The sequence below is a fragment of the Cherax quadricarinatus genome, chromosome 30 (genome assembly GCF_038502225.1).
Source record: "Cherax quadricarinatus isolate ZL_2023a chromosome 30, ASM3850222v1, whole genome shotgun sequence".
NCBI classification, from domain to species: domain Eukaryota; kingdom Metazoa; phylum Arthropoda; class Malacostraca; order Decapoda; family Parastacidae; genus Cherax; species Cherax quadricarinatus.
In genome coordinates, this window is record NC_091321.1 from 16,145,501 (window position 1) to 16,217,589 (window position 72,089).

Genomic DNA, 72,089 nt, shown 5'->3' on the forward strand with positions numbered 1-72,089 from the left:
AATGATTTCTTCATGAATGAGCCTCAAAACTCCATAAATGTATGCCAGATTTCCGACATTACCCTAACTCCGATAGATTTCGAGAAAGCCATTGACAACATGCCTATGCACTCAGTCCCGGGCCCAGACTCGTGGAACTCTGTTTTCATTAAGAACTGCAAGAAACCCCTCTCGCGTGCCCTAAGTACACTATGGAGGAGGAGCTTGGACATGGGTGAAATTCCAGTCACTTAAAACAACGGATATAGCCCCACTCCATAAAGGTGGCAGCAAAGCATTAGCTAAGAACTATAGACCAATAGCTCTGACGTCCCACATCATAAAAATCTTTGAAAGAGTGCTAAGAAGCAGGATTGCAAATCACCTGGATTCCCAAAATCTGCACAATCCAGGGCAACATGGGTTCAGGGCAGGTCGCTCCTGCCTCTCACAACTACTGGATCACTATGACATGGCCTTGGATGCACTGGAAGAAAATCAGAATGCAGATGTAATATACACAGACTTTGCAAAAGCATTTGACAAATGCGATCATGGCGTAATAGCCCATAAAATACGTGCTAAAGGAATAACTGGGAAAGTGGGGAGATGGATCTTCAACTTCCTAACAAATCGAACACAAAGAGTAGTGGTCAACAGAGTTAAATCGGAGGCTGCCATAGTGAAGAGCTCTGTTCCACAAGGCACAGTACTCGCCCCCATCTTATTCCTTATCCTCATATCAGACATAGACAGAGATATACACCACAGCACCGTATCATCCTTTGCGGATGATACTAGGATCTGCATGAGGCTGTCATCTGCTGAGGACGCGGTTAACCTCCAAGAAGATATAAACAAAGTTTTCCAGTGGGCAACGGTAAACAATATGATGTTCAATGAGGACAAATTCCAACTACTCCGTTATGGAAAACTGGAGGAGATAATAACTAGAACAGAGTATACTACTGACTCCGGCCATACAATAGAACGGAAAAATAATGTAAGGGACCTGGGAGTAGTAATGTCTGAGGATCTCACTTTCAAGGATCACAACAGTGCCACGATCGCACGTGCAAAGAAAATGATAGGATGGATAATGAGAACTTTCAAAACGAGAGATGCCAAGCCCATGATGATCCTTTTCAAATCACTTGTTCTCTCTAGGCTGGAATACTGCTGTACATTAACATCTCCATTCAAAGCAGGTGAAATCGCAGATCTAGAGTGTACAGAGATCCTTTACTGCACGTATAAGTTCTGTCAAGCACCTTAACTACTGGGAACGCTTGGAAGCACTTGACTTGTACTCGTTGGAACGCAGGAGGGAGAGATATATCATAATCTACACTTGGAAAATCTTGGAGGGAATGGTCCCAAATCTGCACACAGAAATCACTCCCTACGAAAGTAAAAGACTGGGCAAGCGATGCAAAATGCCCCCAATAAAAAGTAGGGGCGCCATTGGTACACTAAGGGAAAACACCATAAGTGTCCGGGGCCCAAAACTGTTCAACAGCCTCCCATCGAGCATTAGGGGAATTGCCAATAAACCCCTGGCTGCCTTCAAGAGAGAGCTGGACAGATACCTAAAGTCAGTGCCGGATCAGCCGGGCTGTGGCTCGAACGTTGGACTGCGTGCGGCCAGCAGTAACAGCCTAGTTGATCAGGCCCTGATCCATCGGGAGGCCTGGTCATGGACCGGGCCGCGGGGGCGTTGATCCCCGGAATAACCTCCAGGTAACCTACAGGTATCCAGGTATGGTGAGGTGTATGGTGGAGTGTATGGTGGGGTGTATGGTGGGGTGTATGGTGGGGTGTATGGTGAGGTGTATGGTGGGGTGTATGGTGGGGAGTATGGTGGGGTGTATGGTGGGATGTATGGTGGAGTGTATGGTGGGGTGTATGGTGGGGTATATGGTGGAGTGTATGGTGGGGTGTATGGTGGGGTGTATGGTGGGGTGTATGGTAGGGTGTATGGTGGAGTGTATGGTGAGGTGTATGGTGGGTGTATGGTGGGGTGTATGGTGGGGTGTATGGTGGGGTGTATGGTGGGGTGTATGGTGGGGTGTATGGTGGGGTGTATGGTGGGGTGTATGGTGGGGTGTATGGTGGGGTGTATGGTGAGGTGTATGGTGGGTGTATGGTGGGGTGTATGGTGAGGTGTATGGTGGGGTGTATGGTGGGGTGTATGGTGGGGTGTATGGTGGGGTGTATGGTGGGGTGTATGGTGGAGTGTATGGTGGGGTGTATGGTGGGGTGTATGGTGGGGTGTATGGTGGGGTGTATGGTGGGGTGTATGGTGGGGTGTATGGTGATGTGTATGGTGGGGTGTATGGTGGGGTGTATGGTGGGGTGTATGGTGGGGTGTATGGTGGGGTGTATGGTGGGGTGTATGGTGGAGTGTATGGTGGGGTGTATGGTGGGGTGTATGGTGGGGTGTATGGTGGGGTGTATGGTGGGGTGTATGGTGGGGTGTATGGTGGGGTGTATGGTGGGGTGTATGGTGGGGTGTATGGTGGGGTGTATGGTGGGGTGTATGGTGGGGTGTATGGTGGGGTGTATGGTGGGGTGTATGGTGAGGGTGTGTGGTGGGGTGTATAGTGGGGGTCATGGTGGGGATTATGGTGGGTGTATGGTGGGGTGTATGGTGGGGTGTATGGTGGGGTGTATGGTGGGGTGTATGGTGGGGTGTATGGTGGGGTGTATGGTGGAGTGTATGGTGGGGTGTATGGTGGGGTGTATGGTGGGGTGTATGGTGGGGTGTATGTGGGAGGGGTTGAATGGTGGGGTGTATGGTGGGGTGTATGGTGGGGTGTATGGTGGGGTGTATGGTGGGGTGTATGGTGGGGTGTATGGTGGGGTGTATGGTGGGGTGTATGGTGGGGTGTATGGTGGGGTGTATGGTGGGGTGTATGGTGGAGTGTATGGTGGAGGTGTATGGTGGGGTGTATGGTGGGGTGTATGGTGGGGTGTATGGTGGGGTGTATGGTGGGGTGTATGGTGGGGTGTATGGTGGGGTGTATGGTGGGGTGTATGGAGGGGTGTATGGTGGGGTGTATGGTGGAGTTTATGGTGGGGTGTATGTTGGGGTGTATGGTGGGGTGTATGGTGGGGTGTATGGTGGGGTGTATGGTGGGGTGTATGGTGGGGTGTATGGTGGGGTGTATGGTGGGGTGTATAGTGGGGTGTATGGTGGGGTGTTTGGTGTGGTGTATGGTGGGGTGTATGGTGGGGTGTATGGTGGGGTGTATGGTGGGGTGTATGGTGGGGTGTATGGTGGGGTGTATGGTGGGGTGTATGGTGGGGTGTATGGTGGGGTGTATGGTGGGGTGTATGGTGGGGTGTATGGTGGGGTGTATGGTGGGGTGTATGGTGGGGTGTATGGTGGGGTGTATGGTGGGGTGTATGGTGGGGTGTATGGTGGGGTGTATGGTGGGGTGTATGGTGGGGTGTATGGTGGGGTGTATGGTGGGGTGTATGGTGGGGTGTATGGTGGGGTGTATGGTGGGGTGTACTGCTGCAACAACAACACTGGTGTAATTGTTTTGTTGGCGTTATTACTCTTTTAAAACTAAGAATTGCATTCTCCAGAGTTTAATTTCTTCTTTCAGATTCTTCTTCACGCTGACTGACTGCGTGTTATTACATACATACACGCACACACACACACACACACACACACACACACACACACACACACACACACACACACACACACACACACACACACACACACACACACACACACACACACACACATGGTACGTAATGATGTATCACAGTGGGCACCTGTGACGAGCGGGGTCCCACAGGGGTCGGTCCTAGGACCAGTGCTATTTTTGGTATATGTGAACGACATGACGGAAGGGTTAGACTCAGAAGTGTCCCTGTTTGCAGATGATGTGAAGTTAATGAGGAGAATTAAATCTGATGAGGACCAGGCAGGACTTCAAAGAGACCTGGACAGACTGGACACCTGGTCCAGCAAATGGCTTCTCGAATTTAATCCTGCCAAATGCAAAGTCATGAAGATGGGGGAGGGGCACAGAAGACCACAGACAGAGTATAGGCTAGGTGGCCAAAGACTGCAAACCTCACTCAAGGAGAAAGATCTTGGGGTGAGTATAACACCGAGCATGTCTCCGGAAGCACACATCAATCAGATAACTGCTGCAGCATATGGGCGCCTGGCAAACCTGAGAACAGCATTCCGATACCTTAGTAAGGAATCATTCAAGACACTGTACACCGTGTATGTCAGGCCCATACTGGAGTATGCAGCACCTGTTTGGAACCCGCACTTGATAAAGCACGTCAGGAAACTAGAGAAAGTACAAAGGTTTGCGACAAGGTTAGTTCCAGAGCTAAGGGGAATGTCCTATGAACAAAGATTAAGGGAAATCGGCCTGACCTCACTGGAGGACAGGAGGGTCAGGGGAGACATGATAACGACATATAAAATACTGCGTGGAATAGACAAGGTGGACAAAGACAGGATGTTCCAGGGAGGGGACACAGAAACAAGAGGCCACAATTGGAAGTTGAAGACACAAATGAGTCAGAGAGATAGTAGGAAGTATTTCTTCAGTCATAGAGTTGTAAGGCAGTGGAATAGCCTAGAAAATGACGTAGTGGAGGCAGGAACCATACACAGTTTTAAGACGAGGTTTGATAAAGCTCATGGAGCGGGGAGAGAGAGGGCCTAGTAGCAACCGGTGAAGAGGCGGGGCCAGGAGCTAGGACTCGACCCCTGCAACCACAAATAGGTGAGTACAAATAGGTGAGTACACACGAGTGGGTAGAGTGCCCAGGATGCTGCAGACATTCCCTCTCTGGATCGTAACGCAGGGTCTCTGGAAAGGAAAGCTGGTCGCTCTAGGGTCCTTAGCTTAGCTAATGAGTTTGTTACCTAAATATCTGAGTTACAACACGATGCTAGCTCCGGTATGGCTTCAAACCTGAATATCCGGGTAAAATGGGACTGGAGGAAGAAAAGAGGAAGTTAACAGAAAATTGCAGCTAGTGAAGGAGATGAGGAAACGACAGATTGAAGTGAGTGACGTGGAAAGAAAAATACGAAGAGAGAGAGAGAGAGAGAGAGAGAGAGAGAGAGAGAGAGATCTCTTGCTTCAGTTCTTCGTACTGACAAGACATAGATTTTTTTATATATATATATATATATATATATATATATATATATATATATATATATATATATATATATATATATATATATATATATATATATATATATATATATATATATATATATATATATATATATATATATATATATATATATATATATATATATATATATGCATGTGTGTATATTTGTGTGTGTATTATTATTATTATTATTATTATTATTATTCATTATTTAATGTATTTCTTGGAATTAAAGTCGCCATTAGCCCTTAAAATAAACTTTATCTTAAATCGTCTTGCCATTTCCTTGGATTAAACCTCTCTCTTTCTGAAGTACTTGTGTCATTCCGACCCCAGGGGGGTTACGACCCCCCATAGAGTGTAATATCTGGGGGCTTTACAGTCTAACACACTCTTGTTCACTCTCTGTGTTTGTTCACACACAAACACACTCTTGTTCACGCTTTGTGTTTGTTCACACACACACACACACACACACACACACACACACACACACACACACACACACACACACACACACACACACACACACACACACACACACACACACACAAAGGTAATCTGGCAGACCCGGCCACCTAACACCATTCTGTTTAAAGGTAATCGTGGATTACTTTTTTTATCTCAAGAGATTGAAGTTAATAGAGATAATTAACACTTCTTTCTCTTTCTCTCCTTAAACAGATGTAATAATGTAATCCTGGCAGTGGTGCCGTTTCTTCCCCTCCCCCTCCCATTTCTTCCCCTCCCCCTCCCATTTCTTCCCCTCTCCCCCCTCCTATTCCTTCCCCCCCATCCTCTACAGATTCTCCCCACAAATCCCCGTTCACCTTCAGCTTCCCCCAGACTCACGACACATCTTATATGATCCTCGGGAAAATCCCTAGCCACTCCTCTCCTATTATCCCCAGGGGGCAGAATAAATCCCTAGAAAATCCCCCTCCCCCCGCTTTCTACCCTGCCCAGGTGTGCTCAGAGTATTCTTCAGTGAATATCTCTTATTATATTCCCTCCTGTCTTCCCTTGGTAATAAAAATATTAAGGAAACGATCTCCTGTTGTCCCCTAAATTCCTTTAAATTTCTCCTTTAATCTCTTGGGGGCAGGTACCTCTCAGTGCGGATATCCATCAAGGAAGATATAATTTCTCACAGCAGTTATAGTCTCCTTGCAGCATCCCTGGGAGATAAATTCACTTGCAGCATCCTTGGGAGATATATTCCCCTGCAGCATCCCTGGGAAATATATTCCCTTGCAGCATCATTGGGAGATATATTCCCCAGCAGCATCCCTGGGAGATATATTCCCCTGCAGCATCACTGGGAAATATATTCCCCAGCAGCATTCCTGGGAGATAAATTCCCCCAGCACCATCCATGGGAAATAAATTTCCCTGCAGCATCCCTGGGAGATAAATTCCCCAGCAGCATCTTTGGGAGATAAATTGGCCAGCAGCATCACTGGGAGATATCGCTGGGAAATATATTTTCCAGTAGCATTCCTGGGAGATAAATTCCCCAGCAGCATCACTGGGAGATAAATTTCCCCACAGCATTCCTGGGAGATAAATTTCCCCGCAGCATCCCTGGGAGATAAATTCCTTTAACAGCATCACCGAAGAATCTGCTCATCACAACACCCTCGCTGCTTACACGTTATCTTCCATTAACTTTCATCCCTGGTAGACCTTCCCTACTATCCCTGCTGCCTTCCCGGGATTATCAGGGGATTATGAGGGATTATCAGGGGGTTATGACGGTATTATGAAGAGATTATTATTATTATTATTAATTATTATAATTATTATTTTATTATATTAATATTATTTAATAATAATTTATTACTATTATTATTATTATTTATTGTTATTATTATTATTATTAATTATAATAATAATTATTATTATTATTAATAGTAGTAGTATTATCAGTATTTATCTCACAAAATAAGGCTCCAAACCCGCGTGGGCGAGGCGTACTGCTTCCTACAACCAGTGGTCACTTAACATGATCCTCATTTGCATACGGTATTCCAGAGACGGTCGACGAGACTTACGGAGTTATTTTTTAATTAGGAGTAAGATTTTTTTAATGTTCCTAAAACTGCGTTAGAGAATTTATTGGCAGATCTAGTGTATAAATCCGAGGATTTTGTGGGAGTGAGGCTTGAGGGACTGACCCTCTACTATCAGGTCGACCAGTGAGGCTTGAGGGACTGACCCCCTACTATCAGGTCGACCAGTGAGGCTTGAGGGACTGACCCCCTACTATCAGGTCGACCAGTGAGGCTTGAGGGACTGACCCCCTACTATCAGGTCGACCAGTGAGGCTTGAGGGACTGACCCCCTACTATCAGGTCGACCAGTGAGGCTTGAGGGACTGACCCCCTACTATCAGGTCGACCAGTGAGGCTTGAGGGACTGACCCCCTACTATCAGGTCGACCAGTGAGGCTTAAGGGACTGACCCCCTACTATCAGGTCGACCAGTGAGGCTTGAGGGACTGACCCCCTACTATCAGGTCGACCAGTGAGGCTTGAGGGACTGACCCCCTACTATCAGGTCGACCAGTGAGGCTTGAGGGACTGACCCCCTACTATCAGGTCGACCAGTGAGGCTTGAGGGACTGACCCTCTACTATCAGGTCGACCAGTGAGGCTTGAGGGATTGACCCCCTACTATCAGGTCGACCAGTGAGGCTTGAGGGACTGACCCCCTACTATCAGGTCGACCAGTGAGGCTTGAGGGACTGACCCTCTACTATCAGGTCGACCAGTGAGGCTTGAGGGACTGACCCCCTACTATCAGGTCGACCAGTGAGGCTTGAGGGACTGACCCTCTACTATCAGGTCGACCAGTGAGGCTTGAGGGATTGACCCCCTACTATCAGGTCGACCAGTGAGGCTTGAGGGACTGACCCCCTACTATCAGATCGACCAGTGAGGCTTGAGGGACTGACCCCCTACTATCAGGTCGACCAGTGAGGCTTGAGGGACTGACCCCCTACTATCAGGTCGACCAGTGAGGCTTGAGGGACTGACCCCCTACTATCAGATCGACCAGTGAGGCTTGAGGGACTGACCCCCTACTATCAGGTCGACCAGTGAGGCTTGAGGGACTGACCCCCTACTATCAGGTCGACCAGTGAGGCTTGAGGGACTGACCCTATACTATCAGGTCGACCAGTGAGGCTTGAGGGATTGACCCCCTACTATCAGGTCGACCAGTGAGGCTTGAGGGACTGACCCTCTACTATCAGGTCGACCAGTGAGGCTTGAGGGACTGACCCCCTACTATCAGGTCGACCAGTGAGGCTTGAGGGACTGACCCCCTACTATCAGGTCGACCAGTGAGGCTTGAGGGACTGACCCTCTACTATCAGGTCGACCAGTGAGGCTTGAGGGATTGACCCCCTACTATCAGGTCGACCAGTGAGGCTTGAGGGACTGACCCCCTACTATCAGATCGACCAGTGAGGCTTGAGGGACTGACCCCCTACTATCAGGTCGACCAGTGAGGCTTGAGGGACTGACCCCCTACTATCAGGTCGACCAGTGAGGCTTGAGGGACTGACCCTATACTATCAGGTCGACCAGTAAGGCTTGAGGGATTGACCCCCTACTATCAGGTCGACCAGTGAGGCTTGAGGGACTGACCCTCTACTATCAGGTCGACCAGTGAGGCTTGAGGGACTGACCCCCTACTATCAGGTCGACCAGTGAGGCTTGAGGGACTGACCCCCTACTATCAGGTCGACCAGTGAGGCTTGAGGGACTGACCCTCTACTATCAGGTCGACCAGTGAGGCTTGAGGGACTGACCCCCTACTATCAGGTCGACCAGTGAGGCTTGAGGGATTGACCCCCTACTATCAGGTCGACCAGTGAGGCTTGAGGGACTGACCCTCTACTATCAGGTCGACCAGTGAGGCTTGAGGGACTGGCCCCCTACTATCAGGTCGACCAGTGAGGCTTGAGGGACTGACCCCCTACTATCAGGTCGACCAGTGAGGCTTAAGGGACTGGCCCCCTACTATCAGGTCGACCAGTGAGGCTTGAGGGATTGACCCCCTACTATCAGGTCGACCAGTGAGGCTTGAGGGTCTGACCCCCTACTATCAGGTCGACCAGTGAGGCTTGAGGGACTGACCCCCTACTATCACGTCGACCAGTGAGGCTTGAGGGACTGACCCTCTACTGTCAGGTCGACCAGTGAGGCTTGAGGGACTGACCCTCTACTATCAGGTCGACCAGTGAGGCTTGAGGGACTGACCCCCTACTATCAGGTCGACCAGTGAGGCTTGAGGGATTGACCCCCTACTATCAGGTCGACCAGTGAGGCTTGAGGGACTGACCCTCTACTATCAGGTCGACCAGTGAGGCTTGAGGGATTGACCCCCTACTATCAGGTCGACCAGTGAGGCTTGAGGGACTGACCCCCTACTATCAGGTCGACCAGTGAGCCTTGAGGGATTGACCCCCTACTATCAGGTTGACCAGTGAGGCTTGAGGGACTGACCCCCTACTATCAGGTCGACGAGTGAGGCTTGAGGGACTGACCCCCTACTATCAGATCGACCAGTGAGGCTTTAGGGACTGACCCCCTACTATCAGGTCGACCAGTGAGGCTTGAGGGACTGGCCCCCTACTATCAGGTCGACTATCAGTGAGGCTTGAGGGACTGACCCCCTACTATCAGGTCGACCAGTGAGGCTTGAGGGACTGACCCCCTACTATCAGGTCGACCAGTGAGGCTTGAGGGACTGACCCCCTAATATCAGGTCGACCAGTGAGGCTTGAGGGACTGGCCCCCTACTATCAGATCGACCAGTGAGGCTTGAGGGTCTGTCCCCCTACTGTCAGGTCGACCAGTGAGGCTTGAGGGACTGACCCCCTACTATCAGGTCGACCAGTGAGGCTTGAGGGACTGACCCTCTACTATCAGGTCAACCAGTGAGGCTTTAGGGACTGACCCCCTACTATCAGGTCGACCAGTGAGGCTTGAGGGACTGACCCCCTACTATCAGATCGACCAGTGAGGCTTTAGGGACTAACCCCCTAATATCAGGTCGACGAGTGAGGCTTGAGGGACTGACCCCCTACTATCAGGTCGACCAGTGAGGCTTGAGGGACTGACCCTCTACTATCAGGTCAACCAGTGAGGCTTGAGGGACTGACCCCCTACTATCAGGTCGACCAGTGAGGCTTGAGGGACTGACCCCCTACTATCAGATCGACCAGTGAGGCTTGAGGGACTGACCCCCTAATATCAGGTCGACGAGTGAGGCTTGAGGGACTGACCCCGTACTATCAGGTCGACCAGTGAGGCTTGAGGGACTGACCCTCTACTATCAGGTCGACCAGTGAGGCTTGAGGGACTGACCCTCTACTATCAGGTCGACCAGTGAGGCTTGAGGGACTGACCCCCTACTATCAGGTCGACCAGTGAGGCTTGAGGGATTGACCCCCTACTATCAGGTCGACCAGTGAGGCTTGAGGGACTGACCCTCTACTATCAGGTCGACCAGTGAGGCTTGAGGTATTGACCCCCTACTATCAGGTCGACCAGTGAGGCTTGAGGGACTGACCCCCTACTATCAGGTCGACCAGTGAGCCTTGAGGGATTGACCCCCTACTATCAGGTTGACCAGTGAGGCTTGAGGGACTGGCCCCCTACTATCAGGTCGATCAGTGAGGCTTGAGGGTCTGACCCCCTACTATCAGGTCGACGAGTGAGGCTTGAGGGACTGACCCCCTACTATCAGGTCGACCAGTGAGGCTTGAGGGACTGACTCCCTACTATCAGGTCGACCAGTGAGGCTTGAGGGACTGGCCCCCTACTATCAGATCGACCAGTGAGGCTTGAGGGTCTGTCCCCCTACTGTCAGGTCGACCAGTGAGGCTTGAGGGACTGACCCCCTACTATCAGGTCGACCAGTGAGGCTTGAGGGACTGACCCCCTACTATCAGGTCGACCAGTGAGGCTTGAGGGACTGACCCCCTACTATCAGGTCGACCAGTGAGGCTTAAGGGACTGACCCCCTACTATCAGGTCGACCAGTGAGGCTTGAGGGACTGACCCCCTACTATCAGGTCGACCAGTGAGGCTTGAGGGACTGACCCCCTACTATCAGGTCGACCAGTGAGGCTTGAGGGACTGACCCCCTACTATCAGGTCGACCAGTGAGGCTTAAGGGACTGACCCCCTAATATCAGGTCGACGAGTGAGGCTTGAGGGACTGATTCCCTACTACCAAAACTCCCCCATAGTCGACTGAAGAATCCTATTGCACGGGCGAAATGTGTCTGCACAACTGCAACACCTGACTCCAGGCTCTGAAGATGACAATGACTTCTAAAAATCGAAAACCCTAGGGCTCTAGTACCCCCCTCTCCCCCGTTGCTTTATTTACATACGCTGGCCGTCTGTTTACGTCTTTATTACGCACGTTCGTATATAAATAAAAGCCGACATATTCAAATGAGAGCTTTTAATGTGAATTTGGCGCAGCATTTTGGGAAGGAGTGCCGGGAACACTCACCAGGGGGCCGGTAACAACACTGACATTCGTACTCTCCCCATTTAGCGAATATTTCTGTCTATTGTTCACATTCTTCTGGCATTTGTACTCTTCTTATTTAGCAAATATCTTCTTTATCCCATTTTCTCTGTTTATTGTTTACCTTCTTCCCTTTTATTTTATTTTATTCCCGTATCCTCCTGCAGTAGCTCTCTCTCTCTATCTCTCTCTCTCTCTCTCTCTCTCTCTCTCTCTCTCTCTCTCTCTCTGATTCGCCGGTACTCTCCCGGTCCGGGTCTTTTCCAGATGGTGACCCGGCTTTGGCCCACTGCCGTGGGAGTGTCTGTGACCTATGTCTCCCATGGGAGGAGGTACAAGTACCTGCTCATCTCCTGGGACTAACTGTCCCCAGGCCTAGCCCCAATCCCGCCCTCACAGGGCTCGTAGGGAGAAGCTAGGCCTCTGGTCTGCCATCTTCCCCGCCCCAGGGGAGCTCATGGGAGTGGTGTCCTCCCTGCAGCAGCGTAATATTTAATTGTGAAGGAGAAATGTGATGACAGTGAGGAAGAAGACGGGTATAAAAATACTGTTTGGGCGAAATGTTGTATTAAAGGGATCCTCCGCTACCAGTGTCGAGATGGGGACTTGTGCACTGGAGATAGAGGAGAGGTGCAGCAGGTGGAGGCGCCATGACAGGTGGATGGGACCCGCTGGTGGTAGTCAGTCATCTGCGTGAACTATGCAAGAGGTTAGCAATAGAGTTGTAAAGATATCCTCTGTACCAGGCTGCCGTGGTGTTACCGACGTGTGTGTGTGTGTGTGTACTCACCTAGTTGTACTCACCTAGCTGTGGTTGCAGGGGTCGATTCATAGCTCCTGGCCCCTGCATCTTTACTGGCCGCTACTGGGTCACTCTCCCCGCACCATAAGCTTTATCATACCTCTGCTTAAAGCTATGAATAGATCCTACCTCCACTACATCACTTCCCAAACTATTTCACTTCCTGACCACTCTGTGACTTAAGAAATACTTCCTCACATCCCTGTGTGTGTAAGAACATAAGAACATAAGAAAGAAGGAACACTGAAACAGGCCTACTGACCCACGCGGAGCAGGTCCATGTTCCCACCCGGATTAGACCAATGACCCACCCCCCGGATTATCCCAATGACCCACCCAGTCTGGTCATCCCCACTCAAGGATGGAGCACTGTACCAGACCCAGCAGCACAAGCTAGTCGGGTCCAACTCACACCCACCCACACCCACTCATGTATTTATCTAACCTATTTTTAAAACTACACAACGTTTTAGCCTCAATAACTGTACTCGGGAGTTTGTTCCACTCATCCACAACTCTATTACCAAACCAGTACTTTCCTATATCCTTCCTGAATCTGATTTTTTCCAACTTGAAACCATTGCTGCGAGTCCTGTCTTGGCTGGAAATTTTCAGCACACTATTTACATTCCCTTTATTTATTCCTGTTTTCCATTTATACACCTCGATCATATCCCCCCCTAATTCTACGCCTTTCGCGAGAGTGCAGATTCAGGGCCCTCAGTCTATCCTCATAGGGAAGATTTCTGATACATGGGATCAACTTTGTCATCCTACTCTGTACGTTTTCCAGAGCATTTATATCCATTCTGTAATACGGTGACCAGAACTGTGCAGCATAGTCTAAATGAGGCCTAACCAAGGATATATAGAGTTGAAGAACAACCTGAGGACTCCTATTATTTATACTTCTAGATATGAAGCCAAGAATTCTGTTAGCTTTATTGCGAACACTTATGCACTGTTGTGTTGGTTTCAGATTACTGCTAACCAGAACTCCTAAATCCTTTTCGCAATCGGTAGTATTAAGATCTAAATTATTCAGTTTATATGTGGCATGGTTATTTAATTGTCCAACATTTAGAACTTTGCATTTGTCAATATTAAACTGCATCTGCCACTTCTCCGACCATTGCGTCAGTCTATTCAAATCATCCTGGAGTGCTCGAATGTCCTCATTAGAATGAATTGGACGGCCTATTTTGGTGTCATCAGCAAATTTGCTTATGTCGCTATTTATTCCCTCATCTATGTCGTTTATGTAAATTGTGAACAACAACGGGCCCAACACTGACCCCTGAGGAACACCGCTTGTGACGTGCCCCCATTCTGATTTCTCCCCATTTATGCAAACACTCTGCTGTCTATTTGTCTATTTGTGTGTATGTGTGTGTGTGTGTGTGTGTGTGTGTGTGTGTGTGTGTGTGTGTGTGTGTGTGTGTGTGTGTGTGTGTGTGTGTGTGTGTGTGTGTGTGTGTGTGTGTGTGTGTGTGTGTGAGTGTGTGTGTGTGTGTGTGTGTGTGTGTGTGTGTGTGTGTGATCACTGGTCACAACACGACTCTACAAGGGAAGCAAGTTGGACTTTACCCGTAATTCAGTCGGTTATTCATTTGTGTCAATACCTACTGAAATTTCACAATATCGCGTGAGAGTGACGAGAGAGAGAGAGAAACAGAATAAGATCGAGTTGAACACTGAGAGCAAGTCACGAACAAGGAACTGCCACCAGCAGGTCACTCTACCTAACTCACTGACCTACAAGGAACTACCAGCAGGTCACTCTACCTGCCTCACTGACCTACAAGGAACTACTAGCAGGTCACTCTGCATACTTCACTGACCTACAAGGAACTACCAGCAGGTCACTCTACCTGCCTCACTGACCTACAAGGAACTACTAGCAGGTCACTCTGCATACATCACTGACCTACAAGGAACTACCAGCAGGTCACTCTGCCTGCCTCATTGACCTTCAAGGAACTACTAGCAGGTCACTCTGCATACTTCACTGACCTACAAGGAACTACCAGCAGGTCACTCTACCTGCCTCACTGACCTACAAGGAACTACCAGCGGGTCACTCTACCTACCTCACTGACCTGCAAGGAACTACCAGCAGATCACTCTACCTACCTCACTGACATACAAGGAACTACCAGCAGGTCACTCTACCTACCTCACTGACCTACAAGGAACTACCAGCAGGTCACTCTACCTACCTCACTGATCTACAAGGAACGACCACCACCAGGTCACTCTACCTACTTCACTGACCTACAAGGAACTACCAGCAGGTCACTTTACCTACTTCACTGACCTACAAGGAACGACCACAACCAGGTCACTCTACCTACTTCACTGACCTACAAGGAACGACCACCACCAGGTCACTCTACCTACTTCACTGACCTACAAGGAACTACCAGCAGGTCACTCTACCTACTTCACTGACCTACAAGGAACTACCAGCAGATCACTCTACCTACCTCACTGACATACAAGGAACTACCAGCAGGTCACTCTACCTACCTCACTGACCTACAAGGAACTACCAGCAGGTCACTCTACCTACCTCACTGATCTACAAGGAACGACCACCACCAGGTCACTCTACCTACTTCACTGACCTACAAGGAACTACCAGCAGGTCACTTTACCTACTTCACTGACCTACAAGGAACGACCACCACCAGGTCACTCTACCTACTTCACTGACCTACAAGGAACGACCACAACCAGGTCACTCTACCTACTTCACTGACCTACAAGGAACGACCACCACCAGGTCACTCTACCTACTTCACTGACCTACAAGGAACTACCAGCAGGTCACTCTACCTACTTCAGGTCACTCTACCTACTTCACTGACCTACAAGGAACTACCAGCAGGTCACTCTACCTACTTCACTGACCTACAAGGAACTACCAGCAGGTCACTCTACCTACCTCACTGACCTACAAGGAACGACCACCACCAGGTCACTCTACCTACTTCACTGACCTACAAGAAAGGACCACCACCAGGTCACACTACCTACTTCACTGACCTACAAGGAACGACCACCACCAGGTCACTCTACCTACCTCACTGACCTACAAGGAACGACCACCACCAGGTCACTCTACCTACTTCACTGACCTACAAGAAACGACTACCACCAGGTCACTCTACCTACTTCACTGACCTACAAGGAACGACCACCACCAGGTCACTCTACCTACCTCACTGACCTACAAGGAACGACCACCACCAGGTCACTCTACCTACTTCACTGACTTACAAGGAACGACGACACCAGGCCACTCTACCTATTTCACTGACCTACAAGGAACGACCACCACCAGGCCACTCTACCTACTTCACTGACCTACAAGGAACGACCACCACCAGGCCACTCTACCTACTTCACTGACCTACAAGGAACGATCACCACCAGGTCACTCTACCTACCTCACTGACCTACAAGGAACGACCACCACCAGGTCACTCTATCTACTTCACTGACCTACAAAGAACGACGACCACCAGGCCACTCTACCTACTTCACTGACCTACAAGGAACTACCACCATCAGGTCACTCTACCTACCTCACTGACCTACAAGGAACGACCACCACCAGGTCACTCTACCTACTTCACTGACCTACAAGGAACGACTACCATCAGGTCACTCTACCTACCTCACTGACCTACAAGGAACTACCACCACCAGGTCACTCTACCTACTTCACTGACCTACAAAGAACGACCACCACCAGGTCACTCTACCTACTTCACTGACCTACAAGGAACGACCACCACCAGGTCACTCTACCTACTTCACTGACCTACAAGGAACGACCACCACCAGGTCACTCTACCTACTTCACTGACCTACAAGGAACGACCACCACCAGGTCACTCTACCTACTTCACTGACCTACAAGGAACGACGACCACCAGGTCACTGTACCTACTTCACTGACCTACAAAAAACGACCACCACCAGGTCACTCTACCTACTTCACTGACCTACAAGGAACGACAACCACCAGGTCACTGTACCTACTTCACTGACCTACAAGGAAAGACGACCACCAGGCCACTCTACCTACTTCACTGACCTACAAGGAACTACCACCATCAGGTCACTCTACCTACCTCACTGACCTACAAGGAACGACCACCACCAGGTCACTCTACCTACTTCACTGACCTACAAGGAACGACCACCACCAGGTCACTCTACCTACTTCACTGACCTACAAGGAACGACCACCACCAGGTCACTCTACCTACTTCACTGACCTACAAGGAACGACCACCACCAGGGCACTCTACCTACTTCACTGACCTACAAGGAACGACCACCACCAGGTCACTCTACCTACTTCACTGACCTACAAGGAACGACTACCACCAGGTCACTCTACCTACCTCACTGACCTACAAGGAACGACCACCACCAGGTCACTCTACCTACTTCACTGACCTACAAGGAACGACCACCAACAGGTCACTCTACCTACCTCACTGACCTACAAGGAACGACCACCACCAGGTCACTCTACCTACTTCACTGACCTACAAGGAACGACCACCACTAGGTCACTCTACCTACTTCAGTGACCTACAAGGAACGACCACCACCAGGTCACTCTGCCTACTTCACTGACCTACAAGGAACGACCACCACCAGGTCACTCTACCTACTTCACTGACCTACAAGGAACGACCACCACTAGGTCACTCTACCTACTTCACTGACCTACAAGGAACGACCACCACCAAGTCACTCTACCTACTTCACTGACCTACAAGGAACGACCACCACTAGGTCACTCTACCTACTTCACTGACCTACAAGGAACGACCACCACCAGGTCACTCCACCTACTTCACTGACCTACAAAGAACGACCACCACCAGGTCACTCTACCTACTTCACTGACCTACAAGGAACGACCACCACCAGGTCACTCTACCTACTTCACTGACCTACAAGGAACGACCACCACCAGGTCACTCTACCTACCTCACTGACCTACAAGGAACGACCACCACCAGGTCACTCTACCTACTTCACTGACCTACAAGGAACGACCACCACCAGGTTACTCTACCTACTTCACTGACCTACAAGGAACGACCACCACCAGGTCACTCTACCTACTTCACTGACCTACAAGGAACGACCACCACCAGGCCACTCTACCTACCTCACTGACCTACAAGGAACGACCACCACCAGGTCACTCTACCTACCTCACTGACCTACAAGGGACGACCACCACCAGGTCACTCTACCTACTTCACTGACCTGCAAGGAACGACCACCACCAGGTCACTCTACCTACTTCACTGACCTACAAGGAACGACCACCACCAGGTCACTCTACCTACCTCACTGACCTACAAGGAACGACCACCACCAGGTCACTCTACCTACCTCACTGACCTACAAGGAACGACCACCACCATGTCACTCTACCTACCTCACTGACTTACAAGGAACGACCACCACCAGGTCACTCTACCTACCTCACTGACCTACAAGGAACGACCACCACCAGGTCACTCTACCTACTTCACTGACATACAAGGAACGACCACCACCAGGTCACTCTACCTACCTCACTGACCTACAAGGAACGACCACCACCAGGTCACTCTACCTACCTCACTGACCTACAAGGAACGACCACCACCAGGTCACTCTACCTACCTCACTGACCTACAAGGAACGTGTTTGAGAGACGTTCTGGAGCTCACACTCTCGTAGAAATAGTATTTATATCCATCTCTAATATGCGTATTACCAACATCTATATCTACCACACCCCCAGTGTGGTAGTTGTACATCTACTTTTTCGTCATTTCTTCCTCGGGTAGATACAACTATGTTGTATTAGGGGCAAGAACCAGAAGGGTGAACCGTGGTTCTTAAATTGACAGGTTCGACGCTGTATAGTTTTCCTCCGGCGTCGAACTGTTAACTTAGGGACCTCGGTTCGAGGTCCCTCGTCCACACTTCTGGTTATTCGTTGACACTTGTTGATTACATCCTAATCTGAGTTCTTAATAATAGATAGTCAAGTCATTTAACCAGTTTGACAGTACAGCAGTTAATTAGTCTATTAACCGGCCTGGCAAATCGATCGGACATAGCATTAATTAGCTGGACGGTTAATTAGTTAATCCAGTCTTTCAATCTGTCGACAGGTGGATGAGTTGGTGAATTAACCAGTACATTTATCAGAGAATTAACAAGTCTACCAGCACACCAGTCAATTAGTGGACCAGCAGAACTCTTAAATAACAAATCTATAAACTGACCAACCTACCAGTTGACCAGCTACCCAGTCAGTCAAGTGATCAGTCAGTTAGCCAGTCTATCAGTCGACCAGACCATCATCACCCTCACTCCATAACAAAAGTACACAGTGAACAATAAAATGGTATAAAATACCGACAGGTTGTTTAGCTAAACAAAAGTACACAGTGCCAAAGTAAAACAGTATAAATATATAAACAAAAGTTTGGCCTCCATCACAGAATATAAATTAACCAGTTCGCCCACCACTGTAATTCCTTGTTTGTGTTGTTGTTTTTTCGTTACGATACAGTGTAAAACACCGGAAGTTAATGATGACAGTATTCCGTGGCATGTTCTGCAAACGACTTGCTATATTTATGTTGTTTTAATCTTAGTTCGAGATTTTTACCAGTTTGACCGTAATAAACTTTATCGCAAATTTTACAAGGAATCTTATAGACACATCCATCAGCATCCATCTATAAGATTCCTTGTAAAATTTGCGATAAAGTTTATTACAGCCAAACTGGTAAAAATCTCGAACTAAGATTAAAACAACATAAATATAGCATTAGAACTGGACAAGATTCCAATGCTCTATTTATTCATGTAAGAGATTTTAACCATCCAATTGATTTTCAAAAAGTTGAGAAAGTAGTATCAAGCAAGTCCATGGTCGACAGGAATATAATTGAATCTTGTTTCATAAAAAGCAGTTTTGACAATAATATGAATATTTCCTTTGGTTTATATAAATTAGATCCATTTATAATTAATAGAATTTGGGAAGAATTTAATAATACACTGGACAAATAATAATTTTTAAATTTTCTTGAGTAGAATAGTTTGTGGGTGAGTTGTGCAAAGGACCTGTCCAAGTTGGGTCGGCGCGCGTCAGGTGTTTAACCGTTGTGGGATCTGATAGTGAGGTGTTGGCCAGACCCCTTATATAGCTTTCTTGGATGCTTTACTTTCATAGTTCCTTGATAATGTGAGTAGTCACGAAAGCGCTTGGAATTTCTCTATTCTTTCAGAGTGGTTGTTTTGCATATTCTGAAATCACCTGTTTACTGTGATCTTATTGCATATATATATATATATATATATATATATATATATATATATATATATATATATATATATATATATATATATATATATATATATATATATATATATATATAGCTCTAGGCCTTTCGCATTGCAATCATACATCATCAGGAGCTTGCAACGTTACAGAATTATTATTATTATTATTATTATTATTATTATTATTATAATCAAGGGAGAAGCGCTAAACCCGGAGGATTATACAGCGCCTGGGGGGGGGATGTGGAAGGCATTCAGGCTTAATTCAGGGAACTGGAGCACAGATCCAATTCCCTAAATCAAAAGCCCCTCACCAACATCAAGGAACCTTCCCTGAGGGGCAACGTTACAAAAGCAGAGTAGAAAATCGAGACAGAGTCGTTCATGGAAACGAGTCTCTGGAGAGAGAGAGAGAGAGAGAGAGAGAGAGAGAGAGAGAGAGAGAGAGAGAGAGAAAACAGCTGAATGGAGAGAAAGACAATAGGGAGAGAGAGAGAGAGAGAGAGAGAAAGTTAATGCTAGACAGTATTGAAAGTAATTTAATTATCTTACCCTTTAAAGTAATTACGTGAGGGAGACGATGTACCCCAAGTACTGATGGAGGAGGAGGGATGGAAGGGTCAGATATAGTCAAGATGGCACGGGAAGCTAATGGGATGGAGAGGGTGGTTAGGGCGTAGGGAGGGAGAGAGAGAGAGAGATAGACAGAGAGAGAGAGAGAGAGAGAGAGAGAGAGAGAGAGAGAGAGAGACAGACAGACAGACAGACAGACAGACAGAGAGACAGAGAGATATGGAGAAATAAAAAATAATAGATTTAGGGGAGGGAATTACCCTGGGATAAGAGGGATGGACAGTGTAGATGGATGGAGAGAGAGAGAGAGAGAGAGAGAGACTAACCCGCTACTATCAGAGAGAGAGAGAGAGAGAGAGAGAGAGAGAGAGAGAGGGAGAGAGAGAGAGAGAGAGAGAGAGAGAGAGAGAGAGAGAGAGAGAGACTAACCCCCTACTATCAGAGAGAGAGAGAGAGAGAGACTAACCCGCTACTATCAGAGAGAGAGAGAGAGAGAGACTAACCCGCTACTATCAGAGAGAGAGAGAGAGAGAGACTAACCCGCTACTATCAGAGAGAGAGAGAGAGAGAGACTAACCCGCTACTATCAGAGAGAGAGAGAGAGAGAGACTAACCCCCTACTATCAGAGAGAGAGAGAGAGAGAGACTAACCCGCTACTATCAGAGAGAGAGAGAGAGAGAGAGAGAGAAACAAGGAAGGTTGCCCACACCGAGGACAAGGTTCCTGCTCCTTCTTGCCCTTCACAAGGAAAAGTTGGTTCAAGGCCAGCACTGCGTTAAGGCAACTCACTATCCTGGGAATAAAGCACTTAAGTAAAGTTTTATCATGTGTCATGATGAGAGCGTCAAGCCACGGTGGGAGACTGCGAGGTGTTATAACAACCACCCCGGAGAGCACCAGCAGGAGGCAAGCCACGGTGGGAGACTGCGAGGTGTTATAACAACCACCCCGGAGACCACCAGCAGGAGGCAAGCCACGGTGGGAGACTGCGAGGTGTTATAACAACCACCCCGGAGAGCACCAGCAGGAGGCAAGCCACGGTGGGAGACTGCGAGGTGTTATAACAACCACCCCGGAGACCACCAGCAGGAGGCAAGCCACGGTGGGAGACTGCGAGGTGTTATAACAACCACCCCGGAGACCACCAGCAGGAGGCAAGCCACGGTGGGAGACTGCGAGGTGTTATAACAACCACCCCGGAGAGCACCAGCAGGAGGCAAGCCACGGTGGGAGACTGCGAGGTGTTATAACAACCACCCCGGAGACCACCAGCAGGAGGCAAGCCACGGTGGGAGACTGCGAGGTGTTATAACAACCACCCCGGAGACCACCAGCAGGAGGCAAGCCACGGTGGGAGACTGCGAGGTGTTATAACAACCACCCCGGAGAGCACCAGCAGGAGGCAAGCCACGGTGGGAGACTGCGAGGTGTTATAACAACCACCCCGGAGACCACCAGCAGGAGGCAAGCCACGGTGGGAGACTGCGAGGTGTTATAACAACCACCCCGGAGACCACCAGCAGGAGGCAAGCCACGGTGGGAGACTGCGAGGTGTTATAACAACCACCCCGGAGACCACCAGCAGGAGGCAAGCCACGGTGGGAGACTGCGAGGTGTTATAACAACCACCCCGGAGAGCACCAGCAGGAGGCAAGCCACGGTGGGAGACTGCGAGGTGTTATAACAACCACCCCGGAGAGCACCAGCAGGAGGCAAGCCACGGTGGGAGACTGCGAGGTGTTATAACAACCACCCCGGAGACCACCAACAGGAGGCAAGCCACGGTGGGAGACTGCGAGGTGTTATAACAACCACCCCGGAGACCACCAGCAGGAGGCAAGCCACGGTGGGAGACTGCGAGGTGTTATAACAACCACCCCGGAGACCACCAGCAAGGCCACGGTGGGAGACTGCGAGGTGTTATAACAACCACCCCGGAGAAGCCACCAGCCAGGAGGCAAGCCACGGTGGGACGACTGCAGGGTGTTATAACCAACCACCCCGGAGAGCACCAGCAGGAGGCAAGCCACGGTGGGAGACTGCGAGGTGTTATAACAACCACCCCGAGACCACCAGCAGGAGGCAAGCCACGGTGGGAGACTGCGAGGTGTTATAACAACCACCCCGGAGAGCACCAGCAGGAGGCAAGCCACGGTGGGAGACTGCGAGGTGTTATAACAACCACCCCGGAGAGCACCAGCAGGAGGCAAGCCACGGTGGGAGACTGCGAGGTGTTATAACAACCACCCCGGAGACCACCAGCAGGAGGCAAGCCACGGTGGGAGACTGCGAGGTGTTATAACAACCACCCCGGAGACCACCAGCAGGAGGCAAGCCACGGTGGGAGACTGCGAGGTGTTATAACAACCACCCCGGAGACCACCAGCAGGAGGCAAGCCACGGTGGGAGACTGCGAGGTGTTATAACAACCACCCCGGAGAGCACCAGCAGGAGGCAAGCCACGGTGGGAGACTGCGAGGTGTTATAACAACCACCCCGGAGAGCACCAGCAGGAGGCAAGCCACGGTGGGAGACTGCGAGGTGTTATAACAACCACCCCGGAGAGCACCAGCAGGAGGCAAGCCACGGTGGGAGACTGCGAGGTGTTATAACAACCACCCCGGAGAGCACCCAGGAGGCAAGCCACGGTGGGAGACTGCGAGGTGTTATAACAACCACCCCGGAGACCACCAGCAGGAGGCAAGCCACGGTGGGAGACTGCGAGGTGTTTATAACAACCACCCCGGAGAGCACCAGCAGGAGGCAAGCCACGGTGGGAGACTGCGAGGTGTTATAACAACCACCCCGGAGAGCACCAGCAGGAGGCAAGCCACGGTGGGAGACTGCGAGGTGTTATAACAACCACCCCGGAGAGCACCAGCAGGAGGCAAGCCACGGTGGGAGACTGCGAGGTGTTATAACAACCACCCCGGAGAGCACCAGCAGGAGGCAAGCCACGGTGGGAGACTGCGAGGTGTTATAACAACCACCCCGGAGAGCACCAGCAGGAGGCAAGCCACGGTGGGAGACTGCGAGGTGTTATAACAACCACCCCGGAGAGCACCAGCAGGAGGCAAGCCACGGTGGGAGACTGCGAGGTGTTATAACAACCACCCCGGAGAGCACCAGCAGGAGGCAAGCCACGGTGGGAGACTGCGAGGTGTTATAACAACCACCCCGGAGACCACCAGCAGGAGGCAAGCCACGGTGGGAGACTGCGAGGTGTTATAACAACCACCCCGGAGACCACCAGCAGGAGGCAAGCCACGGTGGGAGACTGCGAGGTGTTATAACAACCACCCCGGAGACCACCAGCAGGAGGCAAGCCACGGTGGGAGACTGCGAGGTGTTATAACAACCACCCCGGAGACCACCAGCAGGAGGCAAGCCACGGTGGGAGACTGCGAGGTGTTATAACAACCACCCCGGAGAGCACCAGCAGGAGGCAAGCCACGGTGGGAGACTGCGAGGTGTTATAACAACCACCCCGGAGACCACCAGCAGGAGGCAAGCCACGGTGGGAGACTGCGAGGTGTTATAACAACCACCCCGGAGAGCACCAGCAGGAGGCAAGCCACGGTGGGAGACTGCGAGGTGATATAACAACCACCCCGGAGACCACCAGCAGGAGGCAAGCCACGGTGGGAGACTGCGAGGTGTTATAACAACCACCCCGGAGAGCACCAGCAGGAGGCAAGCCACGGTGGGAGACTGCGAGGTGTTATAACAACCACCCCGGAGACCACCAGCAGGAGGCAAGCCACGGTGGGAGACTGCGAGGTGTTATAACAACCACCCCGGAGAGCACCAGCAGGAGGCAAGCCACGGTGGGAGACTGCGAGGTGTTATAACAACCACCCCGGAGAGCACCAGCAGGAGGCAAGCCACGGTGGGAGACTGCGAGGTGTTATAACAACCACCCCGGAGACCACCAGCAGGAGGCAAGCCACGGTGGGAGACTGCGAGGTGTTATAACAACCACCCCGGAGACCACCAGCAGGAGGCAAGCCACGGTGGGAGACTGCGAGGTGTTATAACAACCACCCCGGAGAGCACCAGCAGGAGGCAAGCCACGGTGGGAGACTGCGAGGTGATATAACAACCACCCCGGAGACCACCAGCAGGAGGCAAGCCACGGTGGGAGACTGCGAGGTGTTATAACAACCACCCCGGAGAGCACCAGCAGGAGGCAAGCCACGGTGGGAGACTGCGAGGTGTTATAACAACCACCCCGGAGACCACCAGCAGGAGGCAAGCCACGGTGGGAGACTGCGAGGTGTTATAACAACCACCCCGGAGAGCACCAGCAGGAGGCAAAGTTTTGGGGAAGCCTTGCGTTATATTGTGTTAAATTAGCCTCAGGACCATTGTGAGGTGTATCCTGCCGCTGGAGGTGTGTGTGTGTGTGTGTGTGTGTGTGTGTGTGTGTGTGTGTGTGTGTGTGTGTGTGTGTGTGTGTGTGCATGTGATACTTGCTATCTAACTAGCTTACAGCGTTGGAGTGCCCTCTGTGGTGTTATCATGCTGGTGTAACTATCCCTGGATAACAGCATTACCAATGGAGACTAAGGTAAAACAGTCTTGTCAGTGTTGAGGCCACAAGACGCAGCTGGTCAGGAAGAACACAACACGCACTAATGTTTACGTTTTAAGTAGTTTCTGCTCAGAGATAAAAGGAGCTTACCGCTGCGTGGTCTGCCTGCCTAGATAACACGAGGTTAGTGTCGTGCTGGTGCTTATAGGTGAAGCTGCGTAGCTAAGATGTTAATGGTGGTGTTTGTGGAGGTGTAGGGAGAGCTGTGGTAGTCACGGGCTAAGTTTGGAAATAAGTTAAGACAGTCCTCGATGACGCACTGACTTTCTTGGGTTACCCTGGGTGGCTAACCCTCCGGGGTTAAAAATCCGAACGAAATCTTATCTTATCTTATCTTGCGTGTGTGGTTATTAGGGGAAGGTGTTGTTGTTCTTGTTGATGGAGGTAGTGGTTGTTGTGGTGTTGTTGTTGTTGTTTTGGTTGTTGGTGGTGGTGGTACCAGCAAATTTAACTGTGAATACGACAGATTTGCAGAGACGTTATCAAGTTGACAATGACTGGCCAGAAGATATATTTGTCAGTGAGAGCGAAGTGAGGGAGGTGTGAGGTGAGGGAGGTGTGAGGTGAGGGAGGTGTGAGGTGATGGAGGTGTGAGGTGAGGGATGTGTGAGGTGAGGTGAGGGAGGGAGGTGTGTGAGGGAGGTGAGGTGAGGGATGTGTGAGGTGAGGGAGGTGTGAGGTGAGGGATGTGTGAGGTGAGGGAGGTGTGAGGTGAGGGAGGTGTGAGGTGAGGGAGGTGTGAGGTGAGGGAGGTGTGAGGTGAGGGAGGTGTGAGGTGAGGGAGGTGTGAGGTGAGGGAGGTGTGAGGTGAGGGAGGTGTGAGGTGAGGGAGGTGTGAGGTGAGGGAGGTGTGAGGTGAGGGAGGTGTGAGGTGAGGGAGGTGTGAGGTGAGGGAGGTGTGTGAGGTGAGGGAGGGAGGTGTGTGAGGGAGGTGAGGTGAGGTGAGGGAGGTGTGAGGTGAGGATGTGAGGTGAGGTGTGAGGGAGGTGTGAGGTGAGGGAGGTGTGAGGTGAGGGAGGTGTGAGGTGAGGGAGGTGTGAGGTGAGGGAGGTGTGTGAGGGGAGGTGAGGTGAGGGAGGTGTGAGGTGAGGGAGGTGTGAGGTGAGGTGAGGTGAGGGAGGTGTGAGGTGAGGGAGGTGTGAGGTGAGGTGTGAGGGAGGTGTGAGGTGAGGGATGTGTGAGGTGTGTGAGGGATGTGTGAGGTGAGGGAGGTGTGAGGTGAGGGAGGTGTGAGGTGAGGGAGGTGTGAGGTGAGGGAGGTGTGAGGTGAGGGAGGTGTGAGGTGAGGGAGGTGTGAGGTGAGGGATGTGTGAGGTGAGGGAGGTGTGAGGTGAGGGATGTGTGAGGTGAGGGATGTGTGAGGTGAGGGAGGTGTGAGGTGAGGGAGGTGTGAGGTGAGGGAGGTGTGAGGTGAGGGATGTGTGAGGTGAGGGATGTGTGAGGTGAGGGAGGTGTGAGGTGAGGGAGGTGTGAGGTGAGGGAGGTGTGAGGTGAGGGAGGTGTGAGGTGAAAAAGTGGAGGTAATGCAGAGACTGAGAGTCATGTGCTGTGTGTGTGTGTGTGTGTGTGTGTGTGTGTGTGTGTGTGTGTGTGTGTGTGTGTGTGTGTGTGTGTGTGTGTGTGTGTGTGTGTGTGTGTGTGTGTGTGTGTGTGTGTGTGTGTGTGTGTGTGTGTGTGTGTGTGTGTGTGTGTGTGTGTGTGTGTGTGTGTGTGTGTGTGTGTGTGTGTGTGTGTGTGTGTGTGTGTGTGTGTGTGTGTGTGTGTGTGTGTGTGTGTGTGTGTGTTTGTGTGTGTGTGTGTGTGTGTGTGTGTGTGTGTGTGTGTGTGTGTGTGTGTGTGTGTGTGTGTGTTTGTGTGTGTGTTTGTGTGTGTGTGTGTGTGTGTGTGTGTGTGTGTGTGTGTGTGTGTGTGTGTGTGTGTGTGTGTACTCACCTAGTTGTACTCACATAGTTGAGGTTGCAGGGGTCGAGTCCAAGCTCCTGGCCCCGCCTCTTCACTGGTCGCTACTAGGTCACTCTCCCTGAACCATGAGCTTTATCGTACCTCTGCTTAAAGCTATGTATGGATCCTGCCTCCACTACATCGCTTCCCAAACTATTCCACTTCCTAACTACTCTGTGGCTGAAGAAATACTTCCTAACATCCCTTTGATTCATCTGTGTCTTCAGCTTCCAACTGTGTCCCCGTGTTGCTGTGTCCAGTCTCTGGAACATCCTGTCTTTGTCCACCTTGTCAATTCCTCTCAGTATTTTGTAAGTCGTTATCATGTCCCCCCTATCTCTCCTGTCCTCCAGTGTCGTCAGGTTGATTTCCCTTAAACTCTCCTCATAGGACATACCTCTTAACTCTGGGACTAGTCTTGTTGCAAACCTTTGCACTTTCTCTAGTTTCTTTACGTGCTTGGCTAGGTGTGGGTTCCAAACTGGTGCCGCATACTCTAATATGCGGCTAACGTACACGGTGTACAGGGTCCTGAACGATTCCTTATTAAGATGTCGGAATGCTGTTCTGAGGTTTGCTAGGCGCCCATATGCTGCAGCAGTTATTTGGCTGATGTGCGCTTCAGGAGATGTGCCTGGTGTTATACTCACCCCAAGATCTTTTTCCTTGAGTGATGTTTGTAGTCTCTGGCCCCCCCGACTGTACTCCGACTGCGGTCTTCTTTGCCCTTCCCCAATCCACCCTAGTCCCTGACCAGGACCACCCTGGTCTCTGACCAGGACCGCCCTAGTCCCTGACCAGGACCACCCTGGTCTCTCACCAGGACTGCCCTAGTCCCTGACTAGGACCACCCTGGTCTCTGACCAGGACCGCCCTAGTCCCTGACCAGGACTACATGGTCCCTGACCAGGATCACCCTGGTCCCTAACCAGGACCTTTGGTCCCTGACCAGGACCACCCTAGTCCCTGACCAGGACCACCCTGGTCCCTGACCAGGACAACCCTGGTCCCTGACTAGGACCACCCTGGTCCCTGACCAGGACCACCCTGGTCCCTGACCAGGATCACCCTTCAACCAGCGTCATCCGTCAGTCCTCGTGATGCATTTCACATCCCTGAAAATGCGGGTTAAAATTCCCCAACAAGACTCTTCTAAGGGCGTTCCTCCCGTGGATGACAGTACTGCTGAGCTGCCACAGACTGTGTGTAAACTGACACTCAGCCTTCATGGTTGTCGTGGTAAGCTTCAGTTTACAATGAGGTGGGAATTACACACGTGAGAGAGAGAGAGAGAGAGAGAGAGAGAGAGAGAGAGAGAGAGAGAGAGAGAGAGAGAGAGAGAGAGAGAGAGCGAGGCGGTTCCTCGGTTATCGAACCCCAGCCATCTAAGGTAAGCCTTCTAATTACTGTTTACTTATTATTATTATTATTATTATTATTATTATTATTATTATTATTATTATTATTATTATTATTATTATTATTATCATTATTATTATTATTATTATTATTATTATTATTATTATTATTATTATTATTATTATTATTATTATTCCCACCCGAGCTTTATTTGTATATATTAACGAGGCTGTCAATAAATAAAATTTTTAATATACTTAATAATGAGTGTCATGACTCGCTGAAGAGGACCCCAGAAGGAGGTCGGAATATACAGATCGGTTAATCTCCCTCCTGAGTTACTGTCGCCCGTACGGGTTATTATTGAACAGTAACTAGCTGGTTGAGCACTTCAGCGGGAGCAACGTCGCTCCAGACCCCTGGATCACCCACACGGTAGTGGAGTCTCACCCCCGCACACACACACACACACACACACACACACACACACACACACACACACACACACACACACACACACACACACACACGGGTTTAGCGCTTCCCTAGGAACACAGCAACAACTGTAACAACAATAACAACACCAACAACAACAACAATAATAATTATAATAATAACAATAATAATAATAATAATAATAATAATAATAATAATAATAATAATAATAATAATAATTATAATAATAATAATAATAATAATAATAATTATAATAATAATAATAATAATAATAATAATAATAATTATAATAATAATAATAATAATAATAATAATAATAATAATAATAATAATAATAATAATAATAATTATAATAATAATAATAATAATAATAATAATAATAATAATAATAATAATTATAATAATAATAATAATAATAATAATAATAATAATAATAATAATAATAATAATAATAATAATAATAATAGTTTTCTCGGCATTATTTGTTCATTTCTTCATTCTTATCTACGTCTTTCTTCGTTTATTCCTTCTTATCTTCGTCTATGTTCATTTATCCACCCTTCTCTATCTTCCTTCGAATGCGTTTCTCTTTCCCTACCCCCTCTCTTTCCCTATTTTCCTACCTCTTCCTCCACCCTCCCTTCCTCCTATTCCCACGTTGTATACAGTAAAGGAATAAGGAAACGTGAGGTTGTGTTTACAGAGTAGCGGAGGACGGTGCCTCGTCCACTGGCCGGCCCGCTATGGTTTATAAAATGGCAAGGCAGAATAAATAAAGAGGGATATAAATGAAGCGTTAAAAATATCTAACCAGGACGGGACGCGCAACCAGGGATCCATGTTGGATAATTTTAGATTTAGAAAGGATATAGGAAGGCACTGGCCTGGAAAGAGACTCCTGGAATACTGGAATATATTGTTGTGTGGCCTCACTGAAGCCAGTACTGTTATTTTTTTTACGCAGATCAGCTTTATAGGCTATCTTACCTCAGCTCCTTTCAAAGCCCCAGCACTTTCTGAGGTATACTGCCAGCCTCCAGGATGCTACCCACACCCAGGTACCTACTTGCTGCTAGGTGAAGAGGGACAGCAGGTGTCTTAAGGAAACACGCCCCAGTGTTTCCACCCGGACCGGGGATCGAACTACGGACACCCAGTGTGTGAGTTGAAATTGTATAGTGGTAGAAGTGATGGTACACATCGCCCACTAGCTGCCCAATACCCGGGTGTTTTTATTCTTAAAGATACCCAGGTGTGTTGCCACATGTGTTAATCCATCACACATGTGAGTGGTTGAGTGTGAGAGAAGGACCTGCCTAGCACACAGCAGAGCAGACAGCAGCCGACATCAGCAGTAGCAGGCAATGGTCAGTTGCTCGGGGTGAGGTGAGGTCACTTCAGGTCATCAACAGCAGGTGCGGTCACCCATCCCTGGCAACTGCGGGTAACTGGCGGTCCCCAGGCAATGGTCACAGAGGCTGGGTAACACAGACAGACACCCACTACACTGGATGACAGACCAGGGCAGCAATACATCTACTGGGGCACATCAGGTGGGTGACTGGGCACATCAGGTGGGTGACTGGGCACATCAGCTGGGTGACTGGGCACATCAGCTGGGTGACTGGGCACATCAGGTGGACAGCAATCATAGGCAACTCTTCAATGGGTGACAGTTGTGGGTGAGTCTTCCAAGGCGGGCTGGGTGACTTCTCATTCCTCTGTAAATATTCAATTTCGGCCAATAATTGCTTCCCCCAAAAGTCTCACCCAAATACTGATATTCTCCACCATTTATCTCAAACCAACAACCAACTCTAACAAATATAATATTACACCCAAACAATTATTCAGACCAACCGTCAAAAAAAGACAGTTAAGGTTACTAGGATTATAATATCATACAGATATTCACTTTAGATTTTACACACACAAGAAAAAAAAAGTGGTAGCAAATGGTAGCATAACAAGTATAACCGAGCAGTCAAAAATAAGGCACATGGGACTGGTTCCTACTATAAAAATAATAAGAACCACCACCGCTTAGACACCATGTCATGTAGGGGGGTGATGATTAGGGGAATATGGGGGTAAGCGGGGGGGCTTAGTAGGTAGGGGCGAGGCAGGCGAGGTGGTAGGAGTGAGATGATTAACGGAGGTAGGTAGGTAATAACAGGTCAGTGGTGACCACCACGACACTCTCATTAACTCTACACTACTCACTAACATATGCCTCGCCCACTCTTCACTCATATATAAACATAATAAAATACAAGAAAAAAAGAATAAATAACGGGGACAGTAATTTTTACTATTCTACTCAAACACAGTTTATTATTACGTCTTTGTACAATAATATATTTGGGAACAGAACATTATTGTGGTTTAGATAAATGGGATGGTACACATAAGCAGTGAGACAGGGAACACAATCAACTTGACCAAAATGAATATAACTTACAATATAGCACAGAGGACAGTTCACTACAGGAACTAAGCCACAGGTCCCAAGACCTACACAGCACGAGTACTGCTCCAAGCCAGTACTCTGCCCACTGCCTCCAACAGTCTCCTCCAGAGACTTCAGCAGCCTTCTCCCGAGCCCTGCACCCCAGCAGCAGCTCCGCTCGAAGTCTCTGCTCAGGAGCTCTGCACCCCAGCAGCAGCTCCGTTCGAAGTCTCTGCTCAGGAGCTCTGCACCCCAGCAACAGCTCCGCACGAATCTCCTGATCATGCTCTTCCTTGGGCTTTTATGGTGGTCCAAGCACCCTCCACAACCACGTGTACGACCTGACGCCTAGGTCTGATGCCGTCAAGAACAAAAGACCTCAGACGTGGGCGTGGCTGACAGACGTTTGCCAAGGCAAGGTGTGACCATATAATTGGTTAAATTAGGTCTCCCCAGAGACCTCACAAGCCCAGCTGAACTACATCACATGAGCTAGTAAACCTACTGCAGTGTATTACAAACACAGGACTGTTATACCTGGCTGAATGTGGTACCAGGATGACAACAATCAAGAGAATGAGGAATATATACCAGATGTTAATTTGTGACTGACCATATATACCCACCAGAGTGAGAGAGAGAGAGAGAGAGAGAGAGAGAGAGAGAGAGAGAGAGAGAGAGAGAGAGAGAGAGAGAGAGAGAGAGAGAGAGAGAGATGTACATAACAGCTCTTAGTTTGTAAATAAAGTTAGTAACCTTAAACTAACTTCATAAAATCTTGTGTAAAAAAGAGGAGAGAGTGAGAGAGAAAACTCTTACTTGCTGCAGTTGTATCGAGCCATACAGATGAGTGGATCTAGCATGGTGTTAAGCCATCCCGAGGCTTGTGAGGGACTGAAGCTCCAGGTTGACCCCCTAGTTACTAGGTAGTCTACCATGGGGCCCACCTCCTCACCCTGATTGGCAGACAACAACAACCATACCTGTATGAAAATGGGGCACTCACCCACGCATACATCATTACACTCATGAGAAGGGGAGCTCTAATCTCTTAGGGGTTCTGTAGTGTCTAGGGATGTCCTTCATCCGGTATCCCTTCCCCGGCGTCCCTCCCCCAGTGTCCCTCCTCCAAGCACGAAACTGTCTGAAATGCAAGCGAGTCAAAAGAGTGAAACTTTAAGCCAAGAGAGGCAACACAAATGTATGTAAAGTTTTTGTCTGAAAATAAAATTTTAGCAGTATGGAAGAACCTAAAACAGATGCTGGAAAACACTAAGTCCTCTACTTCTCGCTTCACTGTGACTTGTCAATGGTCCAAGTCGCAATAAAAAGGACACATGTGCAACTAATGTGATATTTTTATCGTGGTAACGTTTCGCTCTCCAGGAGCGTTGCTAAGTCACTACCAACAATACCAGGAAACAGAGAGTTTATGTAGGTGTAGAGTGAGGTACAAGGTAGAATATAATCGTTGTAGGTGGTAGTAGTAGTAGTAGTTGTTGTTATAGTAACTGTGGTCGTAGTATTATACTAGTGGTAGTTGTAGTAGTACTTGTTGTAGTAGTTAGTAGTATTAGTAATACTAGTAGTAGTTGTATTAGTACTTGTTGTAGTAGTACTTGTAGTAGTTGTACTAATACTAGTAGTAGTATTTGTGGCAGTAGTAGTACTAGTAGTAGTAGTATTTGTGGTAATAGTAGTTGTTGTAGTAGTAGTATTACCAGTAGTAGTAGTAGTAACAGCAGAAGTAGTACTAGCAGCTATGTGATGGCGGGACATATGTGGTGACACATGTGACCTGTTACCTAACACAATGTGGGTAATTCTACCCCCAACATTACTGGCTGCGTGTTGTCCCAACCACGGTGTTGTGATTCTTCTTTATTGATTTGAGAATGAGCTGGATGAGCACTTGGCAAACACAGGATTGAGACAGATGTTGTGGTGGGGGTCAGCCGTGGTCAGCAGGAGACTGCTGACGTTAGTTCAGCAGCTGCGTCAGGACCAGGAGAGTAGAGCGAGTCAGGACCCAAGGTTGTACCGACAGTGTTGGTTGTGGTAGACGCAGCAGTGATCACCTGCAGCAGTGACCACCTGCAGCAGTGACCACCTGCAGCAGTGACCACCTGCAGCAGTCACAAACTGCAGCAGTGACCATCTGCAGCAGTGACCACCTGCAGCAGTGATCACCTGCAGCAGTGACCACCTGCAGCAGTGACCACCTGCAGCAGTGACCACCTGCAGCAGTCACAAACTGCAGCAGTGACCATCTGCAGCAGTGACCACCTGCAGCAGTGACCACCTGCAGCAGTGACCACCTGTAGCAGTGACCACCTGCAGCAGTGACAACCTGCAGCAGTGACCACCTGCAGCAGTGACCACCTGCAGCAGTGACCACCTGCAGCAGTAACTACCTGTAGCAGTGACCACCTGCAGCAGTGACCACCTGCAGCAGTGACCACCTGCAGCAGTGACCACCTGCAGCAGTGACCACCTGCAGCAGTGACCACCTGCAGCAGTGACCACCTGCAGCAGTGACCACATGCAGCAGTGACCACCTGCAGCAGTGACCACCTGCAGCAGTGACCACCTGCAGCAGTGACCACCTGCAGCAGTGACCACCTGCTGCAGTAACCACCTGCAGCAGTGGCCACCTGCTGCAGTAACCACCTGCAGCAGTGACCACCTGCAGCAGTGACCACCTGCAGCAGTGACCACCTGCAGCAGTGACCACCTGCAGCAGTGACCACCTGCAGCAGTGACCAATTGCAGCAGTGATCACCTGCAGCAGTGACCACCTGCAGCAGTGACCACCTGCAGCAGTAACCACCTACAGCAGTGGCCACCTGCTGCAGTAACCACCTGCAGCAGTGACCACCTGCAGCAGTGACCACCTGCAGCAGTGACCACCTGCAGCAGTGACCACCTGCAGCAGTGACCACCTGCAGCAGTGACCACCTGCAGCAGTGACCACCTGCAGCAGTGACCACCTGCAGCAGTGACAACCTGCAGCAGTGACCACCTGCAGCAGTGACCACCTGCAGCAGTGACCACCTGCAGCAGTAACCACCTACAGCAGTGGCCACCTGCTGCAGTAACCACCTGCAGCAGTGACCACCTGCAGCAGTGACCACCTGCAGCAGTGACCACCTGCAGCAGTGACCACCTGCAGCAGTGACCACCTGCAGCAGTGACCACCTGCAGCAGTGACCACCTGCTGCAGTAACCACCTGCAGCAGTGGCCACCTGCTGCAGTAACCACCTGCAGCAGTGGCCACCTGCTACAGTAACCACCTGCAGCAGTGACCACCTGCAGCAGTGACCACCTGCAGCAGTGACCACCTGCAGCAGTAACCACCTACAGCAGTGGCCACCTGCTGCAGTAACCACCTGCAGCAGTGACCACCTGCAGCAGTGACCACCTGCAGCAGTAACCACCTGCAGCAGTGACCACCTGCAGCAGTGACCACCTGCAGCAGTGACCACCTGCAGCAGTGAACACCAGCAGCAGTGAGCACCAGCAGCAGTGAACACCAGCAGCAGTGAGCACCAGCAGCAGTGAGCACCAGCAGCAGTGAGCACCAGCAGCAGTGAACACCAGCAGCAGTGAACACCAGCAGCAGTGAGCACCAGCAGCAGTGAACACCAGCAGCAGTGAGCACCAGCAGCAGTGAGCACCAGCAGCAGTGGCCACCTGCTGCAGTAACCACCTGCAGCAGTGACCACCTGCAGCAGTGACCACCTGCAGCAGTGACCACCTGCAGCAGTGACCACCTGCAGCAGTGACCACCTGCAGCAGTGACCAATTGCAGCAGTGATCACCTGCAGCAGTGACCACCTGCAGCAGTGACCACCTGCAGCAGTAACCACCTACAGCAGTGGCCACCTGCTGCAGTAACCACCTGCAGCAGTGACCACCTGCAGCAGTGACCACCTGCAGCAGTGACCACCTGCAGCAGTGACCACCTGCAGCAGTGACCACCTGCAGCAGTGACCACCTGCAGCAGTGACAACCTGCAGCAGTGATCACCTGCAGCAGTGACCACCTGCAGCAGTGACCACCTGCAGCAGTAACCACCTACAGCAGTGGCCACCTGCTGCAGTAACCACCTGCAGCAGTGACCACCTGCAGCAGTGACCACCTGCAGCAGTGACCACCTGCAGCAGTGACCACCTGCAGCAGTGACCACCTGCAGCAGTGACCACCTGCAGCAGTGACCACCTGCTGCAGTAACCACCTGCAGCAGTGGCCACCTGCTGCAGTAACCACCTGCAGCAGTGGCCACCTGCTACAGTAACCACCTGCAGCAGTGACCACCTGCAGCAGTGACCACCTGCAGCAGTGACCACCTGCAGCAGTAACCACCTACAGCAGTGGCCACCTGCTGCAGTAACCACCTGCAGCAGTGACCACCTGCAGCAGTGACCACCTGCAGCAGTAACCACCTGCAGCAGTGACCACCTGCAGCAGTGACCACCTGCAGCAGTGACCACCTGCAGCAGTGACCACCTGCAGCAGTGACCACCTGCAGCAGTGACCACCTGCAGCAGTGACCACCTGCAGCAGTGACCACCTGTTAGTATGGCAGTAGTTACTGTCGGAAACGTAATAAAAATGTCTGGGTAACTTTAACTGATGTTTTCCACCTTCTTGTCTTGCTCATATACGAGCGCCGTCATTTGTTTTTCAACATGGTATGGCACGTTTTTACATTCCTGCAGTGGCTAGAGGGAGCGGAGGGTGGGAAGAGAGCCTTCTGATTTTATCTCCTCGCATCCGACGTCTAGATAATAGAAGAAAGTCCATACTACAGATAAGAGAAAATAATGCTCTCTTACCAGATATTCACAGTTTGACTTTTTAATGCTCTCTCTCTCTCTCTCTCTCTCTCTCTCTCTCTCTCTCTCTCTTTCTCTCATTCCTTCTTTTCATACCCATTAAATAGAAATTTTGGGCCGACAAAATTTCACAATTTATTTGTGTCACGGGACCGGCCAATAGCAATCACTCTCTGTGGTCCTCTAATTGTAACTGTGCTCCTTCCAGAAATCTAATATCGAGAAATTATTGAAAAAATGCAAGTTGTGTGAGTGTAGCGCACGCAGCCGATACCAGGAACCACGATCCATAACCTGATGTCTCTGACGACTGTCACGTTCAAATGTAACTTTCTGTTTCATAACAGTGGGAACATCAGCAGTGTGTTGCTGCGTTGATCTGTGGGAGAGTTACACAGTGGGAACATCAGCAGTGTGTTGCTGCGTTGATCTGTGGGAGAGTTACACAGTGGGAACATCAGCAGTGTGTTGCTGCGTTGATCTGTGGGAGAGTTACACAGTGGGAACATCAGCAGTGTGTTGCTGCGTTGATCTGTGGGAGAGACAGTGGGAACATCAGCAGTGTGTTGCTGTGTTGATCTGTGGGAGAGACAGTGGGAACATCAGCAGTGTGTTGCTGTGTTGATCTGTGGGAGAGTTACACAGTGGGAACATCAGCAGTGTGTTGCTGTGTTGATCTGTGGGAGAGACAGTGGGAACATTAGCAGTGTGTTGCTGTGTTGATCTGTGGGAGAGTTACACAGTGGGAACATTAGCAGTGTGTTGCTGTGTTGATCTGTGGGAGAGATAGTGGGAACATCAGCAGTGTGTTGCTGTGTTGATCTGTGGGAGAGTTTCACAGTGGGAACATTAGCAGTGTGTTGCTGTGTTGATCTGTGGGAGAGACAGTGGGAACATTAGCAGTGTGTTGCTGTGTTGATCTGTGGGAGAGACAGTGGGAACATTAGCAGTGTGTTGCTGTGTTGATCTGTGGGAGAGACAGTGGGAACATTAGCAGTGTGTTGCTGTGTTGATCTGTGGAAGAGACAGTGGGAACATTAGCAGTGTGTTGCTGTGTTGATCTGTGGAAGAGACAGTGGGAACATTAGCAGTGTGTTGCTGTGTTGATCTGTGGGAGAGTTACACAGTGGGAACATTAGCAGTGTGTTGCTGTGTTGATCTGTGGAAGAGACAGTGGGAACATTAGCAGTGTGTTGCTGTGTTGATCTGTGGAAGAGACAGTGGGAACATTAGCAGTGTGTTGCTGTGTTGATCTGTGGGAGAGTTACACAGTGGGAACATTAGCAGTGAGTTGCTGTGTTGATCTGTGGGAGAGACAGTGGGAACATTAGCAGTGTGTTGCTGTGTTGATCTGTGGGAGAGACAGTGGGAACATTAGCAGTGTGTTGCTGTGTTGATCTGTGGAAGAGACAGTGGGAACATTAGCAGTGTGTTGCTGTGTTGATCTGTGGGAGAGTTACACAGTGGGAACATTAGCAGTGTGTTGCTGTGTTGATCTGTGGGAGAGACAGTGGGAGCATCAGCAGTGTGTTGCAGTGTTGATCTGTGGGAGAGTTACACAGTGGGAACATTAGCAGTGTGTTGCTGTGTTGATCTGTGGGAGAGACAGTGGGAACATCAGCAGTGTGTTGCTGTGTTGATCTGTGGGAGAGTTACACAGTGGGAACATCAGCAGTGTGTTGCTGTGTTGATCTGTGGGAGAGTTACACAGTGGGAACATCAGCAGTGTGTTGCTGTGTTGATCTGTGGGAGAGTTACACAGTGGGAACATCAGCAGTGTGTTGCTGCGTTGATCTGTGGGAGAGTTACACAGTGGGAACATTAGCAGTGTGTTGCTGTGTTGATCTGTGGGAGAGACAGTGGGAACATTAGCAGTGTGTTGCTGTGTTGATCTGTGGGAGAGTTACACAGTGGGAACATTAGCAGTGTGTTGCTGTGTTGATCTGTGGGAGAGACAGTGGGAACATCAGCAGTGTGTTGCTGTGTTGATCTGTGGGAGAGTTTCACAGTGGGAACATTAGCAGTGTGTTGCTGTGTTGATCTGTGGGAGAGACAGTGGGAACATTAGCAGTGTGTTGCTGTGTTGATCTGTGGGAGAGACAGTGGGAACATTAGCAGTGTGTTGCTGTGTTGATCTGTGGGAGAGACAGTGGGAACATTAGCAGTGTGTTGCTGTGTTGATCTGTGGAAGAGACAGTGGGAACATTAGCAGTGTGTTGCTGTGTTGATCTGTGGAAGAGACAGTGGGAACATTAGCAGTGTGTTGCTGTGTTGATCTGTGGGAGAGTTACACAGTGGGAACATTAGCAGTGTGTTGCTGTGTTGATCTGTGGAAGAGACAGTGGGAACATTAGCAGTGTGTTGCTGTGTTGATCTGTGGAAGAGACAGTGGGAACATTAGCAGTGTGTTGCTGTGTTGATCTGTGGGAGAGTTACACAGTGGGAACATTAGCAGTGTGTTGCTGTGTTGATCTGTGGGAGAGACAGTGGGAACATTAGCAGTGTGTTGCTGTGTTGATCTGTGGGAGAGACAGTGGGAACATTAGCAGTGTGTTGCTGTGTTGATCTGTGGAAGAGACAGTGGGAACATTAGCAGTGTGTTGCTGTGTTGATCTGTGGGAGAGTTACACAGTGGGAACATTAGCAGTGTGTTGCTGTGTTGATCTGTGGGAGAGACAGTGGGAGCATCAGCAGTGTGTTGCTGTGTTGATCTGTGGGAGAGTTACACAGTGGGAACATTAGCAGTGTGTTGCTGTGTTGATCTGTGGGAGAGACAGTGGGAACATCAGCAGTGTGTTGCTGTGTTGATCTGTGGGAGAGTTACACAGTGGGAACATTAGCAGTGTGTTGCTGTGTTGATCTGTGGGAGAGTTACACAGTGGGAACATTAGCAGTGTGTTGCTGTGTTGATCTGTGGGAGAGACAGTGGGAACATTAGCAGTGTGTTGCTGTGCTGATCTGTGGAAGAGACAGTGGGAACATTAGCAGTGTGTTGCTGTGTTGATCTGTGGGAGAGACAGTGGGAACATCAGCAGTGTGTTGCTGTGTTGATCTGTGGAAGAGACAGTGGGAACATTAGCAGTGTGTTGCTGTGTTGATCTGTGGGAGAGTTACACAGTGGGAACATTAGCAGTGTGTTGCTGTGTTGATCTGTGGAAGAGACAGTGGGAACATCAGCAGTGTGTTGCTGTGTTGATCTGTGGAAGAGACAGTGGGAACATTAGCAGTGTGTTGCTGTGTTGATCTGTGGGAGAGTTACACAGTGGGAACATTAGCAGTGTGTTGCTGTGTTGATCTGTGGGAGAGTTACACAGTGGGAACATTAGCAGTGTGTTGCTGTGTTGATCTGTGGGAGAGTTACACAGTGGGAACATTAGCAGTGTGTTGCTGTGTTGATCTGTGGGAGAGACAGTGGGAACATTAGCAGTGTGTTGCTGTGCTGATCTGTGGGAGAGACAGTGGGAACATCAGCAGTGTGTTGCTGTGTTGATCTGTGGGAGAGACAGTGGGAACATCAGCAGTGTGTTGCTGTGTTGATCTGTGGGAGAGACAGTGGGAACATCAGCAGTGTGTTGCTGTGTTGATCTGTGGGAGAGTTACACAGTGGGAACATTAGCAGTGTGTTGCTGTGTTGATCTGTGGAAGAGACAGTGGGAACATCAGCAGTGTGTTGCTGTGTTGATCTGTGGAAGAGACAGTGGGAACATTAGCAGTGTGTTGCTGTGTTGATCTGTGGGAGAGTTACACAGTGGGAACATTAGCAGTGTGTTGCTGTGTTGATCTGTGGGAGAGACAGTGGGAACATTAGCAGTGTGTTGCTGTGTTGATCTGTGGAAGAGACAGTGGGAACTTTAGCAGTGTGTTGCTGTGTTGATCTGTGGGAGAGTTACACAGTGGGAACATCAGCAGTGTGTTGCTGCGTTGATCTGTGGGAGAGTTACACAGTGGGAACATCAGCAGTGTGTTGCTGTGTTGATCTGTGGGAGAGTTACACAGTGGGAACATCAGCAGTGTGTTGCTGTGTTGATCTGTGGGAGAGTTACACAGTGGGAACATCAGCAGTGTGTTGCTGTGTTGATCTGTGGGAGAGTTACACAGTGGGAACATTAGCAGTGTGTTGCTGTGTTGATCTGTGGGAGAGTTACACAGTGGGAACATTAGCAGTGTGTTGCTGTGTTGATCTGTGGGAGAGACAGTGGGAACATTAGCAGTGTGTTGCTGTGCTGATCTGTGGAAGAGACAGTGGGAACATTAGCAGTGTGTTGCTGTGTTGATCTGTGGGAGAGACAGTGGGAACATCAGCAGTGTGTTACTGTGTTGATCTGTGGAAGAGACAGTGGGAACATTAGCAGTGTGTTGCTGTGTTGATCTGTGGGAGAGTTACACAGTGGGAACATTAGCAGTGTGTTGCTGTGTTGATCTGTGGAAGAGACAGTGGGAACATCAGCAGTGTGTTGCTGTGTTGATCTGTGGAAGAGACAGTGGGAACATTAGCAGTGTGTTGCTGTGTTGATCTGTGGGAGAGTTACACAGTGGGAACATTAGCAGTGTGTTGCTGTGTTGATCTGTGGGAGAGACAGTGGGAACATTAGCAGTGTGTTGCTGTGTTGATCTGTGGAAGAGACAGTGGGAACTTTAGCAGTGTGTTGCTGTGTTGATCTGTGGGAGAGTTACACAGTGGGAACATCAGCAGTGTGTTGCTGCGTTGATCTGTGGGAGAGTTACACAGTGGGAACATCAGCAGTGTGTTGCTGTGTTGATCTGTGGGAGAGTTACACAGTGGGAATATCCGCAGTGTGTTGCTGCGTTGATCTGTGGGAGAGTTTCACAGTGGGAATATCCGCAGTGTGTTGCTGCGTTGATCTGTGGGAGAGACAGTGGGAACATTAGCAGTGTGTTGCTGTGTTGATCTGTGGAAGAGTTACACAGTGGGAACATTAGCAGTGTGTTGCTGTGTTGATCTGTGGAAGAGACAGTGGGAACATTAGCAGTGTGTTGCTGTGTTGATCTGTGGGAGAGTTACACAGTGGGAACATTAGCAGTGTGTTGCTGTGTTGATCTGTGGGAGAGACAGTGGGAACATCAGCAGTGTGTTGATGTGTTGATCTGTGGAAGAGACAGTGGGAACATTAGCAGTGTGTTGCTGTGTTGATCTGTGGGAGAGTTTCACAGTGGGAACATTAGCAGTGTGTTGCTGCGTTGATCTGTGGGAGAGACAGTGGGAACATTAGCAGTGTGTTGCTGCGTTGATCTGTGGAAGAGACAGTGGGAACATTAGCAGTGTGTTGCTGTGTTGATCTTTGGAAGAGACAGTGGGAACATTAGCAGTGTGTTGCTGTGTTGATCTGTGGAAGAGACAGTGGGAACATCAGCAGTGTGTTGCTGTGTTGATCTGTGGAAGAGACAGTGGGAACATTACCAGTGTGTTGCTGTGTTGATCTGTGGAAGAGACAGTGGGAACATTAGCAGTGTGTTGCTGTGTTGATCTGTGGAAGAGACAGTGGGAACATTAGCAGTGTGTTGCTGCGTTGATCTGTGGGAGAGTTACACAGTGGGAACATTAGCAGTGTGTTGCTGTGTTGATCTGTGGGAGAGACAGTGGGAACATTAGCAGCGTGTTGCTGCGTTGATCTGTGGAAGAGACAGTGGGAACATTAGCAGTGTGTTGCTGTGTTGATCTGTGAAAGAGACAGTGGGAACATTAGCAGTGTGTTGCTGCGTTGATCTGTGGAAGAGACAGTGGGAACACTAGCAGTGTGTTGCTGCGTTGATCTGTGGGAGAGTTACACAGTGGGAACATTAGCAGTGTGTTGCTGTGTTGATCTGTGGGAGAGACAGTGGGAACATTAGCAGTGTGTTGCTGCGTTGATCTGTGGGAGAGTTACACAGTGGGAACATTAGCAGTGTGTTGCTGTGTTGATCTGTGGGAGAGACAGTGGGAACATTAGCAGTGTGTTGCTGCGTTGATCTGTGGAAGAGACAGTGGGAACATTAGCAGTGTGTTGCTGTGTTGATCTGTGGAAGAGACAGTGGGAACATTAGCAGTGTGTTGCTGCGTTGATCTGTGGAAGAGACAGTGGGAGCATCAGCAGTGTGTTGCTGTGTTGATCTGTGGGAGAGTTACACAGTGGGAACACTAGCAGTGTGTTGCTGTGTTGATCTGTGGGAGAGACAGTGGGAACATTAGCAGTGTGTTGCTGTGTTGATCTGTGGAAGAGACAGTGGGAGCATCAGCAGTGTGTTGCTGTGTTGATCTGTGGGAGAGTTACACAGTGGGAACATTAGCAGTGTGTTGCTGTGTTGATCTGTGGGAGAGACAGTGGGAACATTAGCAGTGTGTTGCTGTGTTGATCTGTGGGAGAGTTACACAGTGGGAACATTAGCAGTGTGTTGCTGTGTTGATCTGTGGGAGAGACAGTGGGAACATTAGCAGTGTGTTGCTGTGTTGATCTGTGGGAGAGTTACACAGTGAAACACTGCAGGTGTTACAGTTGATCTGTGGGAGAGTTATACAGTGGGAAATACTCAGCAGTGTGTTGCTGCGGTTGATCTGTAGGGAGAGCCATACAGTGAACATCAGCAGTGTGTTGCTGCTGATCTGTGGGAGAGTTACACAGTGGAAACACTCAGCAGTGTGTTGCTGTGCTGATCTGTGAGACACACAGGAACATCAGTGTGCTGCTGTGTTGATCTGTGAGAGTTACACAGTGGGAACATCAGCAGTGTAAGTAAGGCAAGGACTGTATGTTACACAGGGGAAACATCAGCAGTGTTGCCAGTGTTGATCTGTGGGAGAGTTACACAGTGGGAACATCAGTGGTGTGTGCTGCTGCGTTGATCTGTGGAGGAGTTACAGTGGGAACATCAGCAGGTTGCTGTGTTGATCTGTGAGAGTTACACAGTGGGAACACTGTGCAGGTGTTGCTATACATCTGTAGGGAGAGTTACACAGTGGAACATCAGCAGTGTGTTGCTGCGTTGATCTGTGGGAGAGTTATACAGGGAAACATCAGCAGTGTAAGTTAAATATTCAGGGAGAGTTACACAGGCAAAACACTTTCTGGTGTGTTGCGTTGATCTGTGGAGACAGGAACACTGCAGTGTGCCACGTTGATCTGTGGAGAGACAGTGAAACATCAGAGTGCTGCTGTGTTGATCTGTGAGAGTTACACAGGGGAACACCAGCAGTGCCAAGGCGTTGATCTATATTACAGTGGGAACATCAGCAGTGTTGCTGCGTTGATCTGTGTGGTGAGTTACAGGTGGGAAGATCAGCAGGTATGCTGAACAGATCTGTGGGAGAGTTACACAGTGAACATCAGCAGTGTGTTGCTAAAGCATCTGTGGAGAGTTACACAGTGGGAACATCAGCAGTGTTGCTGCGTTGATCTGTGGGAGAGTTACACAGTGGGGAAACACTGCAGTGTGCTGCTGCGTTGATCTGTGGGAGAGTTACACAGTGGGAACATCAGCAGGTGTTGCCAGTGCGATTCAGTGGAGAGTTATACAGGGAACATCACAGGTGTTGCTGTGTTGATCCAGGGGTGAGTTACACAGGGGAAATGATCAGCGTGCTGCTGTGTTGATCTGTGGGAGAGTTGCTATTGTGGATCAGCAGGCGCGCTGATCTGTGGAGAGTTACAGGAAACATCGCAGGTTGCTGCGTTTGATCTGTGGAGAGTTACAGTAAAACATTAGCAGTGTGTTGCTGTGTTGATCTGTGGGAGAGTTACACAGTGGGAACAAAAGCTGTGTTTCGCTGTCATATTCCGTCACGCAAGATGGTGTCCATGCATAGTGTGGAAATGTGTCAGCCTGAGCTGTCAGACTTCAGTAGTGTCAGCCTGAGCTGTCAGACTTGCAGTGCCGTTGAGCTGTCAGACTTCAGCAGTGTCACTGAGCCAGATTCTGGTAGTGTCAGCCATGTCAGACTTCGCAGTGCCGGGCCTGAGCTGTCAGAATTCAGTAGTGTCAGCCTGAGCTGTCAGACTTCAGTAGTGTCAGCCTGAGCTGTCAGACTTCAGTAGTGTCAGCCTGAGCTGTCAGACTTCAGTAGTGTCAGCCTGAGCTGTCAGACTTCAGTAGTGTCAGCCTGAGCTGTCAGACTTCAGTAGTGTCAGCCTGAGCTGTCAGACTTCAGTAGTGTCAGCCTGAGCTGTCAGACTTCAGTAGTGTCAGCCTGAGCTGTCAGACTTCAGTAGTGTCAGCCTGAGCTGTCAGACTTCAGTAGTGTCAGCCTGAGCTGTCAGACTTCAGTAGTGTCAGCCTGAGCTGTCAGACTTCAGTAGTGTCAGCCTGAGCTGTCAGACTTCAGTAGTGTCAGCCTGAGCTGTCAGACTTCAGTAGTGTCAGCCTGAGCTGTCAGACTTCAGTAGTGTCAGCCTGAGCTGTCAGACTTCAGTAGTGTCAGCCTGAGCTGTCAGACTTCAGTAGTGTCAGCCTGAGCTGTCAGACTTCAGTAGTGTCAGCCTGAGCTGTCAGACTTCAGTAGTGTCAGCCTGAGCTGTCAGACTTCAGTAGTGTCAGCCTGAGCTGTCAGACTTCAGTAGTGTCAGCCTGAGCTGTCAGACTTCAGTAGTGTCAGCCTGAGCTGTCAGACTTCAGTAGTGTCAGCCTGAGCTGTCAGACTTCAGTAGTGTCAGCCTGAGCTGTCAGACTTCAGTAGTGTCAGCCTGAGCTGTCAGACTTCAGTAGTGTCAGCCTGAGCTGTCAGACTTCAGTAGTGTCAGCCTGAGCTGTCAGACTTCAGTAGCCTGAGCTGTCAGACTTCAGTAGTGTCAGCTGAGCTGTCAGACTTCAGTAGTGTCAGCCTGAGCTGTCAGACTTCAGTAGTGTCAGCCTGAGCTGTCAGACTTCAGTAGTGTCAGCCTGAGCTGTCAGACTTCAGTAGTGTCAGCCTGAGCTGTCAGACTTCAGTAGTGTCAGCCTGAGCTGTCAGACTTCAGTAGTGTCAGCCTGAGCTGTCAGACTTCAGTAGTGTCAGCCTGAGCTGTCAGACTTCAGTAGTGTCAGCCTGAGCTGTCAGACTTCAGTAGTGTCAGCCTGAGCTGTCAGACTTCAGTAGTGTCAGCCTGAGCTGTCAGACTTCAGTAGTGTCAGCCTGAGCTGTCAGACTTCAGTAGTGTTAGCCTGAGCTGTCAGACTTCAGTAGTCAGCCTGAGCTGTCAGACTTCAGTAGTGTCAGCCTGAGCTGTCAGACTTCAGTAGTGTCAGCCTGAGACTTCAGTAGTGTCAGCCTGAGCTGTCAGACTTCAGTAGTGTCAGCCTGAGCTGTCAGACTTCAGTAGTGTCAGCCTGAGCTGTCAGACTTCAGTAGTGTCAGCCTGAGCTGTCAGACTTCAGTAGTGTCAGCCTGAGCTGTCAGACTTCAGTAGTGTCAGCCTGAGCTGTCAGACTTCAGTAGTGTCAGCCTGAGCTGTCAGACTTCAGTAGTGTCAGCCTGAGCTGTCAGACTTCAGTAGTGTCAGCCTGAGCTGTCAGACTTCAGTAGTGTCAGCCTGAGCTGTCAGACTTCAGTAGTGTCAGCCTGAGCTGTCAGACTTCAGTAGTGTCAGCCTGAGCTGTCAGACTTCAGTAGTGTCAGCCTGAGCTGTCAGACTTCAATAGTGTCAGCCTGAGCTGTCAGACTTCAGTAGTGTCAGCCTGAGCTGTCAGACTTCAGTAGTGTCAGCCTGAGCTGTCAGACTTCAGTAGTGTCAGCCTGAGCTGTCAGACTTCAGTAGTGTCAGCCTGAGCTGTCAGACTTCAGTAGTGTCAGCCTGAGCTGTCAGACTTCAGTAGTGTCAGCCTGAGCTGTCAGACTTCAGTAGTGTCAGCTTGAGCTGTCAGACTTTAGTAGTGTCAGCCTGAGCTGTCAGATTTCAGTAGTGTCAGCCTGAGCTGTCAGACTTCAGTAGTGTCAGCCTGAGCTGTCAGACTTCAGTAGTGTCAGCCTGAGCTGTCAGACTTCAGTAGTGTCAGCCTGAGCTGTCAGACTTCAGTAGTGTCAGCCTGAGCTGTCAGACTTCAGTAGTGTCAGCCTGAGCTGTCAGACTTCAGTAGTGTCAGCCTGAGCTGTCAGACTTCAGTAGTGTCAGCCTGAGCTGTCAGACTTCAGTAGTGTCAGCCTGAGCTGTCAGACTTCAGTAGTCAGCCTGAGCTGTCAGACTTCAGTAGTGTCAGCCTGAGCTGTCAGACTTCAGTAGTGTCAGCCTGAGCTGTCAGACTTCAGTAGTGTCAGCCTGAGCTGTCAGACTTCAGTAGTGTCAGCCTGAGCTGTCAGACTTCAGTAGTGTCAGCCTGAGCTGTCAGACTTCAGTAGTGTCAGCCTGAGCTGTCAGACTTCAGTAGTGTCAGCCTGAGCTGTCAGACTTCAGTAGTGTCAGCCTGAGCTGTCAGACTTCAGTAGTGTCAGCCTGAGCTGTCAGACTTCAGTAGTGTCAGCCTGAGCTGTCAGACTTCAGTAGTGTCAGCCTGAGCTGTCAGACTTCAGTAGTGTCAGCCTGAGCTGTCAGACTTCAGTAGTGTCAGCCTGAGCTGTCAGACTTCAGTAGTGTCAGCCTGAGCTGTCAGACTTCAGTAGTGTCAGCCTGAGCTGTCAGACTTCAGTAGTGTCAGCCTGAGCTGTCAGACTTCAGTAGTGTCAGCCTGAGCTGTCAGACTTCAGTAGTGTCAGCTTGAGCTGTCAGACTTTAGTAGTGTCAGCCTGAGCTGTCAGATTTCAGTAGTGTCAGCCTGAGCTGTCAGACTTCAGTAGTGTCAGCCTGAGCTGTCAGACTTCAGTAGTGTCAGCCTGAGCTGTCAGACTTCAGTAGTGTCAGCCTGAGCTGTCAGACTTCAGTAGTGTCAGCCTGAGCTGTCAGACTTCAGTAGTGTCAGCCTGAGCTGTCAGACTTCAGTAGTGTCAGCCTGAGCTGTCAGACTTCAGTAGTGTCAGCCTGAGCTGTCAGACTTCAGTAGTGTCAGCCTGAGCTGTCAGACTTCAGTAGTGTCAGCCTGAGCTGTCAGACTTCAGTAGTGTCAGCCTGAGCTGTCAGACTTCAGTAGTGTCAGCCTGAGCTGTCAGACTTCAGTAGTGTCAGCCTGAGCTGTCAGACTTCAGTAGTGTCAGCCTGAGCTGTCAGACTTCAGTAGTGTCAGCCTGAGCTGTCAGACTTCAGTAGTGTCAGCCTGAGCTGTCAGACTTCAGTAGTGTCAGCCTGAGCTGTCAGACTTCAGTAGTGTCAGCCTGAGCTGTCAGACTTCAGTAGTGTCAGCCTGAGCTGTCAGACTTCAGTAGTGTCAGCCTGAGCTGTCAGACTTCAGTAGTGTCAGCCTGAGCTGTCAGACTTCAGTAGTGTCAGCCTGAGCTGTCAGACTTCAGTAGTGTCAGCCTGAGCTGTCAGACTTCAGTAGTGTCAGCCTGAGCTGTCAGACTTCAGTAGTGTCAGCCTGAGCTGTCAGACTTCAGTAGTGTCAGCCTGAGCTGTCAGACTTCAGTAGTGTCAGCCTGAGCTGTCAGACTTCAGTAGTGTCAGCCTGAGCTGTCAGACTTCAGTAGTGTCAGCCTGAGCTGTCAGACTTCAGTAGTGTCAGCCTGAGCTGTCAGACTTCAGTAGTGTCAGCCTGAGCTGTCAGACTTCAGTAGTGTCAGCCTGAGCTGTCAGACTTCAGTAGTGTCAGCCTGAGCTGTCAGACTTCAGTAGTGTCAGCCTGAGCTGTCAGACTTCACTAGTGTCAGCCTGTGCTGTCAGACTTCAGTAGTGTCAGCCTGAGCTGTCAGACTTCAGTAGTGTCAGCCTGAGCTGTCAGACTTCAGTAGTGTCAGCCTGAGCTGTCAGACTTCAGTAGTGTCAGCCTGAGCTGTCAGACTTCAGTAGTGTCAGCCTGAGCTGTCAGCCTGACTGTCAGACTTCAGTAGTGTCAGCCTGAGCTGTCAGACTTCAGTAGTGTCAGCCTGAGCTGTCAGACTTCAGTAGTGTCAGCCTGAGCTGTCAGACTTCAGTAGTGTCAGCCTGAGCTGTCAGACTTCAGTAGTGTCAGCCTGAGCTGTCAGACTTCAGTAGTGTCAGCCTGAGCTGTCAGACTTCAGTAGTGTCAGCCTGAGCTGTCAGACTTCAGTAGTGTCAGCCTGAGCTGTCAGACTTCAGTAGTGTCAGCCTGAGCTGTCAGACTTCAGTAGTGTCAGCCTGAGCTGTCAGACTTCAGTAGTGTCAGCCTGAGCTGTCAGACTTCAATAGTGTCAGCCTGAGCTGTCAGACTTCAGTAGTGTCAGCCTGAGCTGTCAGACTTCAGTAGTGTCAGCCTGAGCTGTCAGACTTCAGTAGTGTCAGCCTGAGCTGTCAGACTTCAGTAGTGTCAGCCTGAGCTGTCAGACTTCAGTAGTCAGCCTGAGCTGTCAGACTTCAGTAGTGTCAGCCTGAGCTGTCAGACTTCAGTAGTGTCAGCCTGAGCTGTCAGACTTCAGTAGTGTCAGCCTGAGCTGTCAGACTTCAGTAGTGTCAGCCTGAGCTGTCAGACTTCAGTAGTGTCAGCCTGAGCTGTCAGACTTCAGTAGTGTCAGCCTGAGCTGTCAGACTTCAGTAGTGTCAGCCTGAGCTGTCAGACTTCAATAGTGTCAGCCTGAGCTGTCAGACTTCAGTAGTGTCAGCCTGAGCTGTCAGACTTCAGTAGTGTCAGCCTGAGCTGTCAGACTTCAGTAGTGTCAGCCTGAGCTGTCAGACTTCAGTAGTGTCAGCCTGAGCTGTCAGACTTCAGTAGTGTCAGCCTGAGCTGTCAGACTTCAGTAGTGTCAGCCTGAGCTGTCAGACTTCAGTAGTGTCAGCCTGAGCTGTCAGACTTCAGTAGTGTCAGCCTGAGCTGTCAGACTTCAGTAGTGTCAGCCTGAGCTGTCAGACTTCAGTAGTGTCAGCCTGAGCTGTCAGACTTCAGTAGTGTTAGCCTGAGCTGTCAGACTTCAGTAGTGTCAGCCTGAGCTGTCAGACTTCAGTAGTGTCAGCCTGAGCTGTCAGACTTCAGTAGTGCCTGAGCTGTCAGACTTCAGTAGTGTCAGCCTGAGCTGTCAGACTTCAGTAGTGTCAGCCTGAGCTGTCAGACTTCAGTAGTGTCAGCCTGAGCTGTCAGACTTCAGTAGTGTCAGCCTGAGCTGTCAGACTTCAGTAGTCAGCCTGAGCTGTCAGACTTCAGTAGTGTCAGCCTGAGCTGTCAGACTTCAGTAGTGTCAGCCTGAGCTGTCAGACTTCAGTAGTGTCAGCCTGAGCTGTCAGACTTCAGTAGTGTCAGCCTGAGCTGTCAGACTTCAGTAGTGTCAGCCTGAGCTGTCAGACTTCAGTAGTGTCAGCCTGAGCTGTCAGACTTCAGTAGTGTCAGCCTGAGCTGTCAGACTTCAGTAGTGTCAGCCTGAGCTGTCAGACTTCAGTAGTGTCAGCCTGAGCTGTCAGACTTCAGTAGTGTCAGCCTGAGCTGTCAGACTTCAGTAGTGTCAGCCTGAGCTGTCAGACTTCAGTAGTGTCAGCCTGAGCTGTCAGACTTCAGTAGTGTCAGCCTGAGCTGTCAGACTTCAGTAGTGTCAGCCTGAGCTGTCAGACTTCAGTAGTGTCAGCTTCAGTAGTGTCAGCCTGAGCTGTCAGACTTCAGTAGTGTCAGCCTGAGCTGTCAGACTTCAGTAGTGTCAGCCTGAGCTGTCAGACTTCAGTAGTGTCAGCCTGAGCTGTCAGACTTCAGTAGTGTCAGCTTGAGCTGTCAGACTTTAGTAGTGTCAGCCTGAGCTGTCAGAGTTCAGTAGTGTCAGCCTGAGCTGTCAGACTTCAGTAGTGTCAGCCTGAGCTGTCAGACTTCAGTAGTGTCAGCCTGAGCTGTCAGACTTCAGTAGTGTCAGCCTGAGCTGTCAGACTTCAGTAGTGTCAGCCTGAGCTGTCAGACTTTAGTAGTGTCAGCCTGAGCTGTCAGACTTCAGTAGTGTCAGCCTGAGCTGGCAGACTTCAGTAGTGTCAGCTTGAGCTGTCAGACTTTAGTAGTGTCAGCCTGAGCTGTTAGAGTTCAGTAGTGTCAGCCTGAGCTGGCAGACTTCAGTAGTGTCAGCCTGAGCTGTCAGACTTCAGTAGTGTCAGCCTGAGCTGTCAGACTTCAGTAGTGTCAGCCTGAGCTGTCAGACTTCAGTAGTCAGCCTGAGCTGTCAGACTTCAGTAGTGTCAGCCTGAGCTGTCAGACTTCAGTAGTGTCAGCCTGAGCTGTCAGACTTCAGTAGTGTCAGCCTGAGCTGTCAGACTTCAGTAGTGTCAGCCTGAGCTGTCAGACTTCAGTAGTGTCAGCCTGAGCTGTCAGACTTCAGTAGTGTCAGCCTGAGCTGTCAGACTTCAGTAGTGTCAGCCTGAGCTGTCAGACTTCAGTAGTGTCAGCCTGAGCTGTCAGACTTCAGTAGTGTCAGCCTGAGCTGTCAGACTTCAGTAGTGTCAGCCTGAGCTGTCAGACTTCAGTAGTGTCAGCCTGAGCTGTCAGACTTCAGTAGTGTCAGCCTGAGCTGTCAGACTTCAGTAGTGTCAGCTTGAGCTGTCAGACTTTAGTAGTGTCAGCCTGAGCTGTCAGACTTCAGTAGTGTCAGCCTGAGCTGTCAGACTTCAGTAGTGTCAGCCTGAGCTGTCAGACTTCAGTAGTGTCAGCCTGAGCTGTCAGACTTCAGTAGTGTCAGCCTGAGCTGTCAGACTTCAGTAGTGTCAGCCTGAGCTGTCAGACTTCAGTAGTGTCAGCCTGAGCTGTCAGACTTCAGTAGTGTCAGCCTGAGCTGTCAGACTTCAGTAGTGTCAGCCTGAGCTGTCAGACTTCAGTAGTGTCAGCCTGAGCTGTCAGACTTCAGTAGTGTCAGCCTGAGCTGTCAGACTTCAATAGTGTCAGCCTGAGCTGTCAGACTTCAGTAGTGTCAGCCTGAGCTGTCAGACTTCAGTAGTGTCAGCCTGAGCTGTCAGACTTCAGTAGTGTCAGCCTGAGCTGTCAGACTTCAGTAGTGTCAGCCTGAGCTGTCAGACTTCAGTAGTGTCAGCCTGAGCTGTCAGACTTCAGTAGTGTCAGCCTGAGCTGTCAGACTTCAGTAGTGTCAGCCTGAGCTGTCAGACTTCAGTAGTGTCAGCCTGAGCTGTCAGACTTCAGTAGTGTCAGCCTGAGCTGTCAGACTTCAGTAGTGTCAGCCTGAGCTGTCAGACTTCAGTAGTGTCAGCCTGAGCTGTCAGACTTCAGTAGTGTCAGCCTGAGCTGTCAGACTTCAGTAGTGTCAGCCTGAGCTGTCAGACTTCAGTAGTGTCAGCCTGAGCTGTCAGACTTCAGTAGTGTCAGCCTGAGCTGTCAGACTTCAGTAGTGTCAGCCTGAGCTGTCAGACTTCAGTAGTGTCAGCCTGAGCTGTCAGACTTCAGTAGTGTCAGCCTGAGCTGTCAGACTTCAGTAGTGTCAGCCTGAGCTGTCAGACTTCAGTAGTGTCAGCCTGAGCTGTCAGACTTCAGTAGTGTCAGCCTGAGCTGTCAGACTTCAGTAGTGTCAGCCTGAGCTGTCAGACTTCAGTAGTGTCAGCCTGAGCTGTCAGACTTCAGTAGTGTCAGCCTGAGCTGTCAGACTTCAGTAGTGTCAGCCTGAGCTGTCAGACTTCAGTAGTGTCAGCCTGAGCTGTCAGACTTCAGTAGTGTCAGCCTGAGCTGTCAGACTTCAGTAGTGTCAGCCTGAGCTGTCAGACTTCAGTAGTGTCAGCCTGAGCTGTCAGACTTCAGTAGTGTCAGCCTGAGCTGTCAGACTTCAGTAGTGTCAGCCTGAGCTGTCAGACTTCAGTAGTGTCAGCCTGAGCTGTCAGACTTCAGTAGTGTCAGCCTGAGCTGTCAGACTTCAGTAGTGTCAGCCTGAGCTGTCAGATTTCAGTAGTGTCAGCCTGAGCTGTCAGACTTCAGTAGTGTCAGCCTGAGCTGTCAGACTTCAGTAGTGTCAGCCTGAGCTGTCAGACTTCAGTAGTGTCAGCCTGAGCTGTCAGACTTCAGTAGTCAGCCTGAGCTGTCAGACTTCAGTAGTGTCAGCCTGAGCTGTCAGACTTCAGTAGTGTCAGCCTGAGCTGTCAGACTTCAGTAGTGTCAGCCTGAGCTGTCAGACTTCAGTAGTGTCAGCCTGAGCTGTCAGACTTCAGTAGTGTCAGCCTGAGCTGTCAGACTTCAGTAGTGTCAGCCTGAGCTGTCAGACTTCAGTAGTGTCAGCCTGAGCTGTCAGACTTCAGTAGTGTCAGCCTGAGCTGTCAGACTTCAGTAGAGTCAGCCTGAGCTGTCAGACTTCAGTAGTGTCAGCCTGAGCTGTCAGACTTCAGTAGTGTCAGCCTGAGCTGTCAGACTTCAGTAGTGTCAGCCTGAGCTGTCAGACTTCAGTAGTGTCAGCCTGAGCTGTCAGACTTCAGTAGTGTCAGCCTGAGCTGTCAGACTTCAGTAGTGTCAGCCTGAGCTGTCAGACTTCAGTAGTGTCAGCCTGAGCTGTCAGACTTCAGTAGTGTCAGCCTGAGCTGTCAGACTTCAGTAGTGTCAGCCTGAGCTGTCAGACTTCAGTAGTGTCAGCCTGAGCTGTCAGACTTCAGTAGTGTCAGCCTGAGCTGTCAGACTTCAGTAGTGTCAGCCTGAGCTGTCAGACTTCAGTAGTGTCAGCTTGAGCTGTCAGACTTTAGTAGTGTCAGCCTGAGCTGTCAGATTTCAGTAGTGTCAGCCTGAGCTGTCAGACTTCAGTAGTGTCAGCTTGAGCTGTCAGACTTTAGTAGTGTCAGCCTGAGCTGTCAGACTTCAGTAGTGTCAGCCTGAGCTGTCAGACTTCAGTAGTCAGCCTGAGCTGTCAGACTTCAGTAGTGTCAGCTTGAGCTGTCAGACTTTAGTAATGTCAGCCTGAGCTGTCAGACTTCAGTAGTGTCAGCCTGAGCTGTCAGACTTCAGTAGTGTCAGCTTGAGCTGTCAGACTTCAGTAGTGTCAGCCTGACAGCCTGAGCTGTCAGACTTCAGTAGTGTCAGCCTGAGCTGTCAGACTTCAGTACTGTCAGCCTGAGCTGTCAGACATCAGTAGTGTCAGCCTGAGCTGTCAGACTTCAGTAGTGTCAGCTTGATATATATATATATATATATATATATATATATATATATATATATATATATATATATATATATATATATATATATATATATATATATATATATATATATATATATATATATATATATGAGGTGGTTCGGACATGTAGAAAGGATGTAACAAAATAGAATGATTTCGAGAGTATAAATCTGTAGTGGAGAGAAGGCGGGGTAGAGGTCGGCCTAGGAAAGGTTGGAGGGAGTTGGTAAAGGAGGTTTTGTGTGCGAGGGGCTTGGACTTCCAGCATGCATGCGTGAGCGTGTTAGATAGGAGCGAATGGAGACAAATGGTTTTTAGGACTTGACGTGCTGTTGGAGTGTGAGTAAAGTAACATTTATGAAGGGATTCAGGGAAACTGGCAGACCGCACTTGAGTCCTGGAGATAGGAAGTACAGTGTCTGCACTCTGAAGGACGGGTGTTAATGTTGCAGTTTAAAAACTGTAGTGTAAAGCACCCTTCTGGCAAGACAGTGATGTAGTGAATGATGGTGAAAGTTTTTATTTTTCTGGCCACCCTGCCTTGGTGGACCACCCTGCCTTGGTGGACCACCCTGCCTTGGTGGACCACCCTGCCTTGGTGGACCACCCTGCCTTGGTGGACCACCCTGCCTTGGTGGACCACCCTGCCTTGGTGGACCACCCTGCCGTGGTGGACCACCCTGCCTTGGTGGGAGACGGCCGATGTGTTAACAATAATAATAATAAATAAAGTATGTTATAATAATTTTATCATATAACACGACAGAAGCACACTGTATCAGAGTAACCCTGGCAGGAGCATAATATCACAGAGAAGCCCTGGCAGGAGCATAATATCACAGAGAATCCCTGGCAGGAGCATAATATCACAGAGAAGCCCTGGCACGAGCATAATATCACAGAGAAGCCCTGGCACGAGCATAATATCACAGAGAAGCCCTGGCACGAGCATAATATCACAGAGAAGCCCTGGCACGAGCATAATATCACAGAGAAGCCCTGGCACGAGCATAATATCACAGAGAAGCCCTGGCACGAGCATAATATCACAGAGAAGCCCTGGCAGGAGCATAATATCACAGAGAAGCCCTGGCACGAGCATAATATCACAGAGAAGCCCTGGCACGAGCATAATATCACAGAGAAGCCCTGGCAGGAGCATAATATCACAGAGAAGCCCTGGCAGGAGCATAATATCACAGAGAAGCCCTGGCAGGAGCATAATATCACAGAGAAGCCCTGGCAGGAGCATAATATCACAGAGAAGCCCTGGCAGGAGCATAATATCACAGAGAAGCCCTGGCAGGAGCATAATATCACAGAGATGCCCTGACAGGAGCATAATATCACAGAGAAGCCCTGGCAGGAGCATAATATCACAGAGAAGCCCTGGCACGAGCATAATATCACAGAGAAGCCCTGGCAGGAGCATAATATCACAGAGAAGCCCTGGCAGGAGCATAATATCACAGAGAAGCCCTGGCAGGAGCATAATATCACAGAGAAGCCCTGGCAGGAGCATAATATCACAGAGAAGCCCTGGCAGGAGCATAATATCACAGAGATGCCCTGACAGGAGCATAATATCACAGAGAAGCCCTGGCAGGAGCATAATATCACAGAGAAGCCCTGGCACGAGCATAATATCACAGAGAAGCCCTGGCAGGAGCATAATATCACAGAGAAGCCCTGGCAGGAGCATAATATCACAGAGAAACCCTGGCAGGAGCATAATATCACAGAGAAGCCCTGGCAGGAGCATAATATCACAGAGAAGCCCTGGCAGGAGCATAATATCACAGAGAAGCCCTGGCACGAGCATAATATCACAGAGAATCCCTGGCAGGAGCATAATATCACAGAGAAGCCCTGAAGGCCTGGTCACAGACCGGGCCGCGGGGGCGTTGACCCCCGAAACTCTCTCCAGGTAAACTCCAGGTAAACAGGAGCATAATATCACAGAGAAGCCCTGGCAGGAGCATAATATCACAGAGAAGCCCTGACAGGAGCATAATATCACAGAGAAACCCTGGCAGGAGCATAATATGAAAGAGGCCCTAGAAAAAGCATAATACCACAAAGAAACCCTAGAATTAGCATAATATTACAGATAAACCCTGGAAGGAGCATAATATCACAGAGAAGCCCTGGCAGGAGCGTAATATCACAAAGAAGCCCTGGCAGGAGCATAATACCACAGAGAAGCCCTGGAAGGAGCATAATATCACAGAGTATCCCTGGAAGGAGCATAATGTCACAGAGAAGCCCGGAAGAAGCATAATATGGCCCGAGGCCCAGGGAACAAGCATAATAATCATTCCGGCGATGATTACATGATGGTATCTCCTCCAAGACCAGGGTAAAGTGACCGTTGATGTCCCTGCAGGCAAGGTTCAGTGTTGGTTGGCATAGTCTCGTGGATTAATACCTTCTGGCTGGTGGAAAACAGTGTTGGTGCAGGACATTGCTGGAGCAGATTACCACCACCACAGCAGCAGCACCTTAGTTACCTAACAGATCTTGTTATCTCTGCTAGATGAGTAGTGATGCTGGGGTATCACGGGGCAAAGGTAGGTTGTTGCTACTAGTGGTGGTTGCTAGTAGTGGTGTGGCTGTTGTTGGTAGTAGTGTTATGGCTGTTGTTGGTAGTAGTGGTGGTTGTTGTTTGTAGTGGTGGTTGCTGCTAGTAGTGGTGTGGCTGTTGCTAGTAGTGGTGGTGGTGGTTGCTAGTAGTGGTGGTTGTTGTTCTTGTATCCAAATAGGTGTGGTTGTTATTGTTAGTAGTGGTGGGTGTTACTAGTAGTAGTGGTGCTGGTTGCTAGTAGTATTGGTTGTTGCTAGTAGCGGTAGTTGTTGCTGGTAGTGGTAGTTGTTGCTAGTAGTGGTAGTTGTTGCTAGTAGTGGTAGTTGTTGGTAGTAGTGGTGTTGATGGTCGCTCTTGTGTTCAGGTGTGGTTGATGCTGTTGTTGTATTCTGGTGTAGTTCTCAGTGATGGTTGTGGTTGGCTGTTGCCGCTGGTCTTCGTGCCTGAGATTTACATACCAGTTCAGTAAACCAGAAGGATCTCTTCCCACCCTTCGAATTAAAAAAAATACTGGGTAAGCCGTTTCTAGGTAATCTATTAACATCAGCGTTGATAGATCAGAGGAAAGCTAGAAATAGATTTTCTACGTAATCTACTGCGTCTACCAAGCTGTAGAAACATTCTGCAAGGTCTTTCCGCCACAGATGTCACCTCTCTTCACTCTAGCAGTTAGTACGGGTAGTCGGGTACTGGCTGACTGGTTATTATTGTTATTAAAGATTAGCCGGTATTCTCACGGCCCGGGCCTTTTCCAAGTGGTGGCCCGGCCTTGGCTCCCTCTTTAGGGAGTGTCTGAGACCTAAGTCTCCCATGGGAGGAGGCACAAGTACCTCCTCATCTTTGGGACCAACTGTCCCCAGGCCTAGCCACAAGCTAGGCCTCTCTGGTCTGCCATCCCCGCCCCAAGGGGGCAAATGGGAATGACAGTCTTATGAGCTAAAGGCTTGGGATCAGGCACCTACCCTACCCTAGAAGGGTTAGGCATGGTGCCGATGGGTCGGCTGACTGGTGTGGGTCGCATCCTGGGGGAAGAGGATCACTGCTACTAGTAGCACCACCACCACTGCTACTAGCATTACTACTACCACCACTGCTGCTACTAGCACTACCACCACTGCTACTAGCATTACTACTACCACCACTGTTGCTACTAGCACTACCACCACTGCTGCTACTAGCACTACCACCACTGCTACTAGCACTACCACCACTGCTGCTACTAGCACTACCACCACTGTTGCTACTAGCACTACCACCACTGCTGCTACTAGCACTACCACCACTGCTACTAGCACTACCACCACTGTTGCTACTAGTACTACCACCACTGTTGCTACTAGCACTACCACCACTGCTACTAGCACTACCACCACTGTTGCTACTAGCACTACCACCACTGCTGCTACTAGCACTACCACCACTGCTACTAGCACTACCACCACTGTTGCTACTAGCACTACCACCACTGTTGCTACTAGCACTACCACCACTGTTGCTACTAGCACTACCACCACTGTTGCTACTAGCACTACCACCACTGTTGCTACTAGCACTACCACCACTGCTGCTACTAGCACTACCACCACTGCTACTAGCACTACCACCACTGTTGCTACTAGCACTACCACCACTGTTGCTACTAGCACTACCACCACTGCTACTAGCATTACTTACACTTGCATCACCAACATTTCGTCAGGGTGATCCAGGGATCACCTACTTATCCTGGCCACGTCTCACTTCCTGACCACATCCCACATCCTGAGCACATCCCACATCCTGACCACCTCATGACCACATCCTAACCACATCCTGACCACATCCTGACACATCCTGATCACATCCTGACCACATCCTGACCACATCCCACCTTCTGACTTCATAATGACCACCTCATCACATCCTGACCACGTCCTGATCACATCCTGCCCACACCCAGACCACATTCTGATCACATCCTAATCACATTCTGACCACCTCCTGATCACATCCTGACCACCTCTTGATCACATCCTGACCACCTCCTGATCACATCCTGACTACATCCCACCTCCTGAGCATATCCTGACCACCTCTTCATCATATCCTGATCACATCTTACCTCCTGACCACATCCCACCTCCTGATCACATCCTGCCCACATCCTGACCACATCCTGCCCACATCCTGCCCACATCCTGACCACATCCTGCCCACATCCTGCCCACATCCTGACCACATCCTGCCCACATCCTGCCCACATCCTGACCACATCCTGCCCACATCCTGACCACATCCTGCCCACATCCTGACCACATCCTGCCCACATCCTGACCACATCCTGACCACATCCTGCCCACATCCTGCCCACATCCTGCCCACATCCTGACCACATCCTGCCCACATCCTGCCCACATCCTGACCACATCCTGCCCACATCCTGACCACATCCTGACCACATCCTGACCACATCCTGCCCACATCCTGACAACATCCTGACCACATCCTGACCACATCCTGACCACATCCTGACCACATCCTGCCCACATCCTGCCCACATCCTGACCACATCCTGCCCACATCCTGCCCACATCCTGACCACATCCTGCCCACATCCTGATCACATCCTTACCACATCCTGACCACATCCTGACCACATCCTGCCCACATCCTGCCCACATCCTGACATCCTGCCCACATCCTGACCACATCCTGACCACATCCTGCCCACATCCTGACCACATCCTGACCACATCCTGACCACATCCTGACCACATCCTGACCACATCCTGCCCACATCCTGACCACATCCTGCCCACATCCTGACCACATCCTGACCACATCCTGACCACATACTGCCCACATCCTGCCCACATCCTGACCACATCCTGCCCACATCCTGACCACATCCTGACCACATCCTGACCACATCCTGACCACATCCTGCCCACATCCTGACCACATCCTGCCCACATCCTGACCACATCCTGCCCACATCCTGACCACATCCTAACCACATCCTGCCCACATCCTGCCCACTATGCAATATTCAGTAATTAGGAGTTTTTTAACATTATATATTATGGTTATATTATAACTAGTGCGTGTATATTGTATCATTCTACCAAGTATACATACACATTCACTGTATCATTCCACCAAGTATACATACACATTCACTGTATCATTCTACCAAGTATACATACACATTCACTGTATCATTCTACCAAGTATACATACACATTCACTGTATCATTCTACCAAGTATACATACACATTCACTGTATCATTCCACCAAGTATACATACACATTCACTGTATCATTCTACCAAGTATACATACACATTCACTGTATCATTCCACCAAGTATACATACACATTCACTGTATCATTCTACCAAGTATACATACACATTCACTGTATCATTCTACCAAGTATACATACACATTCACTGTATCATTCTACCAAGTATACATACACATTCACTGTATCATTCTACCAAGTATACATACACATTCACTGTATCATTCTACCAAGTATACATACACAATCACTGTATCATTCTACCAAGTATACATACACATTCACTGTATCATTCTACAAAGTATACATACACATTCACTGTATCATTCTACCAAGTATACATACACATTCACTGTATCATTCTACCAGGTATACATACACATTCACTGTATCATTCTACCAAGTATACATACACATTCACTGTATCATTCCACCAAGTATACATACACATTCACTGTATCATTCCACCAAGTATACATACACATTCACTGTATCATTCTACCAAGTATACATACACATTCACTGTATCATTCTACCAAGTATACATACACATTCACTGTATCATTCTACCAAGTATACATACACATTCACTGTATCATTCTACCAAGTATACATACACATTCACTGTATCATTCTACCAAGTATACATACACATTCACTGTATCATTCTACCAAGTATACATACACATTCACTGTATCATTCTACCAAGTATACATACACATTCACTATCATTCTACCAAGTATACATACACATTCACTGTATCATTCTACCAAGTATACATACACATTCACTGTATCATTCTACCAAGTATACATACACATTCACTGTATCATTCTACCAAGTATACATACACATTCACTGTATCATTCTACCAAGTATACATACACATTCACTGTATCATTCTACCAAGTATACATACACATTCACTGTATCATTCCACCAAGTACCAAGTATACATACACATTCACTGTATCATTCCACCAAGTATACATACACATTCACTGTATCATTCTACCAAGTATTCATACACATTCACTGTATCATTCTACATACAAGTATATTCACCAAGTATACATACACAAACTATTGGACCACTACGACAAGGTCCCTAAATGCACTAGAAGACAAAAAGAATGCAGATGTAATATATACAGACTTTGCAAAAGCCTTCGACAAGTGTGACCATGGCGTAATAGCGCACAAAATGCGTGCTAAAGGAATAACAGGAAAAGTCGGTCGATGGATCTATAATTTCCTCACTAACAGAACACAGAGTGAGTCGTCAACAGAGTAAAGTCCGAGGCAGCTACGGTGAAAAGCTCTGTTCCACAAGGCACAGTACTCGCTCCCATCTTGTTCCTCATCCTTATATCTGACATAGACAAGGATGTCAGCCACAGTACCGTGTCTTCCTTTGCAGATGACACCCGAATCTGCATGACAGTGTCTTCCATTGCAGACACTGCAAAGCTCCAGGCAGACATCAACCAAATCTTTCAGTGGGCTGCAGAAAACAATATGAAGTTCAACGATGAGAAATTTCAATTACTCAGATATGGTAAACATGAGGAAATTAAATCTTCATCAGAGTACAAAACAAATTCTGGCCACAAAATAGCGAAACACCAACGTCAAAGACCTGGGGTGATCATGTCGGAGGACCTCACCTTCAAGGACCATAACATTGTATCAATCGCATCTGCTAGAAAAATGACAGGATGGATAATGAGAACCTTCAAAACTAGGGAGGTAAGCCCATGATGACACTCTTCAGGTCACTTGTTCTATCTAGGCTGGAATATTGCTGCACACTAACAGCACCTTTCAAGGCAGGTGAAATTGCCGACCTAGAAAATGTACAGAGAACTTTCACGGCGCGCATAACGGAGATAAAACACCTCAATTATTGGGAGCGCTTAAGGTTCCTAAACCTGTATTCCCTGGAACGCAGGAGGGAGAGATACATGATTATATACACCTGGAAAATCCTAGAGGGACTAGTACCGAACTTGCACACGAAAATCACCCACTACGAGAGCAAAAGACTTGGCAGACGATGCACCATCCCCCCAATGAAAAGCAGGGGTGTCACTAGCACGTTAAGAGACCATACAATAAGTGTCAGGGGCCCGAGACTGTTCAACTGCCTCCCAGCACACATAAGGGGGGATTACCAACAGACCCCTGGCAGTCTTCAAGCTGGCACTGGACAAGCACCTAAAGTCAGTTCCGGATCAGCCGGGCTGTGGCTCGTATGTTGGTTTGCGTGCAGCCAGCAGCAACAGCCTGGTTGATCAGGCTCTGATCCACCAGGAGGCCTGGTCTCAGACCGGGCCGCGGGGGCGTTGACCCCCGGAACTCTCTCCAGGTAAACTCCAGGTAAACACATTCACTGTATCATTCTACCAAGTATACATACACATTCACTGTATCATTCTACCAAGTATACATACACATTCACTGTATCATTCCACCAAGTATACATACACATTCACTGTATCATTCCACCAAGTATACATACACATTCACTGTATCATTCCACCAAGTATACATACACATTCACTGTATCATTCTACCAAGTATACATACACATTCACTGTATCATTCTACCAAGTATACATACACATTCACTGAATCATTCTACCAAGTATTCAAACACATTCACTGTATCATTCTACCAAGTATACATACACATTCACTGAATCATTCTACCAAGTATTCAAACACATTCACTGAATCATTCTACCAAGTATTCAAACACATTCACTGTATCATTCTACCAAGTATACATACACATTCACTGTATCATTCTACCAAGTATACATACACATTCACTGTATCATTCTACCAAGTATACATACACATTCACTATCATTCTACAAAGTATACATACACATTCACTGTATCATTCCACCAAGTATACATACACATTCACTGTATCATTCTACCAAGTATACATACACATTCACTGTATCATTCTACCAAGTATACATACACATTCACTGTATCATTCTACCAAGTATACATACACATTCACTGTATCATTCTACCAAGTATACATACACATTCACTGTATCATTCTACCAAGTATACATACACATTCACTGTATCATTCCACCAAGTATACATACACATTCACTGTATCATTCCACCAAGTATACATACACATTCACTGTATCATTCCACCAAGTATACATACACATTCACTGTATCATTCTGCCAAGTATACATACACATCCACTGTATCATTCTACCAAGTATACATACACATTCACTGTATCATTCTGCCAAGTATACATACACATCCACTGTATCATTCTACCAAGTATATATACACATTCACTGTATCATTCTACCAAGTATACATACACATTCACTGTATCATTCTACCAAGTATACATACACATTCACTGTATCATTCTACCAAGTATACATACACATTCACTGTATCATTCTACCAAGTATTCATACACATTCACTATATCATTCCACCAAGTATACATACACATTCACTGTATCATTCTACCAAGTATACATACACATTCACTGTATCATTCTACCAAGTATACATACACATTCACTGTATCATTCTGCCAAGTATACATACACATTCACTGTATCATTCCACAAAGTATACATACACATTCACTGTATCATTCCACCAAGTATACATACACATTCACTGTATCATTCCACCAAGTATACATACACATTCACTGTATCATTCTACCAAGTATACATACACATTCACTGTATCATTCCACCAAGTATACATACACATTCACTGTATCATTCTACCAAGTATACATACACATTCACTGTATCATTCCACCAAGTATACATACACATTCACTGTATCATTCTACCAAGTATACATACACATTCACTGTATCATTCTACCATGTATAGATACACATTCACTGTATCATTCTACCAAGTATACATACACATTCACTGTATCATTCTACCAGGTATACATACACATTCACTGTATCATTCTACCAAGTATACATACACATTCACTGTATCATTCTACCAAGTATACATACACATTCACTGTATCATTCTACCAAGTATACATACACATTCACTGTATCATTCTACCAAGTATACATACACATTCATTGAATCATTCTACCAAGTATACATACACATTCACTGTATCATTCTACCAAGTATACATACACATTCACTGTATCATTCTACCAAGTATACATACACATTCACTGTATCATTCTACCAAGTATACATACACATTCACTGTATCATTCTACCAAGTATACATACACATTCACTGTATCATTCTACCAAGTATATATACACATTCACTGTATCATTCCACCAAGTATACATACACATTCACTGTATCATTCTACCAAGTATACATACACATTCACTGTATCATTCCACCAAGTATACATACACATTCACTGTATCATTCTACCAAGTATACATACACATTCACTGTATCATTCCACCAAGTATTCATACACATTCACTGTATTATTCTACCAAGTATACATACACATTCACTGTATCATTCCACCAAGTATACATACACATTCACTGTATCATTCCACGAAGTATACATACACATTCACTGTATCATTCTACCAAGTATACATACACATTCACTGTATCATTCTACCAAGTATACATACACATTCACTGTATCATTCTACCAAGTATACATACACATTCACTGTATCATTCTACCAAGTATACATACACATTCACTGTATCATTCCACCAAGTATACATACACATTCACTGTATCATTCCACCAAGTACAGATACACATTCACTGTATCATTCCACCAAGTATACATACACATTCACTGTATCATTCTACCAAGTATACATACACATTCACTGTATCATTCCACCAATTATACATACACATTCACTGTATCATTCTACCAAGTATACATACACATTCACTGTATCATTCCACCAAGTATACATACACATTCACTGTATCATTCCACCAAGTATACATACACATTCACTGTATCATTCCACCAAGTATACATACACATTCACTGTATCATTCCACCAAGTATACATACACATTCACTGTATCATTCTACCAAGTATACATACACATTCACTGTATCATTCTATACATACACATTCACTCTATCATTCCACCAAGTATACATACACATTCACTGTATCATTCCACCAAGTATACATACACATTCACTGTATCATTCTACCAAGTATACATACCTATCCACTGTATCTTTCTACCAAGTATACATACATATTCACTGTATCTTTCTACCAAGTATACATACACATTCACTGTATGATTCTACCAAGTATACATACATATTCACTGTATCATTCTACCAAGTATACATACACATTCACTGTATCATTCCACCAAGTATACATACACATTCACTGTATCATTCTACCAAGTATACATACACATTCACTGTATCATTCCACCAAGTATACATACACATTCACTGTATCATTCCACCAAGTATACATACACATTCACTGTATCATTCCACCAAGTATACATACACATTCACTGTATCATTCCACCAAGTATACATACACATTCACTGTATCATTCTACCAAGTATACATACATACTCACTGTATCATTCCACCAAGTATACATACACATTCACTGTATCATTCCACCAAGTATACATACACATTCACTGTATCATTCTACCAAGTATACATACACATTCACTGTATCATTCCACCAAGTATACATACACATTCACTGTATCATTCTACCAAGTATACATACACATTCACTGTATCATTCCACCAAGTATACATACACATTCACTGTATTATTCTACCAAGTATACATACACATTCACTGTATCATTCCACCAAGTATACATACACATTCACTGTATCATTCCACGAAGTATACATACACATTCACTGTATCATTCCACCAAGTATACATACACATTCACTGTATCATTCTACCAAGTATACATACACATTCACTGTATCATTCTACCAAGTATACATACACATTCACTGTATCATTCTACCAAGTATACATACACATTCACTGTATCATTCTACCAAGTATACATACACATTCACTGTATCATTCTACCAAGTATACATACACATTCACTGTATCATTCTACATAGACATACATTAGTTTAACATTCGCTACTGCTAAATATCATTCTATGGATAAAAATCCTGTAGAATGATTACAGTTTTGAAGGAGGAATGATTAACGTGGTAATTTATCATTAAAGAAGGAGGTGTGGTGGTGTTGTTTAGTGATGTACACCACCCACTGTGGGAATGTTCCGCTAGGTAATGACTTCATCAGTCCAACGCAGAGAAGAATGGTAGCAGGTGAAAACTTTGAAGTAATCAGTCCCTGAGCCTTGAGACTGATTCCCTCAGGTTTCCTGGCACTGATTATCTCAAGTACCTTTCTCATCTTCTGGTTTTCTCTGAGGTGCCACGAGGTGCTACGAGGTGCCACGAGGTGCCACGAGGTGTCACGAGGTGCCACGGGGAGCCACGAGGTGCCACGAGGAGCCACGAGGTGCCACGAGGAGCCACGAGGTGCCACGAGGTGCCACGAGGAGCCACGAGGAGCCACGAGTTGCCACGAGGAGCCACGAGTTGCCACGAGGAGCCACGAGTTGCCACTAGGAGCCACGAGTTGCCACGAGGTGCCACGAGGTGCCACGAGGTGCCACGAGGAGCCACGAGGTGCCACGAGGAGCCACGAGTTGCCACGAGGTGCCACGAGGTGCCACGAGGTGCCACGAGGAGCCACGAGGTGCCACGAGGAGCCACGAGATGCCACGAGGTGCCACGAGGTGCCACGAGGTGCCACGAGGTGCCACGAGGTACCACGAGGTGCTACGAGATGCCACGAGGTACCAGGAGGCATCAGGAGGTGCCACGAAGTGCCAGCATAAACCTGATGGGTCGTCTTCCTCATTTTAGGGGATTTCAACCCCTCGTTCCCCTCCCAAACCAGAACAGGCACCTGATGGGTGATCTGATCGCAGCAGCTGGTAAATTATGACTGCCTCTTCAACACAAAAGCTAAAAAAATGGGCATTATCAATCATTTTAATTGATAATTAATAGGTTAATTAACAGGCCAATTCACTGCCTTGAAAAAAATTGCGTGGTTAATTGTTAAAGGGAGAGGTGACGCAACTACAAGTGTTATGACGCACGCCGTGACGCAAGCTGTGACGCACCTATCTACGCTACGGATAGTTTTAAATAAGCCTGTATAGTTTAAGATATTATAGGACAGTGTAAGATAAGCTATGATAGAGTCAGATAGTGTAGAAGAATCTAGTATAGGCTAAGATAATTTAGGAGAAGCTAAGATAGTTTAAGATAGGGTAGAGTAGGCTAGGATAGATTAAGATATGTTAGAATAAACTAGTATATCTTAAGATAGGGTAGAATATGTTAAGATAAGTTAGGATAGGGTATAATAGGGTAGGATAGGCTGAGCCAAGGATAGGAGACAATCAGGACAGCGCCGGCTGGTGGTGCTGTCACAGCCGCTGTGCTTCCAGCTACCAGTGACGACAGAGGCGTCTTTAACATACGCAGTTGATAGTAAAGTCGACTCTATGGATGCTTGAGGCTTAGCACTCTGTCGCATCCCTGGATAATCCGTCTCAGATTGTGAAGAGACGAGAGGAAGAGTAAGGGGAGAGAGAGAGAGAGAGAGAGAGAGAGAGAGAGAGAGAGAGAGAGAGAGAGAGAGAGAGAGAGACAGAGAGAGAGAGAGAGAGAGAGAGAGAGAGAGAGAGACAGAGAGAGAGAGAGAGAGAGAGAGAGAGAGAGAGAGAGAGAGAGAGAGAGAGAGAGAGAGAGAGAGAGAGAGAGAGAGAGAGAGAGAGAGAGAGAGAGAAACACCCTGGGATCACTGCGCAGCATCTTTCCTTCTTAAGATAAACATCTCTGTCAGGTCAGCCAGAGTGTGAAGCATCAAGGGAGATATGACCACGACATGCTAGATCTACTGTGATATTAACCGAGTACAGAGCTACAGTGTTTGATGTAACACTTGTCAAAACACGTGAGTGAAGCTCAACACCTGTATGAACCACAGGGATGTTACGAAATACTTTTTCAGCTTAAGTGACTAAATGTGTACTGGATGGCAGGACCTCTGAACGAAATTCGCCAACGGGTTTAGAGCGTTATTTTAATATAATAATAGCAATAATACTACTACTGCTACTACTACTACTACTACTAATACTAATAATAATGACAGTTATTAAAATAATAATAATTGTAATAATAATAATAATAATAATAATAATAATAATAATAATAATAATAATAATAATAATAATAATAATAATAATAATAATAATAATAATAATAATAATAATAATAATAATAATAATAATAATAATAATAATAATAATAATAACAATAATAGAAATAATAATTATTAAAATAATAATAATAATAATAATAATAATAATAATAATAATAATAATAGTACTATATTGTATGCCTAGTGAAAATAGGAATAAGCTGATCAAGGAATGTAAGAAGGAACTCATACTTGGTTTCAAGAGCAGGTATGATAATGCCCATGGGGAAGGACACTAATAATAACAGTCGACTAGAGGCTAAGAGGCTGGAACAGGAGCTGTGACTCGACTTTTGTAGGCGTTACTGGGCAATACACACACACACACTTAGATATACCCTATATCAGCTCTCTGGCACCTATAGCAGCCCTTTGGCACCCTATAGAAGTCCTCTGGCACCCTATAGCAGCCCTATGGCACCTTATAGCAGCCCTCTGGCACCATATAGCAGCCCTCTGGCACTCTATAACAGCCCTCTGGCACTCTATAACAGTTCTCTGGTACCCCTATAGCAGCCCACTGGCACCCTATAGCAGCCCTCTGGCACCCTAACAACAGCCCTCTGGCACCTATAGCAAACCTCTCGCACCCTATAGCAGCCCTCTGGCACCCTAACAACAGCCCTCTGGCACCTATAGGAAACCTCTGGCACCCTATAGCAGCTCTCTGGCACCCTATAACAGCCCTCTAGCACCCTATAACTGCCCTCTGGCATTACCTGGTGCTAGATGGCACTACCTGGTACTACCTGATACTACCTGGCACTACTTGACACTATCCGACATTACCTGGCACTCTCTGGCAGTGCCTAGCATTCTCTAGCAATATCTGGCATTACCTGGCACTCTCTGGCACTCTCTAGCGCTACCTGTCGCTGCCTAGCACTCTCTGGCACTACTTGGCACTCTCTAACAGTACCTGGCATTGCCTGGCACTCTCTTGCGCTATCTGGCGTTACCTGACACTCTCTAGCACACTCTAGCACTCTGGCACTACCTGGCACTCTCTACCACTACCTGGCACTTTCTGGCATTCTCAGAGTGCCAGATAAGTTGACGCCATAAGCTTTTCGTAGTTAGACAGCGACTAAGGTGAATGATTTACACTCTCTCACTTCCCCTCTCTCTACCTCTATAATATATATATATATATATATATATATATATATATATATATATATATATATATATATATATATATATATATATATATATATATATATATATATATATATATATATATATATATATATATATATATATTTATATATCTCCGAGAGGTCTTTAAAATTGATATAAATCCAGCCCACACAAATTATGATGGATTATACAGAGATAATTATCAAATTATATACATCCATGATGATAATCAAGATTTATACAGGTGCAGTTCCATCTTAGAACATCCTAAACGACTTTTTGAAAAAACTGCCTAACACATCAGGCAGCAATGAAGCGCTCTTACGGGTTTAGCGAGATTAAAAATAACAGCAATAATAATAATAATAATAATAATAATAATAATAATAATAATAATAATAATAATAATAATAATAATAATAATAATAATAATTATATAATTATTATTGTTATTATATATTGATTATTATTATTAATAATGTATATGTATTATTATTATTATTATTATTATCATCACACCATGGCAATGGTAAGTGCTCTACAGTTATATTGACTGGAACAGTTGCAGGAATGTAGGAATGTTGGAATGTTGGAATTCCTTTCATTTAGGTACACTGACTGGAAAGATCGTGCCGAAGACAAGACTGGAATGCTGGAACGCGGCTCCTGTTTTCCTAATTGGGAATAGCAGAGATAGATAGATAGATAGATAGATAGAGAGAGAGAGAGAGAGAGAGAGAGACAGAGACAGAGACAGAGACAGAGACAGAGACAGAGACAGAGACAGAGACAGAGACAGAGACAGAGAGAGATACACATACCCGAAAAAATGTACAGGAAAATCCGGATACATATACACAAGACTGTACAACAAGACCACATCATGTCAGACACAACCGTAGCAGCAACCGCAACAGAAGCAGCAACAACAGCAGCAACAACAGCAGCAACAACAGTACCAACACCAGCAACAACAGCAGCAACAACAGCAGCAACAACAGCAGCAACAACACCAGCAGCAACAGCAGCAACAACAGCAACAACACCAGTAGCAACACCAGCAACAGCAGTGGCAGCAGCGCAGCAACAGCAGTGGCAGCAGCAACAGCAGCAGCGGTAGCAAGCACCAGCAACAGCACCGGTAGCAACACCGGCACACACCGGTAGCAACACCGCACAACACCAGTAGCAGCACCAGCAGCAACACCGGTGGCAACACCAGCAAGCGCAGGTGCACAACAAGGCGCAAGGCACCGTGGCAGCACCGCAGCAACGCCGGTAGCAAGGCGGCAAAACACCAGTAGCACACCGGCAGCAACGCAGGTAGCACCAGCAGCAACGCAGGTAGCAGCAACGGCAGCAGCACCGGTATCAGCAGCGGCAAAATACCGGTGGACGGCAGCGGCAGCAACGGCCGTGGCAAGCACCAGCGGCAACGCAGTGGCACAGGCAGCAACACCGGTGCAGCACAGGCAACAGCGCGGTGGTAACACCAGCAACAACGCAGTAGCGGCACCGCAACAGCACCAGTGGCAACAACAGCAGCAACACCGGTATCACGCAGCAAAATACCGGTAGCAACACCGGCAACAACGCCGGTGGCAGCACCAGCAACAACACCAGTAGCAGCAACGCAACGCCGGTATCACGCGGCAAAAGAAAAATGCCGGTGGCAACGGCAGCAGCAACACCAGTGGCAACGCAGCAACAACGCCAGTGGCAACAACGGCAGCAACGCCGGTAGCAACAGCAAGCAAGCACCGGTAGCAGCAGCGGCGAAAACACTGGTAGCAGCACCGGCAGCACGCAGTGGCAGCAACAGGCAGCAGCACCGGTAGCACCAGCAGCAGCACCGGTAGCAAGGCAGCGGCAAACGAGTGGCAGCACCGGGCACAGCACCGGTGGCAGCGCAGCAAGCAGCAGTGGCAACGCAGCAGCGGCACACCGGTATCAGCAGCGAATGCCGGTGGCAACGCAGCAACGCAGGTGGCAACACCGGCAACAACGCGGTAGCAACAACAGCGCAACGCCAGTGGCAACGCCAGCAACAAGCACCGGTAGCAGCACCGGCAACAGCACGGTGGCAACACCAGCAGCAACACCAGTGCAGCAACAGGCAGCAACTATCGGACAGCGGCGAAAATGCCGAGTGGCAACGCCAGCAGCAACGTACAGGTAGCAGCACCAGCAGCAGCGCGGTAGGCAACAAGCAGCAGCAACCACCGGTATCAACAGGCAAAATAAATGCCGGTGGCAACAGCAGGCACAACACCAGGTAGCAGCACCAGCAGCACGTAGTGGCAACAGCAGCAAGCACCCGGTGGCAGCACCAGCAGCAACGAGTGCAAGCACCCGCAACAACACCGGTAGCAAGCACCGGCACAACACCGGTGGCAACAACGGCGGCAACGCGGTATCAGCGCGGCAAAAATGCCGGTGGCAACACCAGCAACAACGCAGGTGCAACGCAGCACAACGTGGCAACAAGCAGCGCAGCACCGGTATCAGCAGCGGCAAAAATGCCGGTGCAGCAGCGGCAGCAGCACCGGTGCGGCACCAGCAGCAACCGTGGCAACGGCGGCAAAAACGCAGTAGCAGCGCACCAGCAGCAAGCACCGGTAGCAGCACCAGCAGCAACACCGGTGGCAGACACCAGCAGCAGCACCAGTGGCAGCAGCGGAAGCAACACCAGTGGCAACAAGCAGCAACAACGCAGTAGCAGCACCACAGCAACACCAGTGCGCACAGCAACGCAGGTAGCACACCAGCAGCAACGCCAGTAGCAGCACCAGCAAGCAACGCGGTGCACGCAGCAGCAACGCCGGTGGCAAGCACCGCAACAACGCCGGTGGCAACGGCGGCAGCAAGCACCGGTGGCAACAGCAGCAGCAACGCCAGTGCAACACCTGGCAAGCAAGCCGTAGCGCGCAGCAGCACGCCGGTGGAGCACCGGCAACAACACCGAGTGGCAACACCGCAGCAAGCACCGGTAGCAAGGCACCAGCAGCAGCACCGGTGGCAAGCGCAGCAGCAGCACCGGTGGCAACTGGCAGCAACGCAGGTAGCAGCACCACGCAACGCAGTAGCAGCGCAGCAGCAACGCACCGGTGGCAAGCAGCGGCAGCAACACCGGTAGCACACCACAAGGCGCCGGTAGCACCAGGCAAGCAGCACCGGTGGCAGGCACCGGTGGGCAGCACCAGCAAGCAACGGTAGAACGCAGAACAACGCAGCAAGCAACGCAGCAGCACCGGCGGCAGGCACCAGCAGCAACGGCGGCAGCGCAGCGGCGGCAGGCACGGCGGCAGCAACGCAGCAACGCACGCCCAGCAACGCCAGCAGCACACCAGCAACAAGCGCAGCAGCAACACCAGCAACAACACAGCAGCAACACACCGGCAGCAGCAACAGCGGCAGCACGCAACAGCAGGCAACAGGCACCGCAACAGCACCGCAACAACAACAGCAACAGCACCAGCAACAAGCACCGCAACAGCACCGCAACACAGCAGCAACGCAGCAGCAACGCAGCACA